General features: G+C 36.3%; 6 protein-coding genes and 2 pseudogenes across 7 annotated transcripts; 6 read left to right on the forward strand and 2 right to left on the reverse strand.

Annotated features, from left to right (window-relative positions):
- Positions 1–591: 591 nt before the first annotated feature.
- LOC120334618 (mitochondrial protein C2orf69 homolog) lies at positions 592–1,579 on the reverse strand. Its single transcript, XM_039402123.2, has one exon. The coding sequence runs from the start codon at positions 1,577–1,579 to the stop codon at positions 596–598; it is 984 nt and encodes a 327-aa protein (XP_039258057.2). The 3' UTR covers positions 592–595.
- Positions 1,580–3,123: 1,544 nt separating this feature from the next.
- On the forward strand, positions 3,124–3,903 carry LOC120334195 (arylsulfatase J pseudogene; annotated as a pseudogene).
- Positions 3,904–3,984: 81 nt separating this feature from the next.
- LOC144411764 (arylsulfatase I pseudogene) lies at positions 3,985–4,659 on the forward strand (annotated as a pseudogene).
- A 2,978-nt stretch (positions 4,660–7,637) lies between these two features.
- On the forward strand, positions 7,638–11,464 carry LOC120334427 (uncharacterized). Its single transcript, XM_039401937.2, has 5 exons — positions 7,638–7,691; positions 7,868–8,043; positions 8,857–8,953; positions 10,485–10,605; positions 11,248–11,464. The coding sequence occupies exons 2-5, from the start codon at positions 7,898–7,900 to the stop codon at positions 11,325–11,327; spliced, it is 444 nt and encodes a 147-aa protein (XP_039257871.2). The 5' UTR covers positions 7,638–7,691; positions 7,868–7,897; the 3' UTR covers positions 11,328–11,464.
- A 5,648-nt stretch (positions 11,465–17,112) lies between these two features.
- LOC120333713 (ribosome biogenesis protein BMS1 homolog) lies at positions 17,113–21,322 on the forward strand. Its single transcript, XM_039401043.2, has one exon. It carries the CDS (start codon positions 17,404–17,406, stop codon positions 20,752–20,754), a length of 3,351 nt encoding a protein of 1,116 aa, XP_039256977.2. The 5' UTR covers positions 17,113–17,403; the 3' UTR covers positions 20,755–21,322.
- Positions 21,323–21,370: 48 nt separating this feature from the next.
- Positions 21,371–22,490, forward strand: LOC120333715 (zinc finger matrin-type protein 5-like). The gene has a single exon (XM_039401046.2). It carries the CDS (start codon positions 21,408–21,410, stop codon positions 21,933–21,935), a length of 528 nt encoding a protein of 175 aa, XP_039256980.2. The 5' UTR covers positions 21,371–21,407; the 3' UTR covers positions 21,936–22,490.
- Positions 22,403–30,193, forward strand: LOC120333714 (mitochondrial import inner membrane translocase subunit TIM44-like). Its single transcript, XM_039401044.2, has 10 exons — positions 22,403–22,660; positions 23,277–23,423; positions 23,586–23,693; positions 24,360–24,537; positions 26,820–26,966; positions 27,630–27,722; positions 27,948–28,123; positions 28,819–28,926; positions 29,591–29,683; positions 29,823–30,193. The coding sequence occupies exons 1-10, from the start codon at positions 22,541–22,543 to the stop codon at positions 29,940–29,942; spliced, it is 1,290 nt and encodes a 429-aa protein (XP_039256978.1). The 5' UTR covers positions 22,403–22,540; the 3' UTR covers positions 29,943–30,193.
- Positions 30,194–33,253: 3,060 nt separating this feature from the next.
- On the reverse strand, positions 33,254–36,892 carry LOC120334435 (uncharacterized). Of its 2 annotated transcripts, none has more exons than XM_039401946.2 (8): positions 36,428–36,892; positions 36,057–36,337; positions 35,716–35,952; positions 34,933–35,221; positions 34,635–34,716; positions 34,445–34,562; positions 34,302–34,367; positions 33,254–34,151 (listed from the first exon to the last, which is right to left on the reverse strand). In XM_039401946.2, the coding sequence occupies exons 1-8, from the start codon at positions 36,499–36,501 to the stop codon at positions 33,466–33,468; spliced, it is 1,833 nt and encodes a 610-aa protein (XP_039257880.2). In that variant the 5' UTR covers positions 36,502–36,892; the 3' UTR covers positions 33,254–33,465. The 2 variants fall into 2 exon arrangements, with proteins under 2 accessions (XP_039257880.2, XP_039257881.2); XM_039401947.2 differs by having other exon boundaries at positions 36,129–36,337; positions 36,428–36,889.
- Between the last annotated feature and the right edge of the window lie 15,348 nt (positions 36,893–52,240).

A 52,240-nucleotide genomic window follows, 5' to 3' on the forward strand; every position in this document is an offset into this window, starting at 1 on the left:
GAAAGTATTTCTAATCACGAAGTCACGGAAATTAAAATTGATATTAAGTGGTGTCTTGGAACGGATTTTAAATTTGTGAAATATAATTGGAAATGGAATTGGCTGGCACCAAAAACATAGTTCTTCCAATTGTTCCAGAATTGCAATTTTAAGATTGATTAATTTTGTTTTTACTGTTTTAGTAGAATTGAGTTAATTTGGGGGGTCTGATAAACGAAGTGGATACACGTGGATTTGCATGTCTACGGTAGCTTAATTGAAACTCACATTTTACAATCAGCTAAGACCCAGACCTGGTAATTTCAGACTTGAGTTCGCTCTATTCTAGACTAGATCCGAAGCACAACTATTAGGTGAGTATAACAATATGAAAGTCGTTAGTATTCTGCGAGGGATGTGATATGCAAATATTTTTCAGCTATAATATGTTGAAACAGCCTAGGGCCTAGGCACTGTTGATTTACTTTACATTACTTTATTATAAGTTTTAGCTTTTTGAAACTTCAAAGGCTTAAGTATTTTCAATACCCATCACCATGAATAAAATACAGTACTAATGTCACCGCTTCAACTTAATTTTTCGTTTGTCAACGCCTCAGAAACTGTTCAAAATTTTGAAGTGATTTTCTAACGTTCTCGAAACGTTCCATCGTGTTTCATTATAGTTTACATCCAGATTCCTCAGTTGTGATCCAAACTGAGATAATTCCTCTTCGTATCGAGGTTGCATCGGGTCGTTGATTCCCCACAATGTAACTTGAACATATATTTTAATATTTTTCATCCATATTCCATCTTTTAAATATGCTAAGACATTAGAATCCACTACCCACAGGCCACGTGTTCCACTATGGCCTCCATCGAGCCAATATAATTCAGAAATTTTTGCAACAAACTTCCTTACAGATTTATAATCTTCGTCTTCTGACAATGCAACTGAATATTTTTTCGACATATATGCAACTTCGTGCAAAAACTGATTCAAAACAATGCATCCCTTGCTAAATCCTACAAGAATTATTGGCCTATTAAGTGTCGTGTTGTGAAATTTCATTGTTTGGTGTTGCCCAGAAGAAAGAAGTTTTACGAAATGAGTTAGCCCACCATGTGACGCGTTATGAGGGATAACCGGAATACCGTAGTCAACGTCGTCATTAACAGCGAACGGAAGAAAGTTTGGGTAAAGACTGAAAATTCCCCCATTTCGCTTTGAAGGTTGCACTATCCATAAACAGTTGTTGGGGAATCTTTTTTTTAGTATTCGAAACATTTTTTCATAACTCCAATTAATCCATTCAACGCTGAGATCGTACTTTTTCATGTTTTTCTCGAAATCTTGTATATCTCCAGGAAAGAATACAACATGGCCATATGATTGTGATGACACAGGACAAGAATAAACTAAACTGTTCCGGCGACCTTCCAAGCCCTCTATATCTTGAAAATTTCGAAATTCCTCATCATTTTCTGGTGCATCAGTTATTGTTGAACCACTTTGATTCAATGTTATTTCCAAGAGCAAAATTAAAATTATAAATGCGACTAAGGCGAATGACGATTCATATGAGGAAGCTAGCATTATTGGCAATGAGTTGCACTAATCTTCCTGGAACAAAAAGTATTAAAATTACAAAACTATTCCGCCATATTTAAAAAGCTGCATCGATTTTTTACTCCAAGTCTTTGTATCGATTTTCGAGTGAGATAAAATCTTGCGCCACGAAAGAGCATACGCCCAAGGCCGTCATTGTGGTTGTAAATTGAAACGTAATAAACTGATGTAGGTTGTGATGTCATTTATACCAGGTGTATAACAATACATACAATCAGAAAAAAAAAACATATTTACAGGGTACGAATTTGAAACCCAACTTTACCTCTCCTAGTGTAAATGGGATCAATTTAATCGATGTTCATTCATTTTTCCACGGTAATACAGTGTAAGCGAGAGGTTGGTAAACTTTTGTCATTTGCAGACAAACAGTAAATATTGTATGACTTGGCAAGCATGAATATTTTTTGCATGTAATAGTCAGATAAGAAATGCACAAAGCGTTTCGCACTAATGCTATTTTTTGCGTGGTTAGTTAAATTTAAATTGAGATTTCTCTCGAGAAGGTCTGAATATCCAAAAATAATATAAATCTCAAATAGAATATAGATTATTAAATTTTCCAGTTTAATAGGCTTCATTTGAGAATTGTCTGCGACAAAATTAATGTTAACATCATTCGGAGTACTCAGAAGAACGAAAACCAGAAAATTGAGAAGAGAATTCATTCGTAACTCCTTTTCCCCAGACATGAAATCTTTGTGGTTTCCTGGGTTTGACAAAATTAACGAAGTTATTAAATAAGCATTTCTCGAATGCGCGTTTGAGTCATTCAGGGTCGCGAAATTCAGTACAACACTTTATTTCGCTTCTGGGAAATGGAAAATAAAGACATTCCATTGCGTACACTCCTCTCTAGCAACCTGTGCTATTGTCTATATTCAAAATGATATTCAAAATTCAAATATATATATATATATATATTCTGTTCTTTTTTAGATATTCCATCAAAATCTGATGTATTAGGGCTTTCGATCATTTTATGAAGCTGCCGAGGCTGCAAAAGATGTGGCGCAGCTTGTACTGCCTGGCTAGATTCCGTTGATATTTATGTCGTTAATAAGTTAAATACTAAATCTTCTGTTATTATTTGTTCAAGTCAGAGCGCGTGATGCAATTTTTTTCATATCACTGTTATCTGAATAAACAATAAGCGCGTGATTGTGACGCGGATTTGTGTCGTGCTTGATAGCTTCAATGAAATATAAAAGTGCTGCCTGAATATTTAAAAGCACAAATGTAGCTAAACGCATTTGGGAGTAAGACACGTGTTTGTGACTCGCTAATTGCAAATAGTCCTCCATACTATTTTAGTGACCTTTAATAGTGCTTCGACTCATTTCATTATTAGTAGTTACAAAGGGTGCAATTTCAGGCAGTGTGTCGTTAAAGCTTCGTTAGTTCGATTATTATATTTTGCAACACGTTTTATGATTTTTTCATGATTTATGTTTGTTGTTCACCTTTTGTCTTTAGATATTTGAGAATCGCTATACTCTCACCCACACATCATGAAAATTAACACTTATGTCATCATAATTATGATGACTGAATTTTGCGTAGGTGCCGCGATGGCGGATTCTCGTCCTAATATTTTGTTCATATTAGCCGATGACTTTGGATTCAATGATATTGGATATCATGCCAGTGAACATGAATCAGCAATAAAAACTCCTCATTTGGATTTCTTGGCTGAGAACGGAATAAAACTCGAAAATTATTACGTTCAACCAATTTGCTCGCCAACCAGGAGTCAACTAATGAGTGGTCGTTATCAGATTCATACAGGTTTGCAGCACGGAGTGATTCGACCTTCACAACCAAACGCGTTGCCAATTCAAAATAAGATCATGCCTGAACAATTAAAAAATTGTGGCTACGATACACACATGGTGGGAAAATGGCATCTTGGTTTTTATGAAGAAAAATTTTTGCCATGGAAAAGAGGTTTTAACTCGTATTTTGGGTATTTAACCGGAGCTGAGGACTACTATACTCATGAGCGATGTTTCAATGGAATGTGCGGAGAAGATATGTGGGATTCTGAAATTGGACCCGTGAATAACACATGGGGGAATAACACATATTCCGCTCATTTATTCGCTAGAAAAGCAATTGAGGCAATTGACAAACGTGATTCTACAAAACCGTTGATCATGTATTTGGCATATCAATCTGTACACGGGCCTTTGCAAGTGCCAGATAAGTATACTGAAATGTTCAAAGACATTAAAGATAAAGCACGAAGAACTTACGCTGGAATGGTGTTAGCATTAGATGAGTCAGTTTAGAATGTGACTCAGCACTTAGCTAAAGTTGGTATTCTGGATAACACTATCATTGTGTTTTCCACTGATAACGGCGGCCAGACTATGGCCGGTGGTAATAACTGGCCACTAAGAGGGAGGAAAGCCACTCTTTGGGAAGGTGGCGTTAGAGGAGCGGGATTCATGTATGGTAAACTACTCGAGGCTAAAGGTGTGACACATAAGGGGCTGTTACATGTTTCAGACTGGTTTCCGACACTACTACAAGGTGTCGCAATGTGTTCAACATTAAATGGTACCCAGCCATTAGATGGATACAATCAATGGGACGCCATTCGTCAAAAGGAATCATCGCCCAGAACGGAAATTTTACATAACATTGACCCTTTGTATAGTGCCAATTCAAATGAGACAGAAATGCAAAACATTATTATCAATGGATTTGACATTAAGGTTCACGCAGCAATTCGAAGTGGACCTTGGAAATTACTAACTGGAAATCCGGGCTTTGACCAATGGGTAAAACCTCCCGAATCCGAACAAAATGGAGTTGGCCAAATGACCTATGCTAATTCGTCCTCAAATGTAATGTTGTTCAACATAGAGAATGACCCTTATGAACATAACGAAGTATCCGAAATGAATCCGACAATAGTTCAAAATCTTCTTAGTAAACTCGCTAAATATAATTCAACTGCCGTTCCTGTTAGATATCCACCAATGGATGCGAAGGCGAATCCCAAAATGCATGGTGGCTTCTGGAGCCCTTGGATGAAATAATTGTAGAATAACGTGTACTGTGCTGTGTGCTGTGCTGTGTTTACAATTACAGTAATTTGATTGCCTAATAAAAATAACATTATATTCAATTATATAAATAGTATTATACTTTTTTTTTTAATTCTAAAATCTAGGTTAAAACAACCATCTACATATGCAATTTTCTGAGATATACCATATGATTTATTATATATAATATATTCAAAGGACTTAGTAGTTGTTACTGGTTTGTCTCCCAATTATAGAACAACGTTTTAAAGTAGGTTTTTATCGAATTAATCCCTAGATAGGAACTACAAAATGAATTGAAACCTCGTATTTCGGATCCCAATCGCAATTACAAGGAATTGGGCGAGATTCGGAAGCAGAATTGGTGTAATAAGAATTCACACAATTTCGGATTCGATATCACGTCCACCTCGTTTTCATTGAGTCCTTATTTATTTTTGTTTTAACTAACCGGCGCCTTCGTTATATATATATATATACATTCACCTCCAAAAAGCTCAGTTAAAAAACGATATTCGTTCGAAATAATGCGAAGATCTCCATTGACATACAAATGTAATGTATAACAGGCTATTATCAAAAAAAAATAAGATTCTCATCGTTAGCGACCACCAAATCGAAAACTTCTCTAAACTTTAGTAATTTGATGTCAAGTGTACTCTACCGGTGTTCTAATGCAAATCCATGAAAACACAGCAATGAGTTTCTTTGGAATATTTTAGTGAGTTGGTTAGATGATAGTATATTACTAGAGTCCTAGACAATCAAACATAATTCGTTCAAGATTGGTATTCGACTACCGATGACATAAGAAACAATGGTTATTATTTTAATTCGTTCTTACGCCTTTGAAATCACAAATGTGTACCTAAACAACAATAAACATTCAAACGTGTACCTAATGAAAATTGAACAATAAGAGGTCAATATATGTATAAATCGCGTATCAGTTACTGTACGTTTGAGCAAATTACTGTGGTTTCTATGGGATTCGTTTTATGTATGAGATGAAGTCATCAAAAATTGCACACATTTTGGCGGTTCCACTTTTGTGTTAGTCGATAAGATTGCTGTATACTGGTAGTCTACTGTGACAGATTGAATACCCGAACTACTCCGTTTCCATATATTTGAGCATCGATCTCTTGTTGAGTGGTCAAGAGATGCGCGGTTCGGGTGACGTAATCTCACTCGGTGGCGTGCTCGGGTGTTCGGGCATCGAATTTCTGTTCAATTACAGCAGCATTTTTGACTAGAATATTTGGTACTCCCGTAGTATGTGAACCAAGATGGCGGACACCGGGACGTGGTATGTGTACCAGGTTAGGGTTCGACCACAATCTCAGGTAAAAACACTTCGGGAGTCACTTGGCTAGTCCCCAAATTCGTAATAGAACTAAAACAAGGAAAATTGGAATAAAATTATGGCCTAAGCCGACCTGCTACACATACTATGTTCAGGTGTCCGCCATCTTGGTTCACATACTACGGGAGCGCCGAATTTTTCATTCGACTTACGAATTGTTCGATTATCGAGGTATGACTGTATATTTAATTAAAAGGAAACCAAGATGTCGGCAATTGTTCTCATAAAAGAATGCATTCATTCGCCTTTATTCACTATTGAAATGGATGCACAGATACCAAACATATCAATTAATAGAAATTTTATCAAAGAAAACGAATGACAGAATAAGATTCTTGAATATATTATTGATTGGTATTAAGATTGGTATTCGACTACCGATAACATAAGAAGCAATGGTTATTTTTTTCAATCCATTCTTACGCATTCTAAAATACCCAAAATATTAACAAATGTGTACCTAAACAACAATAAACAACACCTAATGAAAATTGAACAAAGGGAGGTCAATATATATATAAATCGCGTATCAGTTGCTGTACGTTTGGGCAAATTACTGTGGTTTCTTTGGAATTCGTTTTATGTATGCGATGAAATCATCAAAACTTGCGCACATTTGGCGGTTCCACTTTCGTGTTAGTCAAGAAGATTGCTGTATACTGGTAGCCTATACTGTGACATATTGGATACCAAAACTCTTTCATTTTGGCTTTCTTTTCCATATAGTCGAGCATCGATTGTTGATTTAATGTTGAATTGTCGAGAGACAGGCCGCATGATTTTCGGGAAATGATAGTAAAACATTTCGTTATAGACGTGTCCATATATTCGAGCATAGCTCTCTGGTCAGTTATAAAGAGCGAAATATATTCAGCATTAACAATATACTTCGTGAAAGGGCTGATGGACACATGTATAATAGTTATGAATACAAAGTTAACAAAGTCCGTAAATTTTGTTGTTCGCATGTCTCTTCGTACATGTAGTCCTATTTCTTAGATGCTAAACCTAAATTTAACAATTTTTACTGAATTTTATTCCAATGGGAATCTTGTGGGACGGGGCAGGCATATTTGCTACGGGATGGGAATGGGATAGAATGATATATGTCCCACGGACAAGCCTGCGAATTCCTGTTCGATTACCGCAGCATTATTGACTAGAATTGTTTAGTCGACTACCGAATTGTACGATTGTCAAGGTATAATATAAATGTATATTTAATTGAAAGGAAACCAAGATGTCGGCAATTGTTCTCATATAAGAATGCATTCATTCGTCTTTATTCAGTATTGAAATGGATGCACAGATTCACAAAACATATAAATTAATAGGAACTTAATAAATGAAAACGAAATACAGAATAAGATTCTTGAATATAATAAACTATTATTATTGGAAAAGACTATAAGCAGGCTATTGTGTCATAAGATATTTCCAGAATACACGCCATTGTGGCAATTGAAATGATATTCATTAAATTATGCAACATTATTGTAGTATTGTAGATATAGAGTATTACCTATTGTTCAATATTGAATTCTTTGTATATGCGCAGGATACTGAATATGCACGTAGAAAATATAAATCCACGCTGTGGAGGGCAGGATAACACAACACGCCGAAGAGCAAAGACCAACTGTTTGAAAGCAACGAGGTATTTATTTATATTCTTTTGTCAAATAGCTATGGTGATTGGGATGCGAACCAAAGTCATCTAACGACGGCGAGACTGAAATTAACTATGCGATCTATTTAATTATCTATGTTTTACTGACTTTGGGTTCGAACCTGTCATCAAACAATCTGTGTATTAATTTGTTTACATCATAGGTTTCAGAATAAAGAAAATCTTCAAAGAAAATGCGTCTGAAAGTTGCAGCTATTCTTTTTGTCGCATTCTCTCTCCTACTGGTGGAGGAGTCTCGGGGCTGGAGGAGAATTTTTCGACGAGTAGGAAGGATAGTTAAGAGGGTTGTGAAGGCCTACAAACGTATTAGAGGAACTACGTAAGTTTCTTTACATTGATCCTATAAATATTTAATTTATTACACTGAACAGTTTATTGTCTTTGCGAGCGCTCCAGAAGTGTGTGTACCAATATGAAGGTAACTACTTTTGATCGCCTATTTTACATCAAGTTGCGTAATGGGACTAAAACCTATGGACTGGGGGATATTCACTTGGCTAATAAAGACAGTCCCCGAACTCGTAATAGAACTAAAATAAGTAAAAATTAGAATAAAACTATGGCCTAACTATTATAATCTGGTACACATACAGCGGGAGTACCCCATCGCGAATTCTTCGCATGTCACACACCTCAAATGTACTAGACTAATAGTGTTTTTTGTGTATTCTTAACATTAAAATAAAAATTTTAAGTTCATTGGCAAGAATTTACTTTTTTAAGTTGCAAGTGACGTCCAAGTTAAGTAGCAAGTGACGTTCAACTTATTTTCAAGCTCAATTTATTTTCATTGATATTTTTCACGGAAAATTATATGAATAAAACTATATTCTTAATGGGACGGATGAAACACTTCGACAGGCCGGATACGGCCCGATGCCACAATTTGCCCACCCGATTTAAACAATAAAAAGAACAAATTTATTTTGAGGTTAAGTTTTCGGTGTGTCCGTGGTAAAAATAAGAAACACTTTCTCCAGTGCGATATAAAATTCGAATATCAATTTTCTCTGATGCTTAGTTTTTGCGGTGCAGGGAGTCTAATTAAAAAAATTGAAACGACGATTATTATATTCTTCTATATATTATACTCTTCATTTATTTGAATACTTACGACACTTTACTTTTATAGCGGGGGCCACATTGCAATAGAAGCGGTCAAAAAATATCTTACAACTGTATGGAACAACAAAGAAGAAATCAATGAGCTGAGAGAGCTGAGAGAAAAGGTAATCCACTATAATCTGTTTGACATAAAGCTAGCGTTTATTAACCCTTTTCCAGCGGCTAAGCTCATATGAGAGAATATTTACGCTTAATTTTGTGCTCGGTAAACTACTGTTAATATCGCTCTTAGCTCTTTGTTGACTTTATCGCCTGATATGAGAGAAGCGATGGAACCTTCCAGCCGTGACGCATCGTGCGAATTCTATAAATAGCGTGGATTTCAAAATCGCCTGTCAGACGTCTGAAAATGTCGACTCAGCTCAGACAGGAAATACTCCTTTATAATGACTTATTGTTGGTTTAGCATGTATTTTCAGACATATATACTATCCCTGACCATCCCTGGCGCTGTGTTGTTTTGATAAATATGATTTTGACTGCTCCATAGTTGGCAGAAGTATGGAGATTTTTTGTAGTTAAAAAAAACGTAAAATTAATGGTAATTTTAACGCGTAAATGCGCGTATGGGATTGTTTACGCCGTTCTACGCGCATTTCCGTCGAAAAAATTTAATTTTTTTGCGTTGGGGGTGGTCTGTGCAGTAATAATAAGAGCTGTGACGTCATCAAAATCAGTAATTTTAGCCTTGAACTTGATACACCTGTAGATACAATTGTGAATTTCAGAGTAATAACCATTTATGCTATAATAGGCGTTTCGGTGATGTTGTGTTAGGAAAAACTTGACGAAAACGTTGAAAAAAAAATTAATTAATTAGGAATTAATTATTAACCCTCTACTGTACACAGAATTTCTAAAAGTCTAATTTATTTTTAGAAATTTTTGAGATATTTTTGCAAAAAAATTTTTTTTTCGGAGTGTAATTTAAAGATATATTGCTGAATAGAACTCTAGCACACGCCTTTAAAAATCCATAAGAGAAGCTTTAGGGCTTAGTGGTTGACAAAAAAAATAACTTTAAAAAGACCATGTCAAATAAATTGGGTCAACAGCTGTCAGAGAGTTAAAGTGTTAAGACTTGACCGTTTTAGCATCACAGGTTACAAATCTCGAGTTTAAATTCTAGAGATATAAGTGATACTTGTGCAGGGGCAAAAGTCGCGAATACGTGTCGTATGAAGATCAAATGTTTACGTTTTCCATTTACATTGCAAATGTCGTAAAAATTCTTCGCTTTGCCGCGAATGCCCGTGACGAAATATTATTGAAACAATCTTACCTGGCGTGAACTATTTGCTATTAACTGATAAAGCAGAGTATTGAATGGCAACTCTTGAGTATTGCCCATATTTACGAGTCAATGTTAATATGATTAACTGGGTATTCGTCTTAGAAACGTGTACTTGATAGTTAAGGAAGCCCCAACTGTTATGCAAAAAACCCACGACGCCAAGGAGTACAGCAATCCTGTCGCACATAATTATACCCGCTGAATTTCAACCTGCACTCTCGCATAGAGTAATCAAAAGATCAAATAGCAACGTGTTCCTAACGCCAAGCACAACGCCATAACCGTTGACATTGGTTACTTTTGTAGCTTCCAAATTTCAGCACAACTTTCTCTTTGTTTAGGACGAAGAAGCCTATATGAAAGCAATGTCCATGATCGCTGATGAAATTGCGGCAGAATCTGGAGATGGTGAAGCTCAGTTCATGGTGGAAATGTTGGACGAACTTGCCAGCATGCCTGACGGTAATTTGTTTAATTTGACGGTAGAGTGTTTGCACTGGATACGAAAGAACTGATATGTAGGGTGTTATAACGTTTGGAAATAGGCCAAAATTCTCCTATTCGATATTTAGTCAAGTCACAGTATTTCACACATTGTAAGTTCACGAGTCTGACCATACTTTTAGCTCTATCTGAACCCTTAACCTAGAATGTTGCGCATATCACTGGATTGCGCGAAGCAACTTTAAATTGAATAAATAGCAATTGCACGTCCCTTTTTCAGAATTTGTCAAGTCTCGCGCCCCACCTCCAAAAAAAAAAATAGCTAACAATAAGCAACAAATAACAGATAGTTAGGCGAAAGTATGTTTTATTTAAAAAACGCGTTAGAAATACGTGGATGGAACGTAAATAATGAAAAAATGAAAAGTTTTGAAATGTAAAGAAGGCCGGCAAGATGAAATCTGATGAATATTTTCATTTTCAGTTAGCTTCACGCCTTCAAAAAATTGTCTACGCGCGCCACCGTTTGAAAACCACTGGCCTGATTGATCTATTTTCTGATTTTACTGGACTTGACAAGATTTTGTTCAAAACAGCCGATTCAATTTGTGACTTTCTCCTATAACATACACTATTAACGTCCTTTCACTTCTATTTCAGAGGAATTCAAGCAATTCGTGGCTGAGCATGAACTTGAAGAAATTGCAGACTCCGGCGAGCTACGGTTATCAGATCATTAAAATGGAGTTTCTTGACGGACAGACCGAGAAACAGACAACTCGTTTTAATTTTATACTTTAGTTTTTTTATTGTTTTACAAAGATATTGCAGATTCAAAAAAAAAAAAATAATAATAAATGAATGGCGCCACCATAAATTGAAATTGTATTTTATTTTTTCCTGCTACAGTATTAGTCAAGACAGTGGTTCTTAAAGGTAATTTACCGGGGGCCAAAATTAGAAGCGGGACGATATTTGCGCGCCGGCAAGGGGCAGATGCTTCTGTCGGTACGTATTATCAAGATACCAATATAATTGAATTGTTACGATTATACACGTGCTTAAATTGTGGTAATGAGGTCAAAATTGGGGATATCTAAAGATAGAGAGAGTGTTGAATTATTTCACTTAAGTTCGGCGGGTCGTAATAAACCGTTACGCGAGCCGCTTAAAAACTGAATGAACTTTTCTGCGTTTTGTTGCCATTTGTCTAATTATGGTAGATAGAATTATAGGCTCATTAATAAACGAGTAATTGGGAATTTTATACTTGTTGCGTTATAATCTGTTCTACGTAAAGAATATAATCGTCAAAACAGCTGCTTTGTTACTATAATTCAGTGAAGCGTCGCGGGCCGGATTATATTGCTCCGCGGGCCGTGGTTTGCCGACCCCTGTTCTGGGGGCAAAATGGAAGCATACTTCATGGTTTTGGGTGAAAGTTCTCAAGTAACGAGTCAAATCTCGTGCCCCGATAAATTTAAAAAACTTTATATTACTAAGTCGAGTTACCATTGTTCCAAGTCAAACTGTTCCTAACTGTTTTGAGTTCTACGTCACCTATAAAGTGCGAGGGTGCTGCCCTTGAACAGGGATCGGCAACCTATTGTCGCTCGCGGGCCAAAACTAAAGGTTGCAAATCTTTGTGGTCGCACATATTTTTTTTAAGTGAGTTTAAAACCAAACGGGTGGTTGATGAACCACATTTTTTACACAGATCAGTAAGTTAAAATTTTAGACCTAAAATAGCAAGCGAACACTGCCACTCGTGGACTCAAGTCGTCTTACTTGGCAAAAAATTTTAAAAATGACATTTATTGTGATACTTGTTGTTGCATTACGCTTGATAGCTTTTCGACACCAGGTGACACTCTGGTCACCTGGCATTGTTTGCCAAATTTGAATACAAATTTCCTTCAAGTAGATACTTTTTTTAGAAATCAAGCAGACAACAACATTTTAAGAAAACGATTCATATGTCCACACCGTGTTCAATATAATCTGCTCCACGAGCGTTTTGTCGCTAAATTTCAGTAAAGCATCGCGTGCCGGATGATTTTACTCCGCGGGCCGTAGGTTGCCGACCCCTGCCCTAGAACTTCGGCGCGTGTTGAGACTGGGCCACCTTGGAAGTCCGCTATAAGGTCTTTGTTAACAACGCGTAAAATGTAGAAATTCGTAAAAGTAAAGTATTTTGAGCGCATCGTTCTAGTAATTAACATTTGATATTTGTGGTATTGGGCTTATTGCTATCTGCTTCGTCGAAAATATTAAAGTAACAATACTAAACAATTGTATAAATGCATCGTGGTAATTTGTATCTTAAAATCTAGCAATGCGTTATGCAGCCACATCATCTGGCCTTGCTGACGCATGCTATTCATCCCTTGAAACTGATCAGACCGCCGTCGAACGCTGACATGGTGTTAAACGGTGGAATACTGGAGTATATAAGTATAAGTAAGAAATTTTTGGACGAAAACTTGAAAAACCGGACTAACACAGATCCTCCTGAGAAGATAAATACAAACTTAAATCTAAACGATAGCCTACTGGTGAATTCTGTGCACGGGCACTCATAAAAACAATTATCAGGAAAAATAATAAATTACAATATGTTCTAGGAATCAAGTAGATTCAGATAATTTTTTTTTATCATGTAAGAATCAATGCAAACACAACATAAACTAGTCGGATACATTACCGATACGATATGGGTGAGTTTGCATCAGATCACGCTGACCTGCATGGAGTTTATCACGAAAAACTGGTCGAAGCGGAGGATAACATGAACTGCCAAACGTCAGATGTAACGGATATTTCACGATGAATTCCAAAAAAGACTGCTTACGCAATACACATGGATTTTGACTGAAACTGAAGTTGGAACGCCAGAGCGTGAAATTCTCTTGTCATATTTTGCTTCGTTTGTTGTTGTTTACTTTTACGCTGCTTTTATTATTATTGTTTATGTCCAGTAGACTATTAGTTGAGTGCATGTGCGTTTGTAATCACATAAATCATCACCAATCGCGCACCGCTTGTTTGTTGTATTTAACACTTCTCGTTACCTATACAGATATATATAGTAGAAACTGCCATATATATAGCGAAGTTTGATATGGATATCACAAAATAGGCCTTCAAAAGTATTAATATTGTGCGATTGTCTTTCTGCATTGGAAAGCATACAGAAAATTTGGAATGTTAAGCATTTTTTATCGACAAAAATACAACTACTTCATTCTATTATTTGTCACACGACTGATATCAAGTTTCTGTGGATACCAACCAGCACATATTGGTATTAGCGTAATGATGCAGTGGATCGACTGGCGAAAGACGTAGCAAATGGAATTGTCATCAATGCTGTTTTTCAACGGTCATTGAAAGAAGCTAAGACATTGTGCAAGCAAGCATGTCTTGCAAAATGAAATTTACCATACCAAGCTAACGATACTGCAAGCCATTATAAGAACTTTCGAACTCATATAGCCCAAAAGACTGTCTATTTCAATTTTTCCCGCCAAAAAGAAATAGTATTTTTTCGTCTTCAAACTGGACATATCAGACTCAACTATCATTTATTTGAAATAGGGCTACATTCCACAGGGCACTGTATTCGATGTGATACAAATGAACTGTTTCCCATTTTATATTGTCCCAGGTATAATAACTTACGATGCGAATTAAGACGTGAAGCAGCAAAAATGAATGTGCCCTGGGAAAGTATTCGTATTTTCAATGTTCCTGATTTGATTCAATTTATTATTAGTTTTGCTATATCCACCAAACGAGAGCTGTGTACCTATTTTATTGTACCATACTGACTACTCTCTTTGTTATTTGGCGCAAAAGATCCGGTTGTAAAAGACGCCAATAAACCTTTTACCTTACCTTAACTGCAGTCCATGTTCAAACTCCGCATCCACACCAAAGTATTTACGCCCGAATTATCTTTTGTGTATTTTTTTTTAAATTTATTCCAATTGTGTTGTTTGCTGTTTGGTGTCAAAGCCCGTATGTTTGGGGTAAGGGGGCACGTGCATCAGCACGTCTGAAATCCTTTTTAGATTTCGCCTACTTTCCTGATTTCTCGTTTATTTGTTTGTTTTGCCATGTATTGTTTTGTTGTAACGGAAAATCGAAAAAAACACATACATTTACTTATTTGCATTTGGCCAAACGCCAATATCACTAGAATTCGCCAAATCTGGCAATTACCTACCGGACCGGACCTTTCCAAGCGAAGAATTACGACAGCCGAAACAAAAAACCTGGCAACATTGGTTATACAGCATGTTGCAAGTTTTCTCGAAAGTGTTTAGGTTCTCTATCTGCAGATTTGCGCTACCGCCAGTATCGCATTGTTTGATCTTTCATTTAACAGATTCAACCTTCAGACGTTGGTAGCGGTAGTCTAGTACCGTAAGTAGTGAAGTGCGTAGGTCTGCCCATAAGTTGAAACAATAATAAAGCGTACTATGTCTGGATGTGGGACTAGTATATAAAATGGGTTACCGGTACTGGGTTACCGGTATCATATTTGTTCAAAATGTCTGAATGTAGAAAATCCGGGTCTCGGGTAGTTAAGTACGGTACCTAAACAAAAACTTCTAGTGGGCGTACCGGTAGCACAACAATTTTTCTACAGGACAATCCTAACCCCCACCTGACTACGCCATCCAAAAATCATGTCACAATCACGTCATAGAGCAGTAGAGCTTGCCAAAGTATATCTCCGATCGCCTGAAGTCTGAAAGTGGCATCTGCGTCGATGATAAAGAACTCACTAACGGCAGCGATCTCTTATATCGGGATCGCTGCTTGGAGAAAACGAGATAAATAGCTTGATCGAATCAACATTTAAGCACTAAAAATATCAAAAACGCATTTCTATATACCTAAAACACCGCCGTAGAAAATGTGAAAAGACGGACAACTCACCAGGCCTCTCTGTAGTCGAGTTGTCTCTGGTGAGTTGTCCGTGTAGTCGAGTTGTCCGCATCCCAACCGTAGTGCTGTAGTGACGTACCGTAATTTTTGGATGACGCAGTCAGGATTGACATAGATGCTAAAGTTGTTATGCTACCGGTACGCGTACGCCCACTAGAAGTACCTCGGGCAGTCAGGTACGAAACTAAATAGAACCCGAAAATCCGGGGGTCTCCTTAAGTACACGCCGCAAGTAGGGTGGTGGAGCCAGTCTGTGGACAATTAAATTCAAATCGTTATAAAACAAAAACCAATATTTCTAACCTGTTAATTTTTTCACAGTAGGTGCATTGGCATTTATTCTACACGCTAAACTTCGAAATAACTCCCTATGACGAGGGGTTCAAGCTATACAAACCACCAAAGTACGACACTCGGAAGACAAATTTGTGATCGAACGACCAGTGTGCGACCACGTATTTCAAGCCTTGAACATCGTTTCTGCTGTGTCAAGACTAGAGCATACGCAGCCATGCGGGAAAAAATTGGGCTTATAATTGCATTTCTGACTGTCATATTTTAAGAACACAGTTATTTCTGACAAAACTCGTCAAATTATAAACAAAGCAACGCATCACAGCAATCAAACAGACAAAAACACTGTCTGGCGGTGGTCGCAAATTGGTCGACAAAGATATTATCGGCGTATTGGACATGCGCACCCCCCTATTCCCCCCTCCTTTAAATGTAGAAACGCGAAACTTTAAAGATGGTTAAAAGAAACACAACTCTACCCACCTGCCAAGTTTCATCTGTTTATCTCTTAGATATGTATGGATTTTCATGGAGACAATGGGTAGTTGGAACATGATAAAATGGTCCGTTTTTTTTCCTCCGGTCGGGTTTTCGGTCGTAGCTTTTTTGTTTGTGCCCGTATTTTAGTGTAATTTTGCTGAGCTACTAGTGGACGATGACGCGTGAGAAATGTCGCGTGGTTCGTTAAATGGCTTAAGCAAAGTGGCTAAGCCACCCTACTTCTAGTTGGCCTGGCTCAGGAATGACCATTCATAACCCCCACCTGACTATGTCATCCGAAAATTACATCGCTGCGAAGTCGCAGTGACGTAATACGGCCTCCAAAGTATACGGATGGTCGCCAGACAATCATCCGAAATCGAGCAGTCTATTTCTTTCGTTTTCTTGTGAAACGATACCGATAAAAGAGAGATCACTGACGTTAGTGAGTCGTTACGTTATTACGTTACTGTGATGTCTCAGGGACATAAATTTTGAATGACGTTGTGTTAGGAATACCATAATATGCTATACCTAATGTTTGTGCCACGTCCTCTAGAAGTACTTGCAAACATGGCCCGATTGTTGCCATCAACTTATATTTTGGCCCAATAAAATACTGAGATGTTGACTACTAAACTAGGCATTTTGTAATTTTTCTTTTTAATGCTTCATTATGCACTTCAAATACTGAAATAAATTGAAATATGCTAGTCCAAGCTTCCAATGTTTAACATTCTGACATGATACCGAAACGCCTGCTTGAAATAAAGCCAGGGGACCAATATGTCTTATATATTTTATTTGGTATTGTCCCCAAACTACATTGTCTAACTGCAGGAAGCATGCTGGCATGCAAAAGAATTGGGCCAACACTGATGCGAATACTGATTCTACTATTTTCAGCTTTGTGCATGTACAAGACATACCGATAATCAATAAATTGTGTACTCAAATTATTGAAAATATTTTACAGTGGCCACAACCGTAATCGAATCCGTTTGAATTCAATTACTTTGCATCGTTCATCCCTTTGAAAGTATTGAGTTTAAACAATACATATATATTTTTAGAAAATAATACATTATGGATGTGGATGTAGATAATAAACCATCAAAACAACACAAAGTAAGAAAAGCTGGCAGGAAAGCAGAAAAAAGGAAACTGAAGGAAGACAACAGCAGAGAGGATGCAACTACTAAAAAGAAAAACCCAAAAGCGTATGCAATCCAAAGTGTTAACAAATTAGCCAAGTCGTTTCATCGGGCACAAGACATCAAAACGAAAAAACATCATATACCTGTCGTTGATAGAACCCCACAGGTGCCACCACCTGTCGTTGTTGCTATAGTTGGTCCACCAAAGGTTGGTAAAACGACTTTGTTACAATGTATTATAAAGAATTATACAAAGCAAAAACTGACTAATATTCAAGGACCAGTCACAGTCGTATCTGGTAAAAATCGTAGACTCACAATTATCGAATGTCCGAACGACATTAGTGCTATGATTGATATTGCAAAAATTGCGGACTTGGTACTTTTACTTGTTGATGCAGGATTTGGATTTGAAATGGAAACTTTTGAATTTTTGAACATCTGCCAAGTGCATGGTATGCCAAAAATAATGGGTGTTTTGACTCATTTGGATGCAATTGACAATGCGAAGAAAATAAAGAAAACAAAAAAATTATTAAAACATAGATTTTGGACTGAAATATACCAAGGTGCCAAGTTGTTTTATTTAAGCAGAATGGTCTATGGTGAATATCAAAAAATGGAAATTCATAATTTATGTCGATTTATCAGCGTAATGAAGTTCAGACCTTTGATATGGAGATCAACACATTCATATTTATTAACTGATAGAATGGAAGACCTAACCGATCCTGAAAAAATTCGACAAGATTCTATTTGTAATCGGAATATATCATTGTATGGTTACGTCCGTGGAATGCCACTAAAAAATCTTTCATCAATTCATATTCCTGGTGTCGGGGATCAAATTATTAAAAATATCTCATTTCTTCCGGACCCGTGCCCTTTGCCCGAAAAGGGAGAAAAAAGACAAAGGCGTACTCTGGATGTAAAAGAAAGACTTATTTATGCTCCTATGTCTGGAGTTGGTGGAATTATTTATGATAAGGATGCTGTTTATATTGATGTGCAAAGCTCGACACAAAGGAATAATGGACAAGTCGGTGAAATAGAAACTATTGATAACGAAATAGTAGATGATTCAATGATTGGAACAATGACATTATCAAAACAAACTATTGATCATAAAATGGAAAAGAGTCAATTTTCACTTCTGGAGGGAATGAAACCAATTACGAACAACGAAGCAGAAAGTATGATTGAAATGCCTATGGAAGAAAAAACATTTGATGTTGAAACAAATCGTGTTAGGAGAAGAGCAGTTTTTTCTATGAAAGATGGTGAACAGCAAGATTCTACATCAGACGATGATGAGGAAGGTTATCAAAGTGGAGATTCCGATGATGAAAGTTGTAACGAATCTGAAAATGGAATAGAAGAACCAAATGGCATTTCTGAAAGTAAACTGAAATGGAAAGAAAATTTGAAATTGAAAGCTCAAAATTTGTATATTCACAGGCAGAAAATGATGAAAAATCTTCCAAAGTTGGTTTATGGTAAAATTGAAATCAAATCAGACACTTCTGAGTCCGAGGAAGATGAAAAAGTCGCTGGTGATTTATTTGTCGTCAAACGGAATATGAAAGCAAAGAAAAATACGAAAGACAATAAAGACTGCAACATAACTTTGCGGCGACAACATGGGGATGAAAATAGTGAAGATATACGCCAAAGTATCAGTGATTGTTTTGTCACTGGTGATTGGAATCAAGATGAAGACGCCTCTCACTTATTACAAGAGGATGAAAATTTGTATGGTGATTTTGAAGATTTGGAAACAGGACAATCTTTCACATCTGGAGCTAAAGATAATGAAAGTGATTCTGATGATGTTGATACAGTTAGAATTAAGAAACCCGATGACCGTGAAGCTAGATTGAGAGAAAAACGTCTTGCCAGAAAACGAAAAATGAAAGAAATATTCGATCGGGAATATGACGTCAGCCAAGAAAATGGTGAAGTAACAACCGCAAGTGGAAGCCTTTTCGACTCTGTCAAAACTGAACTGGCTGAACAAGCGAAATTGAACCGTGCTGAATTTGAGGATATGGATGACGCAACTAGAGTACAATATGAAGGCTACAGACCCGGAATGTATGTTCGCATTGAACTGCACGATATTCCTTGTGAGTTTGTAAAATATTTCAATCCAACATACCCAGTTATAGCAGGTGGTTTGTTGGCAACTGAAATTCAAACAGGCTTTATCAGAGTTCGAGTTAAAAAACATCGCTGGTATCCGAAAATTTTGAAAACACGTAATCCAATGATATTTTCTATGGGTTGGAGAAGATTTCAATCTTTGCCGATGTATTATATGGAAGATCACAATTTGAGACAGAGATATCTTAAATATACACCACAAAATATGCATTGTTGGGCTGTAATGTGGGGTCCTCTTTGCCCACAAGGTACAGGATTCTTAGCAATCCAAGCTCTTGCAAATAGAGACGTTCCTAATTTTAGAATCACTGCCTCTGGGACTATTTTAGAATCTGATAAAAGTACAAAATTGGTTAAAAAATTGAAGCTTATTGGTTATCCATATAAGATATTTAAAAATACCTGTTTTGTGAAAGGAATGTTCAACTCATCTCTTGAAGTTGCTAAATTTGAGGGAGCAGCCATTCGAACTGTCAGCGGCATACGAGGACAGATAAAAAGAGCGGTTACTGATGGCCCGAACAATAGCGGAGGATCCGAAGCCGGATCTTTCCGAGCATCTTTCGAAGATCGTATATTGATGAGTGACATAGTGTTCTGTCGTACCTGGTGTCCAGTTGATGTTCCAAAATTTTTTTTGAATTGTGCAAATTTAATGTTGCCCGACAAAGATAGTTGGAGTGCAATGAAAACTGTCGGACAACTGCGTCATGAAAAAGATCAGAAATTACAACCGAACGAAGACTCCCTTTATAGACCAATCGAAAGAGAAACTAGGGTTTTCAATCCTGTTGTAATACCCAAAAAATTACAAAAAGAATTACCATATAAAGTAAGACCGAAGTTACGAAGAGAAAAAATAGAAAGCAGACAAGAAGGAATGATGAAAGTTGCGATTGTCAGAGAACCGAAAGATAGAAAAATAGTCGAACTTATGACAGCATTGCGTGCGCTTGATCATGACAAAAAGAAAAAGACCAAACAAGAGAAGAGGGTCAAATATCTCAAGCACAGAGAAATGTTAGAAAAAGAGGAAATCAAAAATAAATGGAAACATAAAGAAGCAAAAAGGAAAGCTTACGCAATGCTGAATCAAAAACAGAAGAAGAAAAGATAGGAAATTTAGTTACACTTGAAGAGCTTCTCATTGTATCTTATATGCTAAATTAAAGCATGAAAGCTATTCAGAATTTTCGACTTATAAGGGCATTAACTAAATAGATACCAAATAGAAACAATTTTCTTTTACATTTATTAATATCATCCAATTGTATTTTCCACTAAGGCAGCCAGTGTTATGTTGATTGATCCATAGTAATTTTTTGAAAAGAGAGATATTGCATGAAAGGCAGTGTTTCTATTCTTGCATATTCTTTGAAAATACTTTTAGGGGATTTATTTGTGTTTCTTAGCTAAATTTTTCGAATAATGTTAATTGAATAAACAAACAGTCTACTGTCAGGTAGCTTACATGTCATTTTTTTCTCGTACTGCATCTTGTTTAAAAGACATGTATTTGTGTCAAAACTAAGGTTATTTGCATACTACTGTATTTGAAATGGTATTGTAATTATTGATGCCATCATAGACTAATGCTAAATTGTGCTTTCATGTATGTCTTTCTCCCTCCTCTGGATAGGAACAGTCCTATTTCACTAAGTGTCTTATTATTTTCTTTGCCTAGATGATTACCTAATTTCAGGCACATTAAATTAACATTTGAGTACTGATTGGCATGAAGACTGAAGTTGTTTTGTGAATATTACAAACATGGGAAGACGTTATTACTGTGAATTCTGCGATCGGGCATTTTTAGACAATCTGAATGCGAGAAAGAAGCATGTTGTGAGCAGTACGCATCAACAGTTGCGGAAGGCCTATTATGACAAATTCAAAACTAAGCAACAAAAGCTGAATGACGAACTTGCAAAGCCACGAATATGCAAATATTACCAGAATTCAGGGAATTGCCAATTTGGGTCTAGTTGCCGATACCGTCATATTAGCGATGTCGAAATAGAGAGAATAAAGAAAGAAATTAATGAAGAATCAAAAAAAGATGAAATGAGCAATAGAACTGTCAAAAACTGGCTTTCTTTAAACAAACAAAAACAAATCAGCAAAGAAAAGCTTGAGAAAACTGGTGGTGCTGCGGTCTCTGAGCGGAAAATCCCTGACATCCCTCAAACATCAACTGTACTCCCAGATTCTTTGAAGCAGTTGCCCTTTCTTCCTTTGTCGATGCAACCACCTCCAGAAGATGGTTGGCCACGACTTAATGAGGTTGAATGGGGATGATATGATTGGGCCTTTTGACATGGATTTCATGTTGATCATTGGTCCTTTGTAAGGCTTGCATGAATTGTAAAACAGAGTAGACAAAAAGTGGTATCTGTGCTGGCGGTGAATTGATGCTCAATTAAGAATTATTATTAAGGCATTGGATTCTTTGCGATTTCAAGGCAATATAAATTACATTGGTGAGAAACTGTGAATCAGCGTTCTAACTTGAAAAAACTGGAATCATCTTAAATTTGGACATAAATTGGTGCTCCAGAAGTGTGTGTACCAATATGGAGGTAACTAATTTTGTTCGCCTACTTTACATCAGGTTGTGTGAAGGGACTGAAACCTATGGGCAGGGGTTATGGTATATTCACTTGGCTAACAGAGACAGTCCCTGAACTCGTAATAAACTTAAAATAAGGAAAATTCGGAATAAAATTCGGAAGGTTATGGCCTTACCCTAACCTGGTACACATACTACGGGAGCACCTATAAATTATTGTTTCGATCAATGGTATATATGAAATCAGGACAGAGAACTCATCTATGATTATATTTATTGCCCAGGTATTTGTCAAAGTTCATTTTGTAATATAAAATTAAAATAAAGCAGCACAATGTGGGGTGCCGCTAGAGGAACTTTTCAAAGATGTGCGATACCTGTTTTAACAGCATGTACGGTCGAAACAAAAATTAATTCAAGGAATGTTTTAAGACCAGTGTCAAGAACACTTGCTGTAAGTTCATTTCAGTATTGCTATTGTAAATTCAAGTTCATGGTGTTGAACTCTACTATGTTGGTGTGACCGATTAAAAATCTTTGATTCTAATACTGTGCCTAGCAGCCCACATCCATTGGGTAGTTTCATGTCAAACTTGAATAAACTGGCCTTTTCAAGATATATCAGCTCTTCAACGTTGATAAATTTTGATTTAGTGAATTATTTCGTGTAGAATTTGTCTAAAAACCAAATTTGTTTCATTCAAAATCACAACAACGCAACATCAGGGAAAATCTATGTTCCAATTGGCATCTAGTTTCAATCGACACGCATTTTCCTCTGATAGTAATAAAGGGTATTAAAAAACAGCAACACACAAAAACTCTGACTGCCGTCCAAGTACCCCTGGAAATCTTCTCGTGAACCCCTGGGGGTTCGCGAACCCCAGGTTGAGAACCCCTGATTTAGATACTTGTAAGTTTGTAACTAAATATTTTCCTCTTCATACGTGCATATAATATATTGGTCGATACTGAAATAATACATCTATTCTGAAATAAAAATAATAAAAAAAAATTAATACCTTCAGAAATACATTATAAAAGTTCAATGCTTCAAATTTCTTTTTCAGGTATCATCAGTGCAATTCAATTCACCGAAACGAGGTTTTCTTGAAAATTTTTTAGATAATCTTAAACAAGAATATAACAAAGACGCAGAATTAAAAGAGAGTATTAAAAAATTTCGAAAGGAAGCACAAGAACTTGAAGATTCAGAGGTAAAAGTTTCCTGTGTGCTATAATACCTAGTTCAGATTTTATTGCACCATATCTAATCCTAATTACCGGTTTTCCATCTCTTTGATATATATCTTCTGCGTAGAAGAATGTCTTCAATAATAATGTACCAATGACATCTATTTTTTAATGTAATTTTACAGGCACTTAAAAAAGCAAGACAAAAATATGAGGAGATCAGTCGAGAAACTGGACAAGGTACAGATGCCGTTCGTGAAACACTTGGAAAAATAAAAAGCAGAGTATCTGAGGTGCTTCTTATTTTAAAATAACAACAAAATATTCGAAATGTGTGAATAATATTAATTTTAAGTAATTGTTTTAAAGCATTTATAAAAAAGTCATCATAATTGTTATTTTTTTATGGATATGACAGCAAATATAAAAAGATTTCCCAACGTTATAGCTGACCACAGCCTTACGTCTTAGTCACAGCCTTAGGTGTTAAGTAAATAATATTTCAGCCAACTTATTGCATGCATAAATGAGAGGCGTGTTTTAATGTGTGTCCAGAAAAGTTGCGGCGAGAAATTTCGCAGCGGGAAATCTCGCCATAGGAAAATACGCGCATAAAAAATCATCTCAAGCTTTTTGCTGTAAAACAAGTATTTCTGATTAAAACAGTTAAGTTTATAGGGTTAGGGTATGCTCTTAAATAAGAATCTTTTTTTAATAAAAAGGTACTTCAAAAACCTAACTGCTTTTATCACAAATACTTGTTTTACAGCAAATGCTCATGCAACGATTTTTCTTATGTGGCGAAATTTTCTGCAGCAAGATTTCCTACGGCGAATTTTCCTAGAACCGTTTCTAATGCTGTTATATCAACCATAAACAGTACTTCAATCAAATTCAAAGACAATTGGACACTAACAGAGATCATTAGTTTTCATGTCATTTCTTAAATTTGTTGATAGGCCAGTGAAGAAATCAGTAAAACAGAATTTGTCAAACAAGCAAGTCGGGTGTCAGAAGGAATCAGTGAAGCTGCAAAATCTGCAACAGATAGTGAAGCTTTCAAAAAAGTAGCCTCAGGTTTCGATAACATCACAAAAGGAACTGGAATTCCACCTTCTTCACTGTATAGACCACCAGGTAAATAATGCTTTTCATTTCGTCGGAATTTAATACAATATAATGAATATTTGAATTCGGAAATAATTTAAAACCTTTTTATTTCAAAATTAGGAATTTCGACGCGCCAGACAAGTAGGGCTGTTCAAGCTAACCGAATATTCAAAATCGAATCACAAATTATTTGAATCGTTTTGCGGCTAGATTGGGAATTACTAAAATGAGGTACCTAAATCGAAAAAAGTCTATCCGGCACCTTTGCACGGCGTTTTTTAGCGGGCAAGCAGTGGCTTACCTGATACTAGGACGACTCTTGGTCGCAATGCCCGGTGTTATGTTATTGTTCAATTGAGACAGATATATAGGATTGCGCAATAATATTCGATACTAATCTAAAAAAAATATTCAATTTTGGACAGCCCTGCAGACAAACAGATCAAAACATATGATATCTCAATTAGTAACAAATCCAAATTTACGTCATTTTAGATATGATCAAAATGAAGATATAATGATTTATGTAATTTTCCACATGAGCTTGCCCCCAATTTGGAATGTATTGGATATTCCGTGTTGAGAATATTTTCACAGAATGTATTCGGAATAGTGAAATATTTGATTTTGGCCACCCCTGGCTTGGTGTACAAGTTGACAACGTTTTCAATGTATTGCAGCTCTCATCTGGTCACTTGAAATTTATTGCCATTATATGTTGATAACATTTTCTGTCAAAGTTTGTAATATATTTGATAAGACAAATGAGCTTGGAATTATTTAGCGAGCATATTGATAAAAATATGGTACTCCTGTAGTGTATGTACCAGGTTAAGGTGAGGCCATAATTTTATTCCGATTTTCCTTATCTTATTTCTTTTACGAATTTGGAGACTGTCTGTGTTAGCCAAGCGAATATATCCCCTGCCCATAGGTTTCAACACCTTTACGCAACTTGACGTAAGGTGGGCGAACAAAATTAGTTCCCTCCATATTGGTACCACACACTTCTGTGGAGCACCAAAAATAATATAATGCAATATAACTTGAGAATTAGAAGTTGTAACTTGTAGTACCTGTGCTGTGCACTTCATTTAGCCTTGGTGAAAAAGACTTACCGTATTTATTCAATTACAACGCGCACTCGTGTATTTAAATTTTGAATGAAAATTGGTATAAAATTCTTTTTTTTATTTTTTCTCTAAGTCGAAAGTCATGGGAGTTTCATCCATGTTGCCTATCTGTGAGAGTTCAAAGTTGTGCTGCTTACGCATACTGATTATAAATGTATGAAATAAATGGATCTTTTCTTCTAAATCTTGAGGCAACTTTTGTGCAATTTTTGTTTTCTGGCGTAGTGCAAGTCCATGCCTTCTCATAAACTTTTGTGCCCAACCATTAAATGCTTTAAAGGTTGAATCTTTGCAAATCTTTTGTGCACGGAGTCTAATATGGAGCGAAGTGACGATGTACCCACTAGATCTTTGATCAACTATCCAATCATAAAGCTCCTTCTCCAACTCTGGGTACCGGGCTTGTCTCCCTCGCCGCGCTTTCTTTGTTTTGTTCATATCTTTTAGAACAATTTTCTGCTTTCTCCAATCTCTGACATTTGTCTCTGGTACATTGAATTCTCTAGAAGCTTTTCTATTTCCATGAGTTTCCGCATAATCAACAACCTCCAGTTTGAATGCAGCCCTATATGCAGAACGTTTTTGTCTTGCCATAATAGATAATGGGTAATATATAATGGGTATCTACAGTACAGTACGATAATGGCAAATAAATATTCTCAACGCAGCGGGAATGTCAAACGCATGCTGAGCTGTCGCATGTGCGTGTGCTTGCACGAAATCGAACGCTTGCACGAATGTCAAACGCACGCTGAGCTGTCGCATGTGCGTGTGCTTGCACGAAATCGTCCTGCATTAAATTGTGCATGCGCGAGCGCACGCACGTTTCAGATGTTTAAAACCACATTTTCAATACCGCATTTCTCAGACCTCGTGTATAACGCGCAGCATTGATTTTTGCCTAAAATTCAGTTCAAAATTTTGCGCGTTATAATCGAATAAATACGGTACATGTGAAGGTTGCATTTTAAGAGGTTAAAAAGATAATGGGTGTCACTTTATAATCATTGAGTTCCAAGAATCTTAAGAACAGTGAAATGCGCTCCTTGTGATAAGACCTATGAAACACTGGTACCGACATTTCTAGTATGTGCTAAAAAGTTCGAACTAAATAGCGACATTTTCTGAAACGAGTAGCAGATATTTCAAACTTTTATTTTTAAAATCTTCTTCCAGCATCTTTACGAATGCGAAATGAACTTCAAACAAAAATAAACACAGAAGAAATTGAAGCAAATGAAGATGCAACTGGTGTAGTTATGCATAAAGATTCAGTTTGGAATCAACAATGGGAAAACTTTAAGAACAGTAAAGTTGGTGAACGTAAGTAAGCCCTAATAAAATTCTCAAGTATTACAGTGTTGGGTACAAATCTTTGAATGCCAAATCGTTAGTCAAGTTGAGTAACCATGTTTCATCCATTTCGAATTAATTGTTCACTGTACTCCTTAGTCGCCAGCCAAGTTGAGTTCAAAGATTTAATAAACAAAAGTGAAATGGATAAATATGAGTCAAATTGACACTATTACATTCACCGCACATTAGTTAAAAAGTCATAATGTATGGACAACATTTACCTTGGCAGTAACGTGTCTTGAGTATTTCCACAAACTATCCATGTTGTGAATCATATTTCATCAGTGTTTTTCTCTCTATTTCAAAGACACTGTCAAAATTCTGATCCGTAAACTAGTTTTTCCAGAGGTTTGTCATATTCAAGTTGAGTCTTTTTATGTCGATGACTCAGGTCACTGTCATATAAAAAGGTGTTTTGACTTCAGTCACTGACTCCAGTCTCCCCCAACACTATTAGGTCCATGGTTCTTAGTATAAATTTGTCATCATATTGGCTTTACTCTGCCCGAAGATAATTTTTCCATTATTTGGATTCTAGATTGTCACTGGCATATTTTGTGTTGATGAATATGGCAGTTCATATCTTGTGTAAGTTTATATTAATAATAAAATTTTTATCGATATTTCAAGGGATATCAGATTTAAGAATGAAATATGATGAGAGTGACAACCCGATGATAAGAGCATCACGTTTCATAACAGAAAAAATCGGAGATGTAGCAGGTATAAATCAATACACACTTTCATAATTTTCAAAATCCTGAGTTCTACATTTGAAGAATGTTTCAATGGCTGTGGCAACGAACCCAATCGGCACTATTGGATGTATGTAATGGAATTGTTTCTTCAAACACAGTATGCACATCTTTAATACTGAAACACATATTTTGGGAACTTTTATTGTTGGTATTAGGTCTTGATTTATTAATTTCGTAAATTTCTAAACAGGAGGTGTTTTCGGTAAAACTGATGTCTCTGAAGTGATGACGGAAATTGCGAAAATGGAACCAAATTTTTCAGCACAAAGTTTCTTAAGATTTTGTCGTAAAGAGCTCATTCCTAATATACTTGAAGCTATTTGTCAAAACGAAAAAGAAATCGTTAAAGACTGGTGCACAGAAGCAGTAAGTACTATCCTTTGTCTGCAGGGGTGGGCAAGGTTTTTGTACCTTTTGTACCAGGGGCCGAGAATTTTGCCCACCTAGACTGCCGGGCCATGTAAGTGTGACGTGAAATGTTACATTTTATGAACAATATTCACAATGTTACAAAAGCAAAAGTGGAAAACAATAAGTCTCGTGCCAAAACTAAACTTGATTGCAATCTCAACAAATTCCTTGAGCTATTTTTAAACTTATTAAACATCAAATATCATCATTTGGTTTTAGTTTGGTTGTGGCAGCATCAGACTGGCCAGATTGAATTACCCAACGAGCCAGAATTGGCGGCATATTTTTCCCATGTCAGTTCTATACTTGATAGATACTTGTAATATTAATATGGTAACATGTGCCTAACTTTGTTCATAAATATTTGATATAAATAATACTTCCAAGTTTAGTAAAATTCACTAATATATCTAAATTGGAATTTACTTTTTAATAAGGTACCGTAATTTTGATAACCTTGTATAACTAATCATGAAAAGTTATTTTTCTGAAATTCCCACCGATTGGCCAAGTTCCTGTATCATATTTATGTTGTGAAGATGCACCGTTTTTAAACTTCAACAAACCGTTTAATACTTATATTAAAATTTAAATAAGTTCGTCATGTTAATTGTAGTAACGATTCAAAATTCTTTTATTTCATATTTTAGCCATATACTCAGTTAATATTCCCGATCACTCAAGCGGAACAACACGGTCTTCGTTATCACTCCAGGGTGATAGATCTTGATCATATCGATATTGCGGCTGCAACAAAGGTACGAGATATAGCTCGTTTATTACACGATACGTTTATATGCGTGACATTTGTGAGTCTGAATGCTTGTCAAATTATATTTATTAGCTTTCATGTCCTGTTACCAGTCCATGTCGGGTATGGAATTATTTAGCCGATTATTTGTTTTCAGTTGCATGGACTTCATGGTGGAGAAAGTCGTAACAGACCAGCAGTTACGTGAACCACCTTACAGCGGTGAGGTGTCCAGCAATCCTCTCGCACATAATTAACTCTGTACAGAATTCAATCCTACAACTCATGCAGGGTAATCAGAGATGCAGTGGCGAGCTTATTCCTAACGCTCAACACGTTGATACTTGAGTGAGAGTGAAATACAATGTTACCTGTAGTATTTATGAGACAAGAGAGCTATGCTCAAATATATGGACACGTAGCGCCACCCAGTGGCAATAATTTTGATGACGTCATAGCGAGAGAAAAAAAGTAATAGCCTTCTGGAGAAAAATTTTATCTTTAACCATTGAAAATATCAAAGCAATTGGTCCAGTACAATACAAATAACAATAACAACAAAATTTTGAAACGATCATTATGGCCACTAAACGTGTCCAATAAAACTGGTCAATTTGTATTGATCCTTCTTTGTCTATTTCTTGTAAAAGTATTATTTTTCTATATCTCAGGTTGATCAGGGTCCTGTACTTGTCATTAGTTTTCAAACACAGCAAATTATTTATGTTCAAAATTCTAGAGGTGAAGTTGTTGAAGGTGATGCGGTAAGTAGTCATTTTTGTTTGTTTCAAAAAAACCTAAAATATTCAGATGCTTAATATGATCAATACTGTGTAGTTGAAAATATTTGAATTTAGTTTGATTGTTGAGCAATGAGTTTTATTCATGTTTGTGATGTTACAGGAACAAGTGATGAGAGTATATCATGTGTGGGCTCTTTGTCGTGACCTAGAAGAGATGAACCCAAGAGCTGCTTGGAGGCTGATCGATCAGTCTATGTCAGCCACCCCAATGTTACTATAACAAAACTGATTAGGTCGAGATATTGCAATTTCTCAATAATTAGCGAGTGTATTTAAATGTTTAGCCAAGCTTCATTACAAAATTGTGATAGGCCTAAGCTCCATAGTGGATATTTTTTCATGGTGACAGACATCAGTTTTTCTTTAAGTTTCTCTATGCCTTTAACTACCATTTCTATGATCCTGTATTTGTCCATTATGATCAAATCCTCAATTTAATAATAAAATGGTTCACACCTTGCAAACTGGGAACAGGACAACTTATATTTGCGCCGAATTCTGTACAGCCGAAGCCGAAGTGTATTCTGACAGCATTTATTTCACAAAGCATTCTTCACAGATAATTAAAGAACATTGCATACACCAACATAAGTTTTCGTAGTCGAAATTTTGTCTTCCTGGAGCTAGAGTTTTGGGTTGAAAGTTCCATTTACCCGGAATTGTTTTTCTAAATTGATCAGAGTTTGGATTCTGGTGTAAATTTTCCCAGACTAACTCTGTGATGTGTAATATTTAATATCGGTAGCGTTTATGCGTATGAATAAAACTTCATGCTTATCAAACCGATGAAGAATATAGGCTTACCATATTTCTGAAGTGAAAAAACGGGGCAGTGCGGATTGGACAAGCCAGTCTGGGTTCGATTCCGGAGGCTTAGTAATAGTTTATTTAAACGTTCGTACCATGGTGGGTAGCTTACAGGCATTGAAATTAGCTGTAGTTCTTACCAAAATATCCTATATTAATCTTTGATTCAAATTATGGAAATAGCTCAATAGAAGAGTTGCACTCTGTTTTTGGAATTTTGTCGATGAACGACAGTACATTTGGGTGGTAATTTAACGCATGGTTTAGAATCATAACAATTTCTCCATCTGAATTAGTGAAGTCAGTTGCAAAAGGCGGTAAATCGGCCGACTCCGTCAAAAAAAAGTTCGTTTTAATATCAAATAAAAAATATTTATGACATTCCTACTGCATAACAAAGACGTTTAGATCTACCGATCGGAACGGCGGGATAAGTTTTTTAAATCGGTACGGTGAGCCTACTGTATTTCGTATTTGTATACACTAAAATTAGTTTTACTGATTTACCTCATTGTTAATATGGCGGCGTTAAGCATAGTTGTAGAGTGTTCACTTCATTGGTATCGCGGGGAACCCTGCGCGGATTATAATCCAGTGTGAGCTATTAACTCCAGTACCTATAAATTACAAGTCGGTAAAATATTTTGAATCAAAATGCTAGTTATAAAGATATAAACATGAGCACAAGTTTGCAATCGTTAAAACGCTTGAGGTTGTATAATGTATACATTGCAGTATTTCCCGAAACCAAAATAGGGGATACTGTTAAGGTGGGTAAACTGAAAGGGACTAGCACACATTTTCCAATTGTGACAAGTACACTAGCCCTGGATGCATCAGAAGTAAATCTGATTTGGTTTGACAAGCAGTTCCCAAAGTGGGCCGTGGCTTACGTTTATTGACGCGTTTTTTTTACCATAAGCCGTATATAGCCTATAAATTATGTCGTCCGAAGCGAAAATATCCCTCCAGAGAGACAAAACCAATCTGATGAAACTTTTTCTTATTTATTGATTACCTATTTATCATCTTTACAAAAGCGGAATCGACACTCCTCGGGTTCGTGTTGTATCAAGGTAATTGAAATGGACGAGAATTTTTTTAATTCTCAAGCTTGCAACAACTTGATACCGGAGTTACATATTGATATGGAAGTTCGTTTCAAAGATGTATTTCAATCGGAGATTCCGGAATGGATAATTGACCCATTCATTAATATTTACCGACATGAAATTCTTGAAAATGGGACGTATCACATTGCAAGGCGATTATACTCTAAGTCAGTGGTTCCCAAACTTTTTTTTTCGCGACCCCAATTTTCATAAAACCAAAGACTACAGATACTCGCGGCCCCGCTATTAAAAACGTTCAGCAACTTCAAAAATCAGTATATATATCAGTTCAGTTACCTCAATGGGAACAATGTACCTGTATATCGCTTGAAAGTGGACGCTTACGGTAATTATTGTTCCAAAAATATATGAACGAGTGTCCAATGAGCCGGAATAACGGAAAACTTCAGAAGATTTGGTAACACAGCGCAAGGCATCGTATGAAAACCACAGTGTAAAAATCCCATAGATTAGAATTATAACGGTTTATTGGCTAAACATATACGGACTTGTTTGAAAAATAGGAAGGAATATACGTTAACGATATCGGTACAAATAATTCGAATTTAGACTAATTAGTATTGGTTTTACATGCGATACGTCTGCCATCAATAGGAATCAGCGGGAAACGAACGCATTCACCTTCAGTAAGAAGGCTAGCGCTGCGCTACACAGAAACAACAGTAACGAAAACATGTTTGTGTATTATGCTGGAAAAGCCGGACTTTTGGCTGACTTATCGGGACGGCGGGACAAAACGCTGAAAAGCGGGACTGTCCCGCCCAAAGCGGGACGTATGGTGAGCCTAATTATGCTTGAACTTGTTATTTTGTGTTTGACTGATCGAAACGATTCAAAATTATGTATGAAACTTCTGAATACGTAATATTGCAATGGTGCGATGTGGAAGGGGACACGTAGCCTACTCGTAGATTTTAAACACGTGCGCGATTTAAGCGCTTTCGAAACTGATCGAAACCTAAAGTGTGATTTCTCAGCCAAGACACCGCATGGCAATCAATGGCATATAATATATACATATACTTGTCAAACGCCAAATGAAGCGAATTTTATATTCGATAACCAAGCAGCTACACTGGTACAAAAAACAAACCAACATAATTTCTCGCAGCCTGGCAAAAAAATCAGGTTCATCTACCAGCGAGTGGAACACTGGTTTAACCTGCAGTTACCTATGAATGAAAAGATATTTATCGCAGAGCTAAGGTCAATTACTCATTCTGATGTAACATGATAAAAATAAGTTATAAAAATGGGAATGTTATTGGGGCTCGGAACACTCTCAATCAATTGCATATAGCCTACTAATACCGGTACCCGCCAACAAGCTGGGTACTAGCAACAAGTTTGAGTTACGGTCACATGAATGTTTTACCGAGCAATTTTGACACCGCTTGGACGATAAATGGTCGAGTTATTGCTGAAAATAAGGCCATTTTTTCCGAAGTTAGGCATTTTCCGGTACTTGTCGACCAGCACAAATTTCACTTTCCAGCTTCCCTAGTCACTGCTGTGCGCATGTTTGACAGAAATCAGGCGACCCCGAAAAATCTTAACGCGACCTCACACTTTCCTACTAGTATACGACCCCTTATGGTTGTAAATTTTATTTGAAAAATATGGAGCATATCGAAATCGTTCTAAGTTACAGTAATGATACAACAAAAAATCAATTCTAGTTCAGGTAGGTCTTCATCAGCCAAGCTGTTATAAAACCATGTAAGCTGTGAATTTTAATAATTTTCGTCAACTTTCAATTGAACACAGTCAATAGTACTTTGTTGTGTTAAAGCTGGAACAGCATTATAGGAATGTCGTCGGCTCCATTCGACTGTTTAGCGTTGAATGTGGATGTATCGTCTCGTTTTCATTTACCTCAGTGATAGGTTCAATATATTTGAAGTCAGTATATACGTTTTCGTCATCTTCATATCGGAAGTTACTGAATCCTTCTTCAAAATTTTTTGCTAAGTCTTTAACTGATTTTCTTTTTCGATATGGTGGAATTTCATTAATTTGTTCTTCCAAACTCCTCTGACGTTGCGAGTGGCGTATATTGGCTGCTAATTGTGACTTGCTTTTGGACTCTTTTAGTGTTTGACGCGTTTCATCATTACTGGCTATTGTGTCATTAAAATTACATTGCCGTCCTCTCCCTTTTTGTTTTGATTCTCCCCTGGTACCATCGTCATTTTCACGTGTTTTTGTTATCTTTTTACGTCGATTTCGTTCATTCCTAACATCCGAAATCTGATGATTTGACTCTCTGGGAACTCGAGGCTTAGGAACTGGCAATTCTGATTGAACTGGGCTAATTTCTGAGTCATCAACAGTCTGTTTTTCTATCATATTTTGCATTGCCTTCGAGGAGGGCCGTGAGGTTGACCTCCTTTTTGACTTCACTTTGTTTGGTCTTTGTTTATCCTTGTATATTCGTGGTTCTATTTCATTCATTGCGTTTGTATCAATATCTAGTCCTTGAGATATATCTAAAGCAGAAGGATTTCTTACTTGTGAAAAATTCAATATTATTTAAGCATTAATGCAATCGTGATTTTTTTCGTATTCCTGTATTCAGTACCACCGTTGCATTTGTTAACTATGAAAATAGCTTTCGCGTGTACACGCGATCCTTAAACCTGTCATCTCCTTCAATTCTGGCGAAGTCTGAGTGTCCTCTACGAGTTGATAAGGTGGAGGAGGACCTGATCGAATAAACAAGAATTTATTATTAAAAATACGTCTGCATGATTTGGGTAGCTGAAGCAAGTATGTTTGGTACCTGTGTCATTCGATTCAACTGATACGTTTCTAGCCTCTCCTACTTCTGCTTGAATAAAAGCATTATTGTCTTCCCCATATTCAGCCCGTTCCAACATCAGTCGAGCTTTGCTCATTTTCTATCGAATTGCAAAAATAATTTAACAATATTTATCCAAATGGTCGGGCGAAAGTTTTAGATAAATAAATACCTTTGACGTATATGTGTGGACTTTTTCTTTTCCAGTGTCTACATCAACGGTTACTATTCCACCAAGCGTTCGAATATCGGTTCTGAGTGAATAAATAAACTTTGAAATGAAAAAATTATTAGAATGATATGTATATATGCCATTTTTGTGAGGCTTCGATACTATAAAAAATGTCTGAGGAAGTCTGACTTTGATGAGACGAAACGTTACATGAACATATTTGTGTTAGTGTGCAGCAAGACTCTTGTATCAATAATAGAATAACGTTTAACTTGTGTTCATTACAACGTCATCATACTTGCTCTTTCTGTCGCATTCCAAACTTGTTTCTCCTTTTTCTTCATCCACATTTTGGATATCCATAGAGTTTTTTTCTGTGGTCGAATCCCTATTATTTGGCTTACGTCTCCTGCTGAAAATTTTTTTACGTCGGGCATACTCTGCAATTGCGATGAAAGCCAATAATGCCACGACCCCAGCACATACCCCAGATATCAATGGTCCGAACAGGAATTGAACAGCAGCAGATGTGTCATCTGCCGGACCAATATCACCCGCGTTAAGAGATAGCAACTTCTTGACAGAATCTACAACAAATATGCATTACATTATTTTTCATACAACATTTAGTGATTACTATGGATGAAGTTTACTACATCTTTTTAAAAGGTCTCTTATTTTTTTATTTTACCCTATAGTCATTCGCGTCCGTGGATGGATAAATAGATATCCACAATTTTGAAGTATTATATCGGATTTTACAACCGTTATAAATCGCATTATTACATTTCCTTTTATAATGCACGCGCCAACGGCATAATGAGCATCTAATTGTCACTTTCACTAACGCGGTCATTGATGTATTGCCCATTAATTTTATGTTTGTTCCCGTAGCGAATCTTCTAACGAAATAATCCCCGCAGGATATTTGCTCAATGTTGAAATATTTGCTTACGTTTAAGAGATCAATTACAGTAATTATGTGATTTATCATTTTTAAAGATGAATCTGATCGTAAAACAGTACATTCTATAGTAGTTCTCAACCTGCAATGTTATATGTATAAACAAATAAGATTTACCCGGACATCGAGTTGCATTGCAGTATTCAACGAACTGTTCACCGCCAACAAAACACCATAAACCCTTTTCGTCATTGTCCGGATTTCGACAGTAATTATGAACCCCTATTCCAAGTTCTCCCAATTTGAACCTCAGGTTTTCATCAGTCGTCCAGGGTTGACAAATAGTTCCAGTTTTCGTCAAACTTAATTTTCCCCGATAGTTGAGTCCATTGTCAAAAAAGCAGTAATGATTGTCTGTATGTATGGAAAACGATAAAATTGATGTTCAAATTATTTTTATGTCACTATAAATTTAATATTTCAGTTTTATGACTTTAATTGTTTTCTTTTTGACTAACATAACTGCCAAAGTAATCTCGTTATCTGATACGAAAAGTGAATGCCGTGTGAAATTATTTTACAAATCCTACGCCAAACATTGCATTTATTCCCGATCCAACCCAAGGTGCAAGCACAACTTCGTAATTTTTTATTCCAAATTCCTCCATTTTCACACTTGATTATTTCATCTTCTTTGTCATCAGTTTTCTGTTCTCTTTTGACACGTCGGTTACTTTGAGTATATTTGAAACTTCTATGATCCAATGAAACGATGGCAAAAAGGACAAAACTGAAGATGCTGCATTGAAAATGGAAGTTATAAAGATTGCTAAATGTGTGTATGAAAAACGCATTGCTTGTGGAAGATATAAATTAACTCAATACTCACCAGATGCAAAATTTCATGATAAGTTTTCTTCTCTCAACTTTCCGCTTTTCCATATTCCATTTATTAGAGTCCATAATTTTTCTTTTTGAGGTTTTATTCTAATGTAGTTATCTCTATAGACATATTTCAGTCTAAAAATACATTGAAGCATCCCTATATATGTATATATATGAATATTTTAAATATTCATGCGTTTACTCAACGACTAATAATTCTATTCAGGAGATCTACTCTCAAGTCGGTGTGCTTCAGAAATGGGGTATCATATATTGTAATTCACGTCTGTCCTTTCCTCTCCAGACTTATAACTCTGAAATGCACTTGTGATATATTTCTAACCAGCCTAGCAGTCACCTCCACTTAAGCATAATCCTTAAACTATTCAAAATCACAGTATTAATTTTGAAAATCTGCTTTTAATCTTCAACGTTGCAACGTTAACTTGCGAAAAACATGCTTAACTCAGCCCGTTTCTTTGTGACAATAAAACAAATTGGTAATTTAAAACTAGGCTATATAATTTCCATCAGGTGCTCAGTTCATACCCCGAGGCTACATTTTATTTTCGGTCGTCTGTCAGGTTTCTAGTGCCCTTTGCACTTGCACTGCCAGGAAACAGATATCACAACTGTATGTAGGGTTCTGTTTTTATCAATTCTAATAAAAACTGTCTGTGTTAAAACAAGAGCTTGTATCTTTTGTATTGTTTTATTGAAAGACCCCTTGCATTGCCGTGAAATAACGCCAAAATGTTGCGTATGTTCTGACAGCTGCTTACGCTGCCGGAATCGTAATTTTAAAAATGTAAAAAAAATTAATGCTTGAACTTTTCACTTTTATCACGTAACTTTATCGCCAAGTTAGTACCTACACCACAGTCATAGGATTTTAACAAGAATGTTTATCCGATATATCAGGGAGACGTTTAGAGTAAGAAACGGCAGGAAAAATCATGAAAAATAGCCCATGACCTTACTAAAAAAAATTCATTAAAATAAAGGCTTTATTACGGTAAGGACTGTTCAGTTAGTTTAAATTACCATACTTTGTTTTTAAAGTTAACGGGATAGAGTTCAAAGTTATAGAAATTCTTTTATTCGGTCGTATTTTAATCTTTTTCATCTTTCAAACGATAAATATTTGGAAATATCAACCTGAACAAAAAATACGAGATCTATAAAGTTTTAAACTGACATCATTCTGGAACGAGCCTTCATAGTTTAAAAACAATTTAAAATTGGTTGCCAAGGCCCTCGTGGTTTGAGATTCTAGGTTTATTGAGATTCCTACCTTGCCTAACAGTATATATAATAGACCCTGGTTCGAATCTCATGAGTGATGTGACAATGTGCAAGATGATTGCTGGACTCCTCGCCGTCGCACGGTGGTTCGCGTAATGGATAATCGTCTGCGTCTTCCTCCGCCAACCACTGTGCGGGGCTGCGGGCGCATTGCGCTACAGATTGAGAAGGCGAATATGGGCAAGTCATCAATATTTGTGCCGTTTGGAAGGGTTTATTGCGAATAAGAAGCGATTGGCAAGTTTGTACATCCATTTTCGTGTTTTTGTTTAGACCTATTTAATATAAAAAAATCAAATAATACAGCCATTCAAAAATACAGCCAAAAAACTTGATTTAAAACAATTGTTTTAAAACAATTCCCTTTGAACAAATTCCCAACCGCGTGGCAAAATTTCTATTACTTTTAAATCAATTATAACGTATATACATTTTCCCAATCAGAAAAATTTGAAATATTTGCTCTTGTATTGAAATGTATCGTTTGTAACAGCATTGTCGCCTGTCGTTGGCAGAATGGCGGCAGACCATGGTCGAACGATGGTGATAAAGTATTGCTGAAAAACGGTCAATATTTTCGTGCATAAATCTTCATCAACTAACTGGGGCCTTGAAGATTTGTTAATAAATCTTTGCGCTGCTGCTTAAAAGATTTCGAATAGTATAGTTGCGGAGTTTAACGCACTGGCTTTTCACAAAAAATATCCTCAATATCTTAGTTTCCAAGAATACTTCTGAGGAATTATAATTTCCCAGAAACATATCTCGGAACCATACCGAGAAAGTCAATATATCAAATGTAAAGTATATATATATATATATATATAAATAAATATTAACTACTTGGGTTCATTATGGAACCGATTTGTACCAACTCCAGAATCTTATATAGCAATGCTACTCAACTGGTGTACTGCGGTCTGAATTTCAAGCATTCAATTAGGACCGCATCTGTTATGTTAATTAAGGAGCATTGGCCACGTTGAGTTTGAGTTTTTTTGAAACTTTATAGTTTTATAGTATTTGTATCCTTTGATCATATATGCACTCAACTATTTATAAACAAAAAGAATCGTGAATCCAAAATGATGGTATCACGAATAACCAACCCTGTCTTGATTATCAAAAAATTACCTGGCAGAGAGCTACAATGTCCATAGAAGGTTGTCGAATATTTCAATTTCCTCAGATATCACAATTCGTTTTTCTGTTAATTTTCAACCCCAAAGCATTGAAATATATTTAGAGTCACTAAGAAATATATATATTTGAAATGACATGACCCCGATAATTTTGAAGTTTTGCTAACGATACTTTGAGGGAAATAGTCGCATATCACTGTTATATAACATAAAATCTCAAGGTATTAGCTAGCTTCACAACAGATTAGGAAAAATAGAAATTGTAGCTTCGTGCCACGCTAGTTTGTTTCCAATTTTTTCTCGAATATTTCTGCTTGCTTTTCTGTCGATAGTTTTTTCCGCCAAATCTGTAAACACATCAAGGAAGATATTATCAACGAAGATAACTATAGACAAAATAAACACCTAATAAAGATATAGCCTACATTCAAATATTTTGATAACAACTTCAACTTAAATTTATATCGAGAATCTACGCAACGTTAATGAGTAATTTGTGCAGGAACAATGAGTATGATTTCATTTCATTATATAAAATAGTATTGAACAGGTGAGGTGATTAAGCATACTATATATATAAGCATAAGCTGGCATAAAAATTTCAGACAGAAATTCTCAGTAACATGAATAAAACGCGTAACTTTAAAAACTCATAGACAATTTCATAGACCATTTGAATTTTATATCTGGCCCTCGTCAACGTCAGTATTCATGAACGGGGAATTTAAGATCCACCGTTTAATATTAGGCAAACCAGAATTATTTAGTTGAAACGTTGTCCTATATTGGAGAAGTGTAACACGGACTAAATGTTTTTCTACTCGATTCAAATTGTAGAGGAAAAATTGGAAATGTATTTGATACAATTGAACAACAAGACTGTAACATCCTCAGTCCACGGGTATTCCATTTATTTGCTAAGAAAAAGAAAACGTAATTGAAAAAAAATGTAAAGGGGAAAAGTTTATGTTTCTACCGTTCAATCTGTTTCAATGGCCAAACCTGCCCTTATATTATCAATATATATGCAAGAAGATAAGCTTTCGTTGAATGTTATAAATTACTGACCATACTAATATTCGATAGATTAGTTATCTTGGCTCCGTTTTGATAAACTCCTCTATTTATTAGTCACATTTTTAACCATTTCGATAAACAAGAAACGCTTTCGTGCAAGTAAATACAAACTTGCAAGTTGATAGTCTCAAGTATGTAATGTTTATTGAGATTTGAGATGAATTGTCAAGAGCGTAGCCAGCCCAAAACTTTGAGGGGAAAACTTCCTTTGCAAATGACGTAATACGACGCTTACTCGTGATTTTTGCTCCGGAAAAAAGCCAGATAAAAGCTGTTTGTAAGCTGTTTCTGTTTGTAAGGTAGCTAGCACACTGAGCACAGCCATTAGAGTTTCAAATCCTATTATAGATTTTGCTCGCTTACCTGGTTGCACTCTCTCTACTGTTTGTTGCATTCGAATCAAAATAGATTTACCCATTTATTAACAAACTTCATTCAGTCGCTCAGTATATTCCAAATATCACTGTTTAGCTTATGATATTTTTGTGATCACCTAGTCCAGTGATTCCCAAAGTGGGCGATATCTCCCCCCGGTAGGCGAAAACGACACAGAGGGGGGGCGAAAAAGTCGAATGGGGGCGATTTCGCGAAACGTGTATTTGTTCAGCACATCGTGCACTTGATTACTGTACTCTGCGTCCTTCATAGGTTTGATTCACGTAGACGATTATCACACGCGAAAGGATTGCTGGACTGGTATCCGCAGTAAGGTACGGTAGTTTGCGAAACCCAGTGGTCGGCAAAATACGGCCGAAGTAAAATAATCTGGCCCGGGACGCTTCACTGAATGGGCTTTTCCGCGACCTTTGACCCTGGGAAATTTTCTCTATACTTTCCAATTTTCAAAGTTTCGGTGCTTATTTTAAGATTGGTTTCGCGAGTTGTCGCCTGTAACATGAGGTTTTTGTTTCAAACTATCATTCTAATTCATACCATTCAACAATCTGTTTTTTAAAGTACCGGTAAAGAATTTTAGTCTAGTCTATCACAGCTATTTCTACACTAATTTTTGATTACTGGAATTAAACTGAAACTCCTAGGAAAACAGAGTGATCATTGAATTACCTGCTTTATATTTAAATTTCCGAAACACAACACAACACAACGCGAAAATGAGGTGTATTGTGTGCGACTACGCCTGAAAATCTGTCTGAGTGAGAAAAGTGTCTGAGCGGATGCGAAAGGGGGCATTGTTACCGTAAGTTTAATTCTGCATCTTGCTGATTGGCCAATGTCACGAAGTAAACATGGAAGTCTATGCCCGGGGAAACATCCATTATACAGACAAAACTCCGGTTTTGACGATGAATTAATTTTTATTTATAATCTACGCTCGAAGAGTGAATCAGTGAATTTTTGTAAGAATGTATCTCCTTAAAGAAAATCTCTAGCAAAATTTCACAAACCATGCGAAAATATTCACTTCGATGTCCGGAGGTACATATTTGTGCAAACAATTATTTTGGAAATTATTACATTACAGAGAACAAGCAAAGAACTAGGATTAGTGATGCCCATTTAGAAAATGTTCCAATCTTAGCGTCGTAAAGCTATCAAGCGTGATGCAGCAACAAGACAGTGTCACACTAAATGTCATTGTAATTATTTTTTAATAAGACGACTGAGTTGAGTTCATGAGCTGTCGTGTCGCAGTTTTCGCGCGCTGTTCCATTTTCAACTTTCAAAAAATATATGCGACCCGCAAAAGACTAGCAACCCTTAATTTTGCACCGTGATCGACATAAAATTCGCCGACCCCTGGGCCGTAGTCGATAGTCGGTCACGACTTTTTTCACATCCGAGTCCATGAATCTAAAACAAATGACTGATTTATTCTACGGAATGGTGATCGGACTGTGGAGGCCTCGGATGAAGAATTGAGGATGAATTTTACCGAAGATCGTTATATATCATGTATTTCGGTGCAGATCATCAGGCTGTAGGGATGAATGAGATGTACGAAAATTATTATTATAATTTTGGGAAAATTACCTTTGTTTTATTATTTTAATTTGCAATGGGGTGAATATTTAGGGAGTTAAGTGCTTTAGTTTAGGCCAAGTACACGGAGGTTTTTGAGAAGAACCCTGGATTCTTTCATTTCCGAACTCTTATATGATGAAAAAAGGGTTTTCAGCCGTGCTACTATTGCTATCAAAACAACGTAATCGCCTTTCCATCAGTAAATGGGTCGATTTTAGATTGTGTCTGACGAGAATGTCTCCAAATAATGAAAAACTCGATAAAAAGCACCAAGCTCATCCATCTCATTAAAACACACCATAAACTATGATTTGTCGTCCTATTTGGTCTGTAATATATTCGTTTCTAACTTTACATTTTTTTGTAGTGCCGGGGGCGATGAAGTTGTATAAACTACTACAGGGGGGCGATGGTGCAAAAAGTTTGGGAACGACTGACTAGTCCATAGGTTCTCAAAGTGCTCAGTACGGAGCCCCAGGGCTTTGCAAAAAAAACAGGGGCTCCGCGAGCTATTCGATTACTTTTTAAAATAGGCCTACTGACTAATTTTGTAACTGTTCAAAGAAGCAATAACAGCTTTGATAAAATCTAACAACAATATAGCCTCGACATATGGCAAAGAGGCGGAATTGAAAATGACATTATCTATAAGCAGGAGCGCAGCCAGGATTTTTAAGAGGGAGGTGGTTCAAAATTGGAATCAGAAATTTCCGCGCCCATCATTCGGGATTAGAAAAAAGGGATAACGAGATATCTGTTGCGTAAAATATTCAATCCGTGAGCGGTTCAGCATTTAAATTGAGTAAAGTACTTTTAACTTGCTCAGGAATATTAATCTGAAAGTAACAATTTTAACATTTATTTTGGGGCTCCGTGAATAATAGTCAACATTTTCAAGGGTTCCGCAACACCAAAACTTTGAGAACCGGGATAAATATGTAAATCCTATCCTAACCCCTGGCCTAGTCTGCAACCGAATAGAATGCCTTGTCGCCGATGTGAAATAGCGTACTTTCCACTGGATAGCGCTGTGGAGCAATTATGCATAACAACAAAAAATTGATGACAGAACGAAGAACGCTAAACTCTAATACACACGGCTGGCATAATTATTTACACATTTAGACCTATTAAAGGTCCCCCATTCGTATATTTTGAATTATTGAGTAAAATTTAAAATATAACAATAAAGTTGTCGCTGCCATAATATTTACAAATACGATCAATTTATGGTTAAAGTCAATGTGAAAGGTACGAAGGACTCAATAATACAATCAAACGAACATTCGAAATAAAATTATTTACAAAAAAAGAACTCTGGTTAATAAAAGGATTCGCAGGCTTTTCCATTGGATTGAATAGTACACATTCTTGTTTCCCATGGGACACGTGGGGTAATTAGGACAAGCGGGACACGTAAGACAATTGGGACAATTTGATATAAGATTTCGTTTTGTGAGTTAACAAAATTAACATTATGACCGTACTGGCGCGGATTTAGCATGATAATGAGGTGACGAGGTAGCACGATCGTACATACACACAGTCAAAGTTAGAAAGTGTTGGGCGTATAGCGCAAAACAAAGCTCTACGAGCTGGGAATCCCGACCCCCCCCCCGATGAGCCGCGAAAGGGCTCAAGAAGATCGCGTTAAAATCTTTTTAGGCCTTAATCTATGTTAAAACAAAATATCGATCAAATTTGGAACCAGCATTCAGACCCACCATCACTGAGTGTCCCAAGTTGTCTGGCCAAGTTCTTGTCTACTGAGTTCCTATTTAGTCAAAATTTCGTAGCGGAATTCGAAGTTGCCGTAGACATTCCGTTATCTATAAAGAATGTTACCAAAAAGGAAACGAAACCTTTTCACGCTGAAAAAAAAGAGTAAATCTTCGAATGTGAAAACACGCACCAGCCGCGTGATAACTACTTTTTGATGTTATTGTCGCTGTATCGATTATTTTTTTGTTAATACCGGCAATGTTTTATCGTCAATCCATTGTCAGTATGATAAACGATAAAAATGATCACATAATAATTTAACTTCGTTTTACTTCTTACTTTAAGCAACTTTAAACAATTCCACTGATTTATAATGGCTTGCTGGGATTCACGTACCATTTATGGTACTCCCGAAGTATGTGAACCAAGATGGCGGATACCGGAACGTAGTATGTGTACCAGGTTAGGCCATAAATTTATTCCAATTATCTTTATTTTAGTTCTATTACGAGTTCGGGGACTAGTCAAGTGACTCATGTAGTATTCGTAACTGAAATTATGGCCTACGCCTGACTTGGTACACATACTACGTTCCGGTGTCCGCCATCTTTGTTCACATACTTCGGGAATACCCTATTTATTACACGCTATATCACGGCCAAATAAGAACGAACCAGGGTCCCATCATGATATGCATTGCCTGGTGTAGCAGATAAGTAGGTGGTTACTCATTTTGCATTATTGTCTCATGATACAAATATCACTTCCTATATAAGGAAAACCAGAGGTTCCCGTACAGTTGAACCTACGACAACTGCACCTGCATTCTATTACACATATTGGAATTTTTTGTTTTGCGGATATTTGAACCCATACTAACCCTAACCCATGGGTTTTAGCACCCGCACATAGATTGAACCCTCGGATATACACATGGGTTCAAATGTACGGTCACCAAAACCAGACGTTTGGAGTGTGTGACTAACGAATAACCTGTGAGCTATTTATTACACAAGATACATTTTAATAAAATTTAAACATTTCAGGGTAACATTTGTTCGTGGACGTTCGCTAACAGTTACTTCTTTCCCAGAGCGATTTCTGCCTCATCAAATAGGTTTCGTGCATTATACATTGTGACTCATCCATTATAAGTATTTAAATTTACATTTTATATTCGCACTCAGGCTTCGCCGGCGCCTAAGAATTTGTTATTACTTGAAACGACCACAAGGCCGAACCCGCCCGCGGCCTGAGAAACACCGATAGATTCGTTGAGCAGAAAATTTTTAATCAGCCTTTGTGTGAAAAGCCAGACACTAAAAAGTTACGTTTCGCCAGATAAATCTATGTAGTGTCAGCAGCTTGCATATGCAGCGAATATTCACACCCCCATTCATTCATTCACATTTATTGGTCCCTCCAACGAAATGCCCTTTGGCCGACACCGGGAAAAGTGTCGATACAAAACAACGCTCATCTTCGGCAATCTGTAAGCGAGAATTTTTTGATGCGTGACTGTCTTCGCCTCTAAAACGAACTTACGTCGAGGTCGTCGCATGCTCAGCGCGTGTTCTCTTCGTGGCCTACAGATCATAACACGTGACGTCGGGGGTGTGTCTCTCATTCGCGACGGATGAATGGCGCAGGCGTACTCCTGAAAATGTTTCATAACGTTTCGTTGTTGAATTTGCTGGGATGTTTTTAGGTATTGTTTGTGTTAAAGATATTTCTTGCGGCTATATTTTACGTAACGCGTACCTAACCTACGTCTATAAATATATATTCGACTTATATAATTGTTTCCCGGAAATGTTTTCGACTTCTTTCTCATATCATTTCTCTAAATCAATGTCACATAAACGTTATCACCGAGTTGGGAAACTCACTCAAAATACAGAATTATAACTCATTTCTTGCAGCTCACTTCATTTTTCCAGCGAACAAGGTAAATGTACTTTTAACCCAACTTTAAAATAACATTTCATTTGATCATAGCGACTGTACAATGTGCATTGATGAAATGATTTCAAATTCGTATACCGTGTTCAATACAACACTCAAAAATTCGACAGGTGCAGCTCCGAAACCTTTGTTTCGTTCGTTATACTTGTAAACAATGTCATGTTGAAAAGATTTTGGCCAAAATATGGAAAAATGTATTTTACCGATCAAACTTTAAAAATTCTGAAAGTAAACTGGTAATCTTAATCTATACTGCAAATGAACGGCGAACGGTTTCCAGTCGAACGTTTGTCCTTATTTTAAATGGAGGAAAAGAAATAGATGATCCATGTTGCTATTTCAATAGTCACCTCCGCAGTACATATTACTGGGATGCCAAATGCAGTTGCGTACTGCCAATCAAGCCCGATGCTTTATTTTCTTCAAATACTACAGTTTAAATAAAAATGTAATATGACTGTTTGCAATTTTGGTATGGTAATTAAAAAAAAATGTGAGTCGTAATTATAAAAATGCTTGTAGTGCCATCATTGAAGCTGAAATCGCTGCAACTCGGCGTTCCACGTTCTGCCATAACGGATGAAATATGAAAAATGATTCCATTCCAACAAAATAAAAAATGGAGAATCTGCAGATGCAATAAACTCGAGAGCTTGATTTTTGGGTTTTTCATCTACTGAATTTTGATACATTGCTCATAGAAAAATGCCGATGCATGCCTGGTTTTGACCTGTAAACAGAAATGAAATAGCACTAACACTCGACCCTTAGCATATCTTTATATATATTACGTGGCACATTCAGATTGGTTTATTCTGACAACTCCCGTTATTACATTTTGTATAATTGTGTCCCACGCGTGAGACACGCGTTGTGATGTCACAGGCCATAAGCCTACCTAATTTAGCCTTTTCGTGAAAAGTTTTTTCTTTTCAACTAGTATCATGTACTTGTCTGCAAATGATAGCTTAAATAAAATTATTCACCGTGGGATGCCATGCAAATGATTGTCGCCTCACGTACATTTGTGAAACATTTATTTCTGTTTTCGTTCTAGGAATCAAATTCATATATCTTCTCTTCTTCATATGAACTGACGTTCATTGACTTTTGATTTAAACACTTTCCCCTTAGTTCCCTTTGCTTCTTAGATGAGAACAGCGTCTGTTATTGGCTCCCTTGTATGGTTGCCAGTTTCTACAAATCTCACTTCATGATTACTGTATTGTACATTGTGAAAAAATATCGAAGAAATTTTCTACGTGTTTTGGACGATTTAAAATAATCAATTCCTATAACAAGTCTGCCGCTGGAAATACAGAAACCCTGAGAGAAGTGATTTGGGTTCAATTCGAACAATTTCACGAGAGAAAGAAAAACATTACCAAATCTGTGATGTTCTTATTTCGAATAGCGTTTTTTTTTATTTGATTCTAGCAGATCAGGCCCTGTGAAAATGTTACGGCTTGCTTCTGATACCAATACAATACCACAAGCCTTTAAATCATGGATGGTATAGGGTTCCCGAGTCTTTGGAATGTGCATAAAATGGTAGATTTAGTGACAAATTTCGTTTTCTTCAATTTAATTTTGAGGTTTATACCCAGAACTGTGCGTTATAAAATCGATGAAGAAAACACTGACTCCCTAATTTCTTTGTTGGAATTTTACAGAAACTCTTTCGCAAGGTCTGAATCAAAGATATTGTGAAGCTGTGTTCTTAATGAAATTTTGCAGTATTTGAATTTTCGGATTTCAGCATCAACATCATTTCATTCTATAGGAATAACAAATTCAATCACAATATTGACTTAAACGAATATACATAAATATTGAAAATGAAAATATTTTAGAAAAGAGGCATACAAATGTAATATCTGACATTTTTTGTCAACGACTCTGGGTGTGGTCGACCATGATTTCATCGTTTTCTGATGTGTACGTATACGTGCGTTAAGTCTGGTTTTCATGATGAAAACCTTTTCATCAATTATTCAAACGCGATTACCTCATTTAAACCTAGTCTACAACGGCAGAAGGTACAGTATTGCGAAATATTTAGTTTTAATTAAAATAGGCGTGTATATGGTTGACGTATGTTACATCTTAATATTTGAGAAACATGTTGCATGAATGCATTTTACTTGTTGTAATATTTATATCAACTTCAACATAAAGCTATTCCGGACATCATCACGAAATCCTTATTCTGATTCCCAGCTCTGGGAAATTTTTTGTTGAAGTTAACAAACCTGTATCAACTCTGTTAGCTGAGCTGCAGCCGCGGCAGCAATGAAACGGTGATTTAACCTGTTTATTTCCACACAGCGTTTGTCAACCCTGTGAGTCATTCTGCCTTCGCGTATGTTTGCGTCTTGTTTATCAAATTATGAACGAGTTCAAGCCATACGCTGGCGCCATTTTGAACTAGTCGACACTTAATTCTTCGCGCGCTTCGTTTAATTGAACCGTTGAGACTGTTGTTTTCTGAGCGGCGTTTGTGATATCGGTTATTTTTGAAAGAATTTGAGAACAAATATTCGTTCATATCGTGAGTGAAATAAACTTGTTGCAGCAATTGACCGCCAACGTGGTATACAAGCATTCTTTATCAGAAGAAACGTATTGATTTGGTATACGTGACTACCATTCTCGTTCGTACATTCAATTTGCATGCCAGGCCAATCATAATGGCATTAAGTTTATGAATATATACATCTTTTAGTTATGGTTGTGGCCATTGCACAAACTTCAATAAATTTTTTAAATCGATTGGGATATGTCATTTAATATCTATTTCGAAAGCCGCGTTATAAATGCATAGCAGTATAAGCGGCGTCTGTCGTTTGCGGAATAAGCAATTTGTTTCATTATAAATCAGCTTTCACATAAATACCACCAAACATGGTGAATAATAATATATTCATCTTTTTTATATTGCAATGTTCAACAAATTTTATATTCAGTCGAAGTTATTATTCCGCGTCTGTTTAACCTATATTCAACGCAAAATATGCGAAGGTGAAGCAATATATTTCTGCGTGGTATGGGAGTCGATGTATTCCAGATAAACAGCATCGCTACGCAAATGACCTAAAATTTGATGACTACATGTATTGTTCAGTAAATGTCGAACCGCAGCGACTATCGTCTGCAATCTTTATGCGGAAAGTAATTTCGTCAGAGGGTATTTCCTTGTTTTTAATGCTGCAATGGCAATTTTGAGTAGCGTTAGACAATTTTAAGAGTAGAATAAATACAAATCGAACAACTTTATTTTGCGAAATATCTGCAATATTTTCAAATTTTCCCAAAATTCAACAAAGTGATTTTTGGCGTTCATTATAAAATGAAACCAAGTTGGATGAACCCATCCCGAATTCGACTATCATTACCTTGTGTTCGATTAGCTAACAGAAGTGTGGCTTCGTGCCTTCCCATCAGCTAAAAGGTAACAACTAACTTTGTCATAATAGAACCTTAAATAATGCTTGATTTAAAGACATCTGGTGAGATTGCCCATGCTTGTCTAATTTACATTATTATATTCAATAATAATAAAAAAGTTCCTTTTCTGAATACCAATGTTTTGACGAGTAGCGTCGTATCCCTCAACAACGCCTTCATGTGACGACCAATCACAGAGCTCCCTTCTTACATCCCACAATTGGCTGTCTCAGATCGTCCCAATTGCTTAAACATGTGGACAAAGACAAAATAGCAAAACGGACTTTAGTTGTTTATATGTGCCCTCGAGTAATCCATGTTACTACACAATATCGAATGAGATGGATAATAAGCTTGGTCGGATGAAAGCTGTAAACTTCCAGCGGGCTATTGAGATGTTGGAATTGGGTGTTTTGATGATTACCCAAAATCGAGCTTATATTAAACATATTTCGATCATATGCTTATGTCGAGGATTCCCAAATTCAGGCTAAATTGCAATAATAAACATTGCAATTATAATTTCTTCCAAATGAGTTGAAAATTTTAAACCAGCCCATTATCTCTCACTTTTTTTTTAATTTTCAGCAACACGCCCTCAAAATTAGTGGGCGGGTGTGTTTATAAATTTTAGCAGCAATCGGGAGTGTAGTATCAAAAATAGACTACTTCCTGATTATTCTTGCCTGAGGCAATCAGATTAACTACACAACAGAAGACACGCGCTGAACACGAGGTAAATATAAACGATATAAAAGATGAAAAGATTGTTTTCAAGATATACATTTGGCCGCTTTTCCGGTAAAAAAAATTCAAAATAAAGAGCGGAATATAGCTTCAAAGTAGAGCCAATTTTTCTTTGTCGGCTTAACTTGAAAAATATTGCTTCGGTGACGGAACGATATACCCGCTACTGTACGTACACACTCAGGCGTCCTTGTTTCTGATTGGTGGATTAAATCGCTAAGTTAGGGGTGGGCGCGTTATATAAAATTTTATTTGGAATCATTCACGTAATAAATACCTCAAAACACAAAAAGTGTTGCCATGGGACCGCCTAGTACTTAAGTATTTGTGTTGTAATATAGATTTGAAATCAGAATTGAAATGCAGACAAATATCCCAATAAAATTGAGATTATGTCTGTTGCCTAACTTTAAATATTTAAATAACTAGCACTGAAAAAGTAATAATATGATATATTTACGAACATCGTTGCCATAGAACCAATCGAATCCTGAAGGCCACCTTATTGCTAAAAGATAAAAGATTTATGTAATTTTTTGTTCGGATAACGACCAAATTTTTTAATTCCGAAATTAGTTTTTATTTACAATGATGCCAAAATATGTTCATTGCGCATAAAGTTTTCACAACTTTATTTGTGAAACAGATCCAGAATCTATAAGAAAGAAAAACGCTATTGCAAAGGTATTTGCTGCCAAAAACATACAAAATGGTTACAATTTTCACAAAACCTTGTACTATTCTGCGTGACAATGGATATTGCTAATCTTGCGTACCATGTTTTTCCACATGGCAAATAAACACCTTTTTATTCGTAGGCGGCCTGCATTCACGATAGCGAAGACACGCCTATTTCGCACGAAATGTCTTTATCACACTGATGCAAAAATTTTGTGATTCAGTAGAGCGTATAATGCAAGTTTGTGCTTCAGAATTCAACAGACCATGGGGGAACAGGGCGTGACAAGCCAAGATTGTCGGAACCAATCACAATAATGGGAGTACTGCGGATTACTTTTGTGTAAATACCTAATTCGGTTTGCGCTTTTCTTGATTTCGAAGTAATCATACTAACACTTTCTTCACAATATCAAACAAAGTCAGCAGATTGTAGCAATTCGACCAAGACTGTTATTGCTATTATTTATTTCAGTTGTTTCAAATATAATGCTTGCATCAAGTATGCAAACCGGTAATTTTACTTGTTTACGCTGGTAATCGTGAACTAGAGCTTATGACATATGAGGGCCATGAGAAGTAAATGTCAGATTCTTTCCGGTTTGTACACACGCAATTCCTTGTATGTATGACCTCAATCATATAATGCTTCCAATTATGGTTTTGTATGTGGATCAAATATAGCAATATGAAGCAAACAACTTCCGTCTAACCGTGCCTTACTGGAAGTTGATCATAATCCCCCAAGCGCAGGAGGTGTATTCTGTTCGGCAATGAAAAGTAAAGTTATGAAATCACCAGCACAAACTCCTTCGGTCACTTACGCGTTTACTTCATTTCTCAATATCGAATACTCTCGAAATATTGAAAATTAAAACAAAGATACTGTACTGCGGTCTAGTTTGTTAACATCTACGACTTAGATTCTAAGTGTTTGAATATTTAACAAATATTAAGGTTTTGGAAGAAGTAATTATGAATTTGTCTTTACTTTGATGGAGAAAAGTGTCGACGTCAATACGATCCCAACAATATTGTTGGACTTTTTGTGATATACATAAATTTTTATACAACATAATGACACATCGTCATATATTACTCGGATATTCTGGGTATTTTGCCTTAATTTTACCCAACTGACATTGATCTTCCGAAACTGGCAACTAAATTGCGATCACGCATATAAAGAAAGATACGACGCAGGAAATCACACTTTCATCAGGTACTCAGCGTGTGTTCTCGAACATCAGCAACGTGCCGACAGCCTCTATGCCGCGTGGGCGATTCATGGGTGCATTGTCACGGGACAAAACCACGGGGTAAACAATGGGACACGTGGACGAATCGACACATTCTCAAAGATATGTGATATTTGTTTTACTACTGATTAAATATGACTTGGTTGTCAAATTACACGCGTGAATAGAGTGTCATTGCACTAAAGCACGTTGCTCGTTACAATCGAGGCCACCCAGCTCCCCACTCCCACTCGCCTTCCGCACGTATCAATCTTCATATTTATAAGATGGTTGCTCCCTAAACTTTGACCTCATCCCCCCTTCATAAAAAAGTCTTTCCATACCTCACCAATACGAGTTTTTTCACACTTCCGGCAACGTTTTAATTAGTAGGCTTGTGAAGACTCGTTAATAATCTCTCGAAAATGACCTTGTGGTTTCATATTTGAAAATGCAAAAACTAATTACCTCAACATATTCATTAATAACTTTAATAGTTATTGAAACATGACT

Source organism: Styela clava, chromosome 15, assembly GCF_964204865.1.
Source record: "Styela clava chromosome 15, kaStyClav1.hap1.2, whole genome shotgun sequence".
In the NCBI taxonomy this organism is placed as follows: domain Eukaryota; kingdom Metazoa; phylum Chordata; class Ascidiacea; order Stolidobranchia; family Styelidae; genus Styela; species Styela clava.

Excerpts from the sequence above, each read along its gene's own strand:
- LOC120334618 (XM_039402123.2), bottom strand. The coding sequence starts at position 1,579 with ATGCTAGCTTCCTCATATGAATCGTCATTCGCCTTAGTCGCATTTATA.
- LOC120334427 (XM_039401937.2), top strand. The coding sequence starts at position 7,898 with ATGCGTCTGAAAGTTGCAGCTATTCTTTTTGTCGCATTCTCTCTCCTA. Across the intron at positions 8,954-10,484 it reads TGAGAGAGCTGAGAGAAAAG|GACGAAGAAGCCTATATGAA; the intron begins GTAATCCACTAT and ends CTCTTTGTTTAG. Across the intron at positions 10,606-11,247 it reads ACTTGCCAGCATGCCTGACG|AGGAATTCAAGCAATTCGTG; the intron begins GTAATTTGTTTA and ends CTTCTATTTCAG.
- LOC120333713 (XM_039401043.2), top strand. The coding sequence starts at position 17,404 with ATGGATGTGGATGTAGATAATAAACCATCAAAACAACACAAAGTAAGA.
- LOC120333715 (XM_039401046.2), top strand. The coding sequence starts at position 21,408 with ATGGGAAGACGTTATTACTGTGAATTCTGCGATCGGGCATTTTTAGAC.
- LOC120333714 (XM_039401044.2), top strand. The coding sequence starts at position 22,541 with ATGTGGGGTGCCGCTAGAGGAACTTTTCAAAGATGTGCGATACCTGTT. Across the intron at positions 23,424-23,585 it reads AAGAACTTGAAGATTCAGAG|GCACTTAAAAAAGCAAGACA; the intron begins GTAAAAGTTTCC and ends GTAATTTTACAG. Across the intron at positions 24,538-26,819 it reads TTCACTGTATAGACCACCAG|CATCTTTACGAATGCGAAAT; the intron begins GTAAATAATGCT and ends ATCTTCTTCCAG.
- LOC120334435 (XM_039401946.2), bottom strand. The coding sequence starts at position 36,501 with ATGGACTCTAATAAATGGAATATGGAAAAGCGGAAAGTTGAGAGAAGA. Across the intron at positions 36,338-36,427 it reads ATCATGAAATTTTGCATCTG|CATCTTCAGTTTTGTCCTTT; the intron begins GTGAGTATTGAG and ends TTTTCAATGCAG. Across the intron at positions 35,222-35,715 it reads CAATGCAACTCGATGTCCGG|ATTCTGTCAAGAAGTTGCTA; the intron begins GTAAATCTTATT and ends TATTTGTTGTAG.